This window comes from Leopardus geoffroyi, chromosome A3, assembly GCF_018350155.1.
Source record: "Leopardus geoffroyi isolate Oge1 chromosome A3, O.geoffroyi_Oge1_pat1.0, whole genome shotgun sequence".
Lineage (NCBI taxonomy): Eukaryota > Metazoa > Chordata > Mammalia > Carnivora > Felidae > Leopardus > Leopardus geoffroyi.
Window position 1 is genome coordinate 923,824 of NC_059336.1, and position 68,088 is coordinate 991,911.

Here is a 68,088-nt window from a genome sequence, read left to right on the forward strand (position 1 = left end):
AGCACAGGTTCAATTTCTTCCCCGAAAACCCTGCCTTCTCCGCCTGGGGGACGAGCGGGTCTCAGGGGCAGCAGGCTCAGAGCTCAGCCTACGGGAGCAGCTACACGTACCCGCCGAGCTCCCTGGGTGGCACGATCGTGGACGGGCAGACGGGCTTCCACAGCGATACCCTCAACAAGGCCCCCGGCATGAACAGCCTGGAGCAGGGCATGGTGGGCCTGAAGATCGGGGACGTCACCACCTCTGCCGTCAAGACCGTGGGGTCGGTGGTTAGCAGCGTGGCGATGGCCGGTGTCCTTTCCGGGAATGGTGGGACAAGCGTGAATATGCCGGTTTCAAAGCCGACCTCGTGGGCTGCCATTGCCAGCAAGCCGGCAAAGCCACAGCCGAAAATGAAAGCAAAAAGCGGACCTGTCATTGGGGCAGCCCTGCCCCCGCCACCTATAAAGCATAACATGGACATCGGCACGTGGGACAACAAAGGGCCTGTGCCCAAGCCTCCGGCCCCCCAGCAGGCACCGGCCCCCCAGCCTGCCCCGCAGCCCCAACCGGTCGTGCAGCCTCTTCCCGCTCAGCCCCCCCCTTTGGCCCAACCGCAGTATCCGAGCCCTCAGCAGCCACCCCAGACCCGCTGGGTCGCCCCTCGCAACAGAAATGCGGCGTTCGGGCAGAGCGGAGGGGCCAGCAGCGACGGTAACTCTCCTGGAAGCGCTCAGCCTAGTTCTGCCCCCAGTGTGGAGTCCCACCCCGTTCTGGAAAAACTGAAAGCGGCCCACAGCTATAACCCCAAGGAGTTTGATTGGAATCTTAAGAGCGGCCGCGTGTTCATCATCAAGAGCTACTCGGAGGACGACATCCACCGCTCCATCAAGTACTCCATCTGGTGCAGCACGGAGCACGGCAACAAGCGTCTGGACGGTGCCTTCCGCGCCGCCGGCAGCAAGGGGCCCGTGTACCTGCTGTTCAGCGTCAACGGGAGCGGGCACTTCTGCGGGGTGGCCGAGATGAAGTCGCCCGTGGACTACGGCACCAGCGCGGGGGTCTGGTCTCAGGACAAGTGGAAAGGCAAGTTTGACGTGAAATGGATTTTCGTCAAGGACGTGCCCAACAACCAGCTGCGGCACATCAGGCTGGAGAATAACGACAACAAGCCGGTCACCAACTCCCGTGACACCCAGGAGGTGCCCTTAGAGAAAGCAAAGCAAGTGCTGAGAATCATCGCTTCCTACAAGCACACGACCTCCATCTTTGACGACTTTTCTCACTACGAGAAGCGTCAGGAGGAGGAGGAGGAGGTGCGCAAGGTGAGTCTGACCTTCTCGCGCTGGAGCTCCGGGCGGGCCCGGGGCCGGGGCCGGAGCCGAGGCCTCGTGCTCGCTGGCTGGGGCCCAGCGACCGCCAGGTCCCCGTGGCCTCGGGCAGGGCCAGCAGCGTCTGGGCTTGTCCAGGCACGGTCACCGGGGCGGGGCGGGGGGGGGGGGGGCGCGTAAGTGGACGTGACCACACAGCTTTGTGGTTCTTAGGGAACACGAGCCCTGGGGCCATGGTGCAGAAATTCTCCCAGGACGCTTAGAAATAACGCCCCGTGCGGGGCGCCTCGGTGGCGCAGTCGGTTAAGTGTCTGACTTCGGCCAGGTCACGATCTCGCGGTCCGTGAGTTCGAGCCCCGCGTCAGGCTCTGGGCTGATGGCTCAGAGCCTGGAGCCTGCTTCCGATTCTGTGTCTCCCTCTCTCTCTGCCCCTCCCCCGTTCATGCTCTGTCTCTCTGTCCCAAAAACGAATAAACGTTGAAAAAAAAAAATTAAAAAAAAAAAAAAAAAAAAGAAATAACGCCCCGTGGACTGGGGTAGGCCGGCGAGGCTGCTGGGGCCGCGGGGGGCTACAGGCCCTGCCTGACCCCCCCAGGGCACCGCCCTCCTCGCCCAGGAAGCTCTGGTCTGGAGGCCGTGGCTTCTTTTTCTCCTGAAAACCCAGTGCCTTACAGGCTTTGGGACCTTGAACTCTCCCTCCGGGTGGCAAAGAGGAGGTGGGGGCAGAGTGGGTGTGGAACACAGGCCTCCCCTAACCGGAAGTGAGCATCTAGAACCCGGGGTGCGAGCCGCGAATTGGGCCTCCGACGTAGTGCGTTCCCCTTCGGCCACCGAGAACCTCCCGGAGCCTGAGCAGTTCCGGCCCGCTGAAGCGAGTCTGCCTGTGCTGCGGCGGAACGGGGCCCGTGGCCGTGAACTGGCCCAGGGTGGGAACAAGGACGGCGAAGCACACTCTGTGAAGCTGGCTTGTCTGAGAGAGTTCATGCTGAGGTTTTTTCCTGCTGTTTTGATACCGAAACATCCTTTTTTAAATTAAACGTCAGTTGACGATGGTTGGGTGTGCGGTCCTGTACCGACAGACGCGTCACCCGTCTGTGAATGGCAAGCGTCCCGGAGCATTTTTAGCCGAAAGGCCTGTAGCCGATGGTGACGTTAGCAGTATTAGGCCCTGCACATAGCGTAACCATCACGGTTTGTAAAACTTGGAAAACGCATTGGTCCTTCTTTCGTTTGTAGGGAAAGGAGAGGGGCGTGTTATTTATTTCCAGTTACTGAGATCCTGTATTCTCACTCTTTTAGGTGTAGAGTAAAATACCGAATTGCTGAATTTGCAGGGATAGAGCAGAGATCACTGGTCGTGAAGCTTAAGCTCCTTGGTGGATTTCAGCCTGGCAGCAGGCTTTGTGTGGCTGTGGTTTATCTCAGATACGCTTCCTGACTCGCTAGGTTCTGGGAGTTGTGACGAGGCTAGGGGTAAATTTCTGCCTGTAACCGGTTGCCGTTTTTAAGGGTCTGGGGTCCCAAACCTGAGTTGGCCAGTGGGGTTGGGAAGAGAGAGTGTCGAGTTGGTCCGTGGGAGGCGTGCCTGCAGGCAGACTCGGGGCACTCACGGCATTACGCTGTTCCTCCAGGGAGCTTGAGAGACGTGTGGAACCTACCAGAACTTTCAGCAGTGTGCTTCTTCCTTAGACCGCTGTTTGCGTGTCTCCAGTGGAGTTTAGTTGCAGCACTGTGAGGAAGGACCAATGTGGTTTCTGCCCCTATTGATGAGAAGCCAGCCGGGCGGACGTGGGGAGAGGCTGCGATGCGTCACGGGCTCGTCAGACGTGCTCTGGGAAAGATGGTTCTGGGTGTGGTAGGAAAGAGACCCGGCCAGAGAGGACTTGCGTGGAGCAGGTGGACGCCGAGGGCTGGGCGTAGTTATCAGAGGCCCGGGGCGCCTGCTGGCGTGGCCTGGCTGGTCCCCGCGGAGGGTGCAGGCCCAGATGGGGGCCACAGCCCACAGCGCGGCCCGGGGGACCTCACTTTGGAGGGACTGTGCATGGCGCGTTCACTCTGTATGTTCAACTCTTCTCCTTTTTCTATTTACAGGAACGGCAGAATCGAAACAAACAATAAGGATGAACCAGTTTCTTCTGTGTTCTAACGTCGGACTGAAAAAGTTGAAGAGAACGTGTGCTTGGTGCTGTTGTCTCGTGCGGGGCCCGACTGGTCGCACCTTTCGCTCATTGTCTTTCGTTTTTGCCCAGATGCATCTGCGTTCGTTTGTACTTTTTCTATGGATTATCGTATTCTAGAACTCACTAATAAAGGAGTGTGTTTTCTGTCAGCCTGTCAAATCAGACCTAATGTGAGATAGAAGCATCCTTCAAAAGCAAACCAAACAGAAAGCCCTAATACATCTGAAAGGTGGTTTTTTGGTTCTTTTCGGGTTTTATGCAGAAATTATGTTCTTACTTTTCTAGTCAGTGTCCTTTAACCTGTTTACGTGGAACTCATTTCTCAGCCCTTTGTTGCTTTGTAGCAGACACGAGAAGCCATGACTGGTTTTGGCGTTTTCTGTCTTCTGTTAAAGTACTTCTTTCCAAAATGTTGAAATCAACAAGTTGACGACCACCTCATTTGGGCAGTTTGCTATCTTTATTACCTGTTATCTGTCTAAAACGCTAATCCGTTTGATTTTTCTACTAGACGAAAAGATATGTTTTAGTTTTCCGGACGTGGTGAACGTGCCCCGTCGCACGGAGCGCCATCCACCCTCGAATGGTCTCCGGCGCCGCGGCCGCCAGGTCCCTCGCGCTGCTCCCCGCCCGGCGGGGCGGAAGCGGCGTCACGCGGAGGGCCGGGCTCAGCGGGCGGCCGTGCGAGCTGTGTGCGTCACCCCACCTGCCCCCCTCCTCACCCGACAACCCGACGCCCTTCTGAGTTTCCTGCCCACGATGCTGAGCTTTACATGTCCGATCCGCTGGTGCAGACGGAGCGGCGGGCGATGCCGCGGGCGTCGGTTTCACCGTGCGCGTCTGGTTTCTCTTTCCCGTTGAATGAGTAAAAAAAAAAAAAAGCAAACAAAAAAAACCTTTTAGAAACTGAATTTGCTGTCCTGTTCTGTGGACCGAGGGACCTTGAACCGACTGCCACCTGGAGTCCGAGTCAAGCATGACCATGGTGCTCACACCTGTCGCTCCGGCACGCAGTCTGCACGCGCCCGCTGTAGGGGATCTTCCTGTTTAGAGAGCAGATACCTTCCGAAAACTATTTACTCCAAAAGACCCTCGAGTTAAAGTTTAAGCTGTATTATTTAGACTTGTATTTAGAACGTGTCACTTTCTCTGAACTGTTCCTGCCTGTGTGGAGTCACGGACAACGTCGGATAACTTTTCCTCTGGAGAATACAAGCCTTAATAAACAATACCTATTTAGCAAGCCGGCTGTCCTCATCCTTCACTCCTCTTTCACGGGTTGCTGGTGGTGGTAGCTGCACAGCCAGCTGCGGGGGGCGGGGGTCGCTGCCCCAGAGCCCGGTTCTCCGCGTCCGAGACTCTCGTTCTCGTCTGCCGCAGGGGAGCCGGCGACCGAGACCGCCGATGTTGTAACTTCGCTCACCCCGCGCCGTGGTTTGTGGGAAAGACGGAGGGACTGTTTAAAGATCCGGTTACAACTCCGAGTTCGTAGTCCCCCCGGCGTTGTGCTGCAGGCCTTTTCAGATCTCAGCACCGGCCTCCCCGGACGGGCCGTCCCGCCCGCCTCCTCCCTCCGTTCGTTCTTCAGCCGCGGGCACCGGCACGCTTCCTCCGAGCGCGCGTATGTAGCAGGAAGCCCCGTGCCTGCTCGGTTGGTTTTACCGTTGAGGTACAGTTCACAGGCACGAACTGTAAGAGGTTTGAAGTTTGAGGCAGAGCTGACACAAAGGTACAGGATGTTAGCATCATCCCAGAAAACGGGCTTTCCTGGGTGCTCGCCCTGCCAGGGCCCAGCCGTTGGAGTAAGGTCACGGCTGGTGGACACAGGGAGTCAGGCCGGGCCCTGCGCCCTGACAGGCCAGGGGGTGGGGGGGATTTTGCACTCCCCACCCGGTGAGTATTCTGCTAGTACAAATGTAGTTCCGTGTTTGCTCGGAATTCCTTCTGGGATTTTATTTTGGTGAAGTGCGTATTAGACCTTGAGTGTGGGTTCCTTGAGCGCCCTTTCCTTTCGTGTGGTCACCGGGCTCCTTTCAAGGTTAAGATTGGTTCCTGGCTTGCAAGGTGACTGGCTGAGGGATGACCCCACCTTCGGTTGGGTTTGAAGCAACAGAGAGGGTCCGGAGCTTTCACGGGCATGAAGGAAGGGGCCAGGCGTTTTGATACCCAGAAGCTGCAACTCGGTTTGTCTAATGAGATCACTTCCTGATTGGCCTGTGTGCCTGGTCCTTAGATGTCACCTAGTCCGAAGGCTCCCTCCAAACCCTGCCAGCCGGACTGGCTCCCGGGAGCAGAGGTCAGGGGCTGCCTTGCACTGTGTCACTTGAGGCTAAACATCCGAGGAAGGAAAGATCATTGTGTGGCGGTGGGAAAGGATGACAGGGATGCGTGCAATTGTGAGTGGGCCACGTTTTGCTCCTAAAGGGTTATGTGATGTCATATCTGACCCCCAAACCCAGGAATCAGCTTTTGTTTTCCCCTCTGTCCCAGCCCAAAGCACGCCATTCACAGGCGGCGTTTTCGTGTGGGCACTTAACTGACAGAGCAGAGTCCCAGAGAGAGAGTGCTGGCTGGGCCTGCCTGCTGGTGGCTTCTCCCCAGCCTGGGCTCCCGTGCCGCCTTGGGCTCCCTGTGGCCCGGGGTCCTCCCGCTCAGTAGGGTGAAGGCAGGTCACTAGCTGTGTTTCCTTGCTGAGGTCAGGGAGCGGGGTCCTTGTTGGGCCTGGCTCAGCGAGCGCCACGGGCAGGCGGCCGGGCCCCTGGCCTTGTGCAGGTAACTCTCTGCTTATACCCGCTCTCCCTGGGGTGCCCCACGAGATCCATCACCTCGTGCTCAGCTTGCAGTTCCTTGTTTTTCTTTTTAAGTTTTTAAAAATGTTTATTTTTGAGAGAGAGAGACAGAGCATGAGCAGGGGAAGGGGCAGGGAGACCCAGAGTCGGAAGCAGGCTCCAGACTGAGCTGTCAGCGCAGAGCCTGATGCGGGGCTCGAACTCACGAACTGTGAGACCATGAGCCCAGCCGAAGTCGGACACTCAACTGACTGAGCCACCCAGGAGCTGCTTTTGAGATGTGCATGTGCAGCTTTCCCCTCCCCCAAAACCTACGTGTTAGGAAAGGAGTTTGAACGGTTGTCCTGAATGACGTTTTTACTCTAAGTTTTTGTGGGGAGGAGGGTCATGGCGAATTTTTTTTGAGCTGAGGACACCCAGTGGACTGTCTCTTCTCAGAGAACCTCTGTGTTTACTGGAGGGTCTGGGTCGCCGAAGTGACCACACGCTGGGAAGTAACTGCTGAGATCCCTCCTGCCGCCTGGATGCAGGGTGGAGGGTCGGCCCTCCCGCAGATGAGGTCGCCCCTGCCTGTGTCACCTGCCCTGGCATGAGGAGAGCGAGGCGCAGGCCCGGGCTTTGCCCCTGCAGCGGCCTTCCGTGGGGCAGCTCCGGGAGTGGCTTGGGTGGTACCCCGACCTCCGGCACCCGTGGAGGCACAGGGGACGGAGGGTCATCTCAACAGGTTCCCGGGGCCTTGCGCAGCCACACTCTGGACTGTCTGTGGGGTGTGTGTGCCCCCCCCCCCGCCCTGCAAGAGTTCAGTCCCCCCTGAGTCAGAGTGACCAACCTCGCCCACAGCGGATGGAGCGCAAGGCTCGTGGGTGAGGTCAAGTACCCTGCGGACACATGCTGAGTGGCACTGGGGTGCACCTGCAGCGGTGACCCCGGCTCCTTGTCCCCTTCCTGCCCGCTTCAGGACAGACCCGGGCTGAGAATGGGGCATCAGCGGTAAGCACACCGAGAGACAAGGGTGCCCTGAGGCTGTGGCATCCCACACAGAGGGGGACCCACACGCCCAGGCACCACGTCCCACGGGACAGGACCTTCCTCCCAAGTGCAGGGCCCCCGTGCTGACGGACGTGGGAGGCTGGGTCCCTGAGGCCTGGCCACTTGGGTGCTTGTGCAAAAGCACCTCCTCCAGGCAGGGAAAGACTCCATCGCTTCCCACTGCCCGTTCTGGGCCGTGGCCTGTTGGCAGCCTGGGAGGCGATTTCTGCTGTGACCGTGGCAGCACCCAGGCCTGGTCTCCCCCTGCCCCTTGCCCCCTGGGAGCCTGGGAGGGGAAGGGAGATGAAGGGACAGGGCAGCCCCTCTCTCCTCGGCCCTGCCTAACTGGCTCAGAAATTGGGGGCTTTCTGTAGGTTGCGGGGAGAAGGAGAGGACAGCCGCTCTCCTCGGGGCGGGGGGGCTGGTCAGGGTGAGAAGTGCCCCTGCTGTTCTCCAGGTGCCCCTCCTGTCCCCTCCCATCCCTCTCATCCCCCCGTCCCCCTCTGCCCCTTTCCATCCCCTCCTGTCCCCCTCTATCCCCTCCCATCCGCCTCCATCCCCTCCCATCTCCCTCTGTCCCCTCCCATCCCCTCCCTTCTTCCCTGGCCCCTCCCAGCATCCCCCCCCCCCCCCCCCACATACAAGCATTGAGCTCTGCTGTGATCTCCATGCTGGCGTGAGACCCCGAGCCGTCCCTGGTGTCACGGACAGTTTGTGTTGGGTTACTGTTGGCCACAACATCTCTAGTGGCTGATGCGAGGTGCGGGCAGGTGTGGCTGTTTTGCACCTGCACTGTGGTAGGTCATCAGACGAGAGGGAGCACCCATCCAGGCGGGGTCAGGGGGGACCTTGGCAAGCCGCTAGAGCATCCGGATTCCGGGGGACACTGCTCCTCAGGCAGGGGGGAGGGACCCTTCCCCTTAGGATTTTGGGAGGCCTGCCACACCCTAGGGACTGGGCATGGGGCCCCGGAGATGGGGACAGAAGTCTCTTGGCTAGGATGTGGGACATCACAGCCCTGGAAAGTTCCTGGATACTATGGGGCCCGGGAAAAGAGGCGTTAGGACAGGGTGGGGCTGATGGGGAGGGTGCATCTCGTTTTCATTTTTTTTATTTGGAATAATGTCAAGTTTACAGAACAGCTCAAGAACAAGTACATAGAATACCTTTTACCTGGATTTGCTTATTCTTAACGTTCTGCCCCGTTTCCTCGATCATGTGCTTGCTGTGTTTGTGCATGCGTGCATGTGTACGTGTGTAAGTTTGTGCAGGTGTGTGTGTTGTATATGTATGCGTGTAGGTGTTGTATGTGCATGGAGGGGTGTGTGTGCAGGGTGGTGTGTGTAGGTGGGGGGTCGTGTGTGTGTGAATATGAATGTATACGTGTGTGTGTGTGCAGGTGTGCGTGTGCACCATTTGAGGTCTGCTGTGGGTCTTTCACCACATTTCCAGTGGGTTGTTGACCACAGTGTGTCAGGCTCTCCAGTGAGTGTGGGAGGGCTGTGATCCTCTCACCTAAGGCACCGTCTCATTCCAGTTTGGTTTTTAACACAACGGGGTCCTTTGCAGCATTTCGGGGAGGGAGGACGCTTTTTGGTCCGCTCTTTCCCCGTGGCTGGAGGAAGACTCAAGGTCAACGCTCTACTGACCTCCCTCCGCTTGCCCTGGAAGATGACCCCACCCCCCCCCCCCCGCATGCACATTCTTGCAGGCCTAATGGGTCCATGAGGGTGCATTCCGCCCCCTGCAGTGTCCTTTGGGTGGCTGGTCCCGCGGTGGCCTCCTCTGCAGACATAGGAGGTCGAGCATAGCTGGCGACTGCTGTCCCTGGGCCAGCGCACTGTGAGTGTGTGTTTGTGGCCAGGGAAGCCCTGCACAGTGGGCGTCCGCAAGTGGGTTCAGCCTGGAGGTCGGCACCGAGAGGGAGGGGTGCCAGGGCTGGGCCGGCTGGTGGTGATGCCAGGAGCGGGCCCCTTCCTCCTGTCCTAGGCACTCAAAAGGTCGCTGCTTCCCTGGGCAGCCAGAGGCACCGTAGGGCCCCCTAGCTCACTGCGACACCCACCACCAGCTGGTGGGAGCGATCGTGTGGGTGGTGTCCCGAGTGACAGGTGTCGTCTGCACCACTGTCGGGGATGCAGTGTGGACGGGACGGCTGCTCCCTGCCCTGAGCCCAGGTGTGTCGCCCGTGGGGGTTCTGATGTGGCCCCAGGTGGGATGACGGTGGGATGAGGTCCCCGTGCTTCATACCAGAGCCCTGAGACGATGCCCCGAGGCCAGAGTGACTGGTGCCTGTGTCTCGTCCCTTTCTGCCGGCTGAATGGCACCCTTTTGCCCTCCTCCCCTGTCCCCTGGGCGGGTGTCTGGGTACAGCCACCTGAATCCTGTCACCGTGTGGAGTAGAAAGTAGTCCTTTCCTTGTCCGCCCGCCACCCCAAAGTCCCTGGAAACTGGAACTCAGCCCCTGGAGTTCTGGTCACTGGCTGCCATTAAGGGCACAGAGCTTGGTGATATAATCCTTTGCCACTGAGGGCCACCGGGCCAGCTGAGGGATGCCAGGGATCGCAGATATGTCCAGAGGGTGAGCAGACCGTGGCCTGCTGCAGGAACGCTAAAGAGGGAGGAGAGACAGTGTGGATATATGCTTGGCCAGGAAGTCTTCCTGGAGAAGGACCAGGATGCGGGGGGAGCCAGGGTTGTGGGCTGCTGAGGGCCCTGGGGCAGGTCACCGGAAGTCTGTGGTCCCCCCAGGGGGACCTGTGGGGCAGGGGCAGCCAGGAGGGGCCCTGGGCACCCAGAGAAAGCGTACGGCCGGCGAGCCCCTATCTGGGGTTTGGTGGCAAGAGGGTGTCTGAGTACAGGTAGGGGAGCAGCAGACACCTGGGCATCTGCATCTAGAGGTCAGGGCAAGGGCAAGGGCATGGGGTGGTGGTCTGAGAGAGACACGGTCAGGGCTGTGGGTGAGGAGGCCAAGGCCGGGGGCTGTACTCGAGCTGCTGGAGGGGAGTTGGTCTTTCCCGCAGCCGTGGCTCTGCCCTGAGCAGGCCCCATGTCTGTCCCTACCTCTGAGAGCCAGGGGTGGGGGCCCAGCCTTCTGGGGGGACTTCCTGGTGCTCAGAGTCCCAGCTGCACAGGGGTGAGGTGCTGTGGGGTGGGGGTAAGTGGTAAGTGGGGGTGCTGCCCGGAAGACACAGCCCACCCAGCCTTTTGGGGATGGCCCATGACCTGGACTCTGGGGCCGTGGGGACAGTGAAGCTTGGGGCTCGTCAGCTCTAATCTGCACCTGGTGGCCAGGGGTCCCACGTGGGGATGTCGCAGGGCTGGCTCTGTCTTGCCTGTGTCCATAGGCCACAGGGGGTACCACCTGGTGGACGCCAGGATGGGGTGGGGGAATAGGAAGGCCCTGACTGGTCTGGAGGACGAGTAGGTCTCTCCTCCTTGGAGAGAAAGGTAGACCTTGTTCAGCCTGGGATGATGGCTTGGGTCCTGGTCTGCCTCTCCCGGCCAGTCCCCAGCCCTGATGGCCAGTGAAGGACCCCGGGGTGCGGAGGAATAAAGAAATGACCAAAGGAGAGCCTGTGCCTTAGGGACCCTGGGGTTTTGATGCCTGTCCTTGGATAGTCACGGAAGCCTCTGGAAGACAAAGATGAGGTTGAGGCCTGAAGGGTGACCTGGGGAGGAGGTAAGGTGGGCAGAAGAGCCTTTCCATTAGAACACAGGGAAAGGCTCCGGCAGGAGAGCCCAGGGCCGCTGGGAGCCCGGAGGCCTAGAAGAGTTGCTGGCTCTTCCCTAGCCTCGAGCTGCCCCGTGTTCCAGGTATGCGTGCACGTGGACACACACACACACCCCAACGTGTGCATAAATGCACAAATGCATACGTGAGCACACACACAGGCACGTATAAATACCTAATTATGCACACACGTGTAACCACACATACACCAACAGACACGAACACGTGCACATTCCCACGCCCATGCATACACACCCAGGCACACACACGCGCAGGTGTGTGGGCCCTGGTAACACTGACAGTCAGTTGTAAAGATGATAATGGTCCGAGACCAAACAGGGGTCCCTGGGGGAATCCTGCCTTCCCCTCCGTCTGGGTGCCGGGGCAGAGCATCTCCTTAGGTTCTCTGCACGTGAGGAAAGTGGGATCGGGCTGGAAATAGGCCTTTCTGTGGGCTCTTGGGTCACCATCTCTGGTCTTTGGGCAGGTGGGCTCTGAGAAACCGGGAGGCAAAGCCTGCATGCCCCCAGGGGTCCCGCACTCCCTGGGTGTGAAATGGTTGGGGAGATGCAGTTTGGGTGCCAAGACAAGGGGCTTTCCCGACATTTTGGAGGACCGTGGGGAGAGGACACTGGAGATGGCTCAAGGGTCGGCCGGGCCTGGGGCTGCTTGAGCACTGATGACTAGGGGTCTCTGTGGCTTGAGGAGAGCCGTCCTGCGGGGTCGGGGACCTAAGCATCACCCACCCAGCTGTCACTGAGAGCCCTACACTTGACCATTCAACTCCCGTCTCCACCCGGTCACTGCCTTTCCTGTGTTCTCAGCATGCGGCCACCCTTTTAGGAGCACGTGGGCTTTTGGAATGACCTTCCGGTGGCACAGTTGCATGGTTCTGCGTCTTCTTCGTTGTGCCCACCCACCCACACTGCTTCCGAGAACTAAAAACAAGACCAGCCAGAGGGGGCTCTGTCGGCCTCACCCCGTGAGGTTGATGACGACGATGACGGTGACGGCACTGATGGTGTGATAGTGCTATCGATGGTGATGATGGTGATTATGGTGGCGACGATGATAATAACTGCTTACGTTCACCGAGTGACCATGTCTGAGCTCGCTGTCCAGCACAGATGGGGAGGGAAAGACTACTCATGTGTGGTGGCTCTGGGGGACCTACCTTCCTGCCTCCCACCATCAAGAACCTCCTGCTCTGTTCCAGACTCAGTTCCAGCCCGGTTCCTGGGAGGAGTGCAGGAACCCGTCATTCTTGGCCCGTAAGGGTCCCATGTTCTGCAGCCTTGCTCAGGCGCCTGCGGCCTGGTCCCTGTGAGGGGCTCAGAAATATTTGTCGAGTGAATGAATGTGGAGCATCCGGGTGTGCAGGGGCCTCACCTCACGTGAGCCTGGGTATCCTTCCTCCCCCGGCTGGAGGTGCCATGGCAGAGGGCAGTCTCCCAGCAGGGAGAGGGCTTCCTCTGCTGTCACGCTCATGCAGATGGCCTTTGGGGCTGACTTCCGCTGCCTGTGCAGTGCCCGGGGTCCCTCTGGGCCCCGTCCAGCACAGAATCCTGCAAGATGCCCTCACGTCGTGAGCATCGGCACTTGCGGCTCTCCACGGGTGCCTGCGTGGAGGGTTCTGCGCTGTCTGGCTGTGCCTTGAGATTCTACCTGAGCCTGGTGCGTGGGCAGCCCTGCCAGCTGTGGAGATGACTATGCACTTTTTGAGCCATGACGGGGCGCGGCTTAGGGCTGAGGGCACCCCAGGCCTGTTCTTGTCGGTCGTCTGTTCCTGCGGGGTGCAGATTTTACCCGCGGGACCGGACTTCCCCGGGGCTGGTCACGGGTGTTGGTCCCGGCTTGGTGGGGAGGGGGCCGGGGGCTCAGTGCAAGGGTCCAGAGTGGTCACGCTCTGGTGCCCTCCTGAATGTCTAGAGCTCCTGGCATATGCTCACGTGGCGGTCAGGCTGGAGTGCGGAGTTCCCCGCTGGGTGGTGACTCTGAGGTCAAGCCCTGCCTGGAGGCTGCAAGGACTTGGGGGTGGGGAGTGGGGAAGGGAGCGGTCTTGCAGAGGCCCACGGGGACCTCAGGTCCGCCAGAAAGGACTTGCTGACTGTGGCTGAGCACCTGAGATGGGCTCGGCACGCCCGTGAGCAGAGAGGGCCTCGTTATCCGCAGAGGCCTTTCCATCTCGTCCAGTTTCCACCCCTGGCCCGGGGAAGGGGGCTGACCGCCCTCAGCTGTCAGCAGGCCCCACTCGCATCAGAGCATCTTCAGGAATGGCTTGGAGAGAGGCCTCTTCTTGCACCGTTTCTGGTGCCTGTTCCCACCCCTGCCTTCCTGCTGTGAGCTCCCTGGGTGGTGAGGGCTGGGGGATCAGCCCAGCGGGCAGAGGTAGGGTGCAGGCCCGGGAAGGGCCCGTGTGTGTCCGTCTCTGTGGCCATTCTCGTCTTGGCTGCTGCCGACTGCTCACGAGGCAGCCAGGGCAGTCCGTGCAAGTGCCCTGTGAGGACAAGCAGCACCTCACCGTCTTACTTCCAGGCTCTCCATCCTCCCCAGACATCGTTACCCTGCACTGCACCCCCCCTGCCCCCGGAAGCCCAACAGGGAAGGTGGGGCTGCCGGGGGTCTGCTGCTCTATGGGCTCATCCACTACCAGTGCCCAGGCTTACGGCCTGGACTGGGAGGTGGCCCGGAGAGCCCAGCTCTCAATCTCTGCACCAGCCGGAGGCCTGCCTGGGGCCTGGCCTTGAGGGGGCCCGCCCTCAGAGGTGAGGCCAGAGCAGCACCAAGAGGACCCAAGTGTGGGGAAAGAGGCCACTCTGGCCCTGCGGCACCTCCCTCTTCGGCTGCATCAGAGTGGGGTGGTGCTGGAAGTCGGGGGACACCTGGGTGAGTTTGGGAGGAGGCTTTGCGTGGGCACGACCAGTCTTGGCAGTTTATTAGGTTTTATTCAGAGCAGAGAAGTCCTCTCTGCAGAGCTAGATTCTTGGCGGGCCAAATGGGGGTCCCTTGCCTTCTGCCCATGTCCTCCTCACTGGCCCCACGCTGGGGGTGGCTCCCTGTTGCAGAGGCCTGGGCTGATCTTGAGGTGCTCTGAGAGCTCATCCAAGCTTGCTGCGCCCTAGGTGTCCCCTTGGGTGACTCCCTAGCTCCTCCTTAGGGGGTATCCTGCGGGCCAGGCCCTGACCAGGAGCTTGGGGATGTTTAGCACTGGTCAGGGGGTCCAGCTCCCCCCCTGGAGTGGGGCCAGTGGTCTGTATGTGGGTATATGTGAGCACAGACGTGTGTGAGAGTGTGCAAGCCCCTGTGTGAGGAGGAGGGAGGCTGTGCACGGATGTTCAGTGCCAGCTGGCTGCAGAGCGCACGTCTGAGGCTCAGCCCTGCACGTCTGGGCTCTGGCCGTAACGCAGCAGCTACCCAGCCCCGGCAGAGCCTGTTCACTGGAGGCCCCGAGACCCCCGCAGGACTCGGACCCACCCAGGAGACTGGTGCGGGTGCTCTGTGACTTTCAGGCCTCCTGTGTGGGAAGGTTCCAGAAGGTCAGGGCTCCCAGAGACTGACCCCCAGCAGAGACTGGCCAGCCTGGGGGAAAGGGTGTCCTCCCCCAGCCCATCTTGTAACTGCTCACAGGTCCATTCTGGTCAGGAGCCAAAGCCCCAGGAAGACAGGGGGGAAGCACAGGGCGCAGCCCCCTCTTTGGTCCGGAGAGCCAGGGAAGCAGAGGCCACTTTCCCCGGGAAGGAAGGTCCACTTGGCCTGTTCAGGAGCAGCCCCAGGAGAAAGTTCAGACTGGACAAGGGCCACACTCCTTCCACGCCCAGCAGGGACACCCGGGCCCTTCAGTGCTGTCCTGGAGTGACCCTGGGTCCCCCTCGAGACTGAAAGTGCCCTTGGGGGTGATATCTGCACCCCCTTCACAGGAAGGAAGCAGAAGGGGCCACCCCACAGCTGTGGGGTCAGCTGTGCTGCACCATGGTCAGGCCGAGGCTTACTGGGGCCACCTTGGCACTTCCCTGTCCTTCAGGGTGACAGGAGGTTAGACTCTGTCCTTGGAGTGACCTGCAGTGACCCTGACTTGGGTGGGGGTGGGAAGACGGGGTCCCCCTGGCTGCTGCTTGTGCCTGAAGGCGTGCATGTCAGGGACAGCGCTGAGGAAGAGCTGGGGAGGCAGGCTTCCTGCCCTGCAGTTGCAGAGGGGGTGGGGGTTGGGGGGCCACACCCTGAAACCTAAGTGGGTTCCTTTTGTGCAGGTTTTCAGCTCCCTGCCTAGGGAAAATCCAGGGAGACCAAGGCCCCTTGCCCCGGCTTTGAGACGGAAGCCGGCGCGGCTGCAAAGCCAAGCCAGGGCTGGGGACTTGCGGAGAGGAAGGGGCGCAGGTCCTGTGTTCCCCACGGACCGTGGCTGGGGGCCTGTCTGTCCTGGGGCAGAGGCAGCTGAGTGACCCAAGGTGCCAGCGGGGCTGGGAGAGCCTGGCGGGTGAAGGGAGCAGAAGCCCACACAGATCCCTTGCCAGGGCACCAGCAGGTGGCGCTGGCTCCTGAGGACAGGAAAAAAAAAAATGCCTGCAGCAAACCTGAGTGGGTGTCACTGCGGCTGCAGATGGTGGGGGAGGGATTTGCCATCCTCCCCCTGGGCTGCGGAGCCTCACGTGCCTGAGTCCCGCATAGTCCAGAGCGAGGTTTGGGGAGGGATGCGGTCGGGTGCACACACCTGCCCTGGTTCGGACCCTGGACGCAGGTGTAGACTTGTCCCCGCCCTTCCCCTACCCTTGTTGAGTGTCTCTTTCTCCAGGCTGGGAGACAGCTCCCGGAGCTCAGTGAGGGCCACCCCCACCCCGTCGCTGAGCGGACCGAGGAAGGACAGACTTTGCAGTGACCTCAGACCCTACCCCACCCCCTCCCTCGTTGTCATGGCAACTGCCCAGAGGGCCCGCGGTTGGGGCGAGTGGCTTTCGGGACACAGTTGGCCCTGCGCCCGTGGCGCTCCTGTCCCGCGGGGCCAGCCCACCGCCAGCACCGCGGACAGCGCCCCGACCCGCCCGCGTGGTGGCCGGACCTCCCCAAACCGAGCCCCCCTAGCCCCCGACAGTCGATTCCTGGCACACGGCGCGCCGGCCCCCACCCCCCACTCCGCCGCTCCCTGCGGACCCTCTCTCTTTGTCTCCCGGCCCCAGCTCTTCCTCGGACACCCTGCCGTACCCTGCCGCCCGCTGCGGACGCACGTGGCCGAGGGCCGAGGCCGGGTGGCCGCAGTTTCGTCCTGACCGCAGGCTCCCCCGCGGTCACCCCCACCCGCCCTGCGCCGCCCGAGGCAAGCGGGCCCCTTTGTGTCCCGCGGCCTGGTCCCCGGGCCCGGCAGCTGGGCCGCCCTCTGGGCGGGCGCATTGTTTGCCGGATTTGTCCGCGGCGCGAGGGGCCGCCGGGGGCCGGGCTCGCCTTCCTCCCGCGGGAGGGGCGCCGCCGGCCGGGCTAGCGGGCCATTTCCATGAGAAAGGAGCGGCGGAGGCGCCTCTCTTGGCATTCACCGCGTGCCTTAATTGTATAGACATTAAATCAAGGTCCGCTGTGAACACGCAGAGGGGCCCTCAGGCTGCGGCGGGCGGCCAGGCCGGGGTCGGGGCCGCGGCTCCGGCTCGCGTGGGGTCCTCGCCCCAAGGCCGCGAACGCTCCGGCGGCTTCGCAGCGGGGCGGGCGGGCGGGGCGGGGGCGCTGCGCCACGCCGACGGTGCTTCCTCGGACTCCAGCCCGGATCCGCCCCCAACTCTGAGGAGCCCACTCTTGTCTCCCTTCCGCGGTAGGGAGGGGGTCCCAAGCAAGCCTCTTGGGGCGTCCCCGAAGCCAGGGGCCCCGTGGAATCTCGGGGAGGAGCCGAGGTGGGGAGCCAGCGGGTGTGCGCGCCCGGCCGCCGCCTCCCGCGGGCCGCCGAGAGGTGCAGAGCCCGCTCCGACTGGGCAGCGCCAGGCTCTCTGCAGCGGTTCTCCCCCTGCTGCGTCCCTCCCCGGCCCGGCCCAGGAGCGCGCCACGAGTGCGGTTCAAAGAAAGAATCTCGATGCTCGGAGATGAACACCAGTGTCTTTTTCAACCCAGCCGACGCGTCCTCCCCGCGCGCCGGGGCAGGGGAGAAGGCGCTCCAGCCGTTGGTGGAGAGACGGGAGACCCGGAGAGGCCGCTCGCCAGGCTCGCCCCGGCCGGCCCCCAGCGCAGTTACCCGTCCCGGGCGGGAGCTGCCTCCGCCGCCTGCTGCTCCTCGGCCGCCGCCGCCTCCGCTCGCAGCGCCGCCCGTTCCCGCCTCCTTCTTGGCGCCCGCCGGCCCCGCACGCCGCTGCCCCGGGCGCAGGAGGGCGTGTGGACCGCCGCGAAGAGAGCCGGGCAAGTCCACGAGCGCCGCGGGCCCGCTGGGAGCCGAGCGTCCGCGGGGTCAGCGCCGGGGGCGCCCAGGCCGGCCCGGCGCGACTGTCCCCGCGCCCGCCGCCGCAGTTGCCTCCGCGCGTATCCGCGCTCGGCTCGGGCACCGGGCGATTATACTGGGGCGCGCGGTGACGTCACCCGGACACCGGCTCCGCCGCCGCCTCCCCGAGGTGTCCTTGAGAACTGCGGGGCACGCGCGCCGCGCACACGCGCACACACGCACTGCGCGCCCGGTGCCTCCCGCGCACACTCCCCGCGTCCCGCCCCGCGCGCTCCTCCGCTCACACGGACGCCGCCCTCGAGCGCCCTCGACCGTGCCCGGCACCCTGCGGCCACACGTCTGCCCACGGAAACGCCTCCCCCCCCCCCCCCCCCGCCCGCACTCCAACGCTCCTCCCACAGCCCACCAGCCGCAGCGCCTCTGGGCGCGCACCGACACCCGCGAGAGCCAGGCCTTCCCGGCCCACACCCTGGCCCACACCCTGGCCGCACCGAAGACACACCTCTGCCCTCAGGCACCTCTGCCCTGCAGGTTGGAGCCTCCTCTACTGGCCCCCGTGACACACTCCCCCCTCCCCTCCCGCTCACAAACCTTCATTTGGCACGGCCCCCTCCAGCCTACACGGGAAGGGAAGGGGTTTGCAGAGAGATCACAGGGTGCAGGGGCTTCTGCGGGCGTTTACGTAGAGGAGGGAGATAGCGACCCCCCCCCCTCCATCAAAGACCGCTCCCCCTTCTCACAGTGCCCTGAGCGGGATGGGGAGATTTTGCCCCCAGGCAACACCTCCTGGCCTCACTGCTGAGCCGGTGCCCTCTGCTTGGAGGCCTTCTGAGGAATGTCCCTGATCTGTTCCTCTAGGGCCAAGGATCCAGGCTTTCCTAAGCGACACCACCTCAGGCCTCCCCCATGGGCCTTTGTTCCCGAGCAGACGGAGAGGGAGCCGCAGGCCCAGGCCGGGCCAGCAGGCCTCTGCCCCCCTCCCCTTCCCTCAGGCCAACCCGGCCCCTGTGCCATCTGCCCTCAGAGCGGAGCCCACCGACCCTCCCACCTTGGGTGCACTGCCCTGCTTCCTTCCTTTCGGGCCCTCTCCAGCACTAAGGGAGCTACGGAGAGCCCACGGGGAAGGGGGTTGGGACCCCCAGCCCCCACCCCCTCCTCAGCCCACTGCAGCTCCCCTCACCCTTCGGTGCCGCTTCAGCCTCACCCTTGGAGCCGCGGTTCCTCGTCCTCTGCGGTGTCAAGATGGCCCCGCTCTCTCGCCTGAGACATGCAACGCCCCCCCTTCCCCCCCAACATACTCACCTACCCCCCGCCCGACGTTCAGGAAGGCACCCAAAGCCCGTGGGGCTGGCAGCCATCGCGGGACACAAGCTGGACACTCTCGCTGGCGGGGTGGAGGGCAGGGGACACTGGGCAGCTGGCACTCAGCTCTGTCAGAGACTGTTGCTCTCGGCCTCGGTCAGCCTCTGTCCACCAGGTGGAGGATACCCCTCCTCACCCCAACGTGGGGAGACTTGCAGCTGCAGGGGGTCCGCTGTCCATGGTGTTGAAACCCAACTCTGAGCCCCAGTTCGCTCTCCCGCCTTGCCTCTGGACTTTCCACCCCGTCCTCTCCCACGAAGGGTCCGGGTCCAGTCGGGGTGCGATGGCAGACGCCTACCCGCCACCCTTGGCTTCCTGGAAAGGCCCAGGCCGGCTCTGGTTTCCAGCTCCCTGAGGCTTGTTTGCATTCTAAGGGGTGGGGGGGGGGGGCTCAGGTTTACAGACCCCAGATCTTTCTTCAGATCTCTCTCCTACCGGGCTGGCTCCACCTGGGCCGGGAAGGGTCAGCACCCCTCGCAGACTCACTCCCTTCCCTGGTGGAGCCCTGCCTCCCTCACCATCAGCAGATCTCTCCGCAGGCAGGGCAGATGTGGGGGTGTCGCGCTCCTTCCCTTGGATCAGACAAGCTTTGCGCAGCCTGAAGGCATTTTATTTCCTCTTGCCATTTTGACATTTCGAGTCCTGAGCACCGAGGCTGTGCGTTTCCATTCCCAGTAACCAGCGGCCCATCACCCTGGCCTTCCGGGAGGAAGGATGGCCCTGGGTGTGGGGGTGGAGCTGACCCGTGGGTGTAGGCTGGGAAAGGGAGCCGGTCCCCAGCCTCCACCCATCCGGTAGGGACCTTCCTGATGGGCCTGGAGCCTCCCAAGGTTTCATAAGAGTCAACTTACTGCTGCCAGGCCCCGGCGCGGGCCCAGCCTCCGCATGCAGTGGCCTCGCTGCTCCCCGCACCTGCTCTCTGCCGATGCCCACGCCGCAGTCTCTCTCCGGCACACGAGATTTTGTGTTTGTGGATTTATTTGCGAGCTCCCTACCTCGGAGTGAAGGGTGCGGGGCGGTGCAGCCGGGTGGCTCAGGGCTCCGGGTTCCAGGCAGCCTCCTCCATGCGCACAAAGGCCCCTCTCACCATGGGCCGGCCGGCAACTTGGAGACAGGTCAGGTGTCTTCTTGGGGGCGGGACGTGGGCCGAGACCCCCTCCCCCTTCTCTCCCTGCAGCCTTCCGCGAAAGCCTGCGAATGGCGAATGGCGTGGGATTAAACAAACCCACAGAAACCGGTGACGAACCCCCGCCCTCGCGGCTCCTGCTGTCTCGTCACCCGCCCCCGCCCCTCCTGGGCGCAAGGCTTGTCACTCCTCCAGAAAGGGGTGGGGCTGTGGCCACATCTGGGAACAGCTGGCTCCGGGCTGCTTGACCTTTGCCCCCATTCCCAGGCTGGGGAGGAGGGGGACAGGGGTCTGGCCACCCACAGCGGTAGGGAGAGGCAGGAGGCCAGTGGCGCTGGCAGTGTAGATGAAGCCTGGGGAGGGGAGGCTGAGGCTTTCAGCCTCAGGGAGGAGGGGACAGTTTGCAAGGGACTACAAGCCCCATCCCTGCTCTGGGTCCCCTGTAGCCACAAAATGGTCCACAGCTTCCAGTGCTGGCTTGGGAGGCCCCCACCCACAGACCTGCCCTTGCAGCGAGGCCTGGATCCCCTCCGCCAGGCACCAGGAACCCCACACGTTTCCTCTGAGGGGAGCACCCCGGTCCTGTCCCTCCCCAGCCCTCCCACACCAGGACCAAGGCTCCCAGAGGCAGAGCAGGTGTCCTGAGGGAGGGGGAGGTAGGGGAGGGGCCCCCCCGGGAGGGGCCCCCCCAACTCAGCCTGGACCCTCTGCAGGCTGCTCCTTCGGGCCTTTTCCACCCCCACGTGCTCAAAGCATGCTTGCCTGGCTCCTCACCCTGTAAGACCAGGAGGGGGGACAACACAGCAAAACCCACCCCCACGACCAGGCTCAGGTCCCTGCCTGGAGCCAGCCACTGGTCCCTCTGCTTGGGTCTGGATGGGGCCTGATGTGGGAAGGAGGAACCTGCCCTTTGAAGCTGGTGGGGGGCCGGGACCCCCACCATCTTCGAGTTCCCCTGGGGGGGAGAGGCCGCCACAAAGGCTGTGACAGTGAGCCAGGCCAGGCACACAATGGGGCGGGCCGCTCAGGGGCCAGGGGCCGCTGCATGGAAATGAGGCCACAGCCCCTTCCCTGCCGCCCCCGCCCCCGCCCCCGCCCCCTTGCTCCCTCCTCCCTCCTCCCTGGCCAGCCCAGCCCCTCAAGGAGAGACAGACCAACGGAGGGCCCAGCAGCCCCAGAGCATCTCCACCCTGATCCTGGGATGATGGGTCCACGGGCCAGAGAGCTGTGGAGCCGCTCGACTGCGGGCGCTTGCGAGGTTGCTGCGGGAGCCCAGGTACGTGCAGCACCTGGGCTGGGCCAAGCGGGGAGCTTTGGAGGCTAGTGCAGCCGTCCTAGGCAGCAGCCAGGGGAGGCTGGATGCCTGGCCAGTGGCGGGAACAGGCCTTTTGTTCCCCAGGCGCCCCTGCCGGACCTCCCTGAGGTTCCGGGCGGCTCTGTGGCCACCCAGCTAGGAAGTAAGAACCCCGGCCAGCTGCCTCCCCACCAGCCCCTGCCCCGGGACTAGGCTCCCCCCTCCATAGGGCTGGTCCTGGCTTTGGAGCGGCTCCCCACTGCCTCCCAGCAGCTCCCCACTGGCCTCATCTAGCATCTTGGTGTCAGTACATCACCCCTGGGAGGCAGGGGTGAGGGTTTGTCCCCACTACTGTCCTCCAGAAAGCATTTAGGAGGCCTGGAGCAGGTCTCTGGGGTCTGGTCTCCCTGGAATTCTTCCAGGGCCCACAGAGCCCCACTCACCAGGCCTAAGCAGTTAGAGACCCTTAGCTGTGGGGCCCGGGACCCAGGATGCCGTGCCCTGGCCCCTAGGCATGCAGGACATCCTTCCCTGTAAAGGCAAAATGCCTTGTAAGGGAAGGCACATTCCTTCTGGAACCTGGGAGCTAGAGGCAGGGACACCCTTGGCCTTGGGCCTCCCCCCTTAGGACCCTTGCCCCCAGCTGGTTGTCTCCTCAGCCAGGCAGGGTGAAGGACGGATGAGGCCAAACGGGCCACAGGTTGGGGGACCCTTTGTCCCTTGGTCTGTTCTGAGGCCAAGGCCGCCAGGCTCTGCATTGTTCCTGCCTCCTCCGCTGATGGCCTGCGGTGAAGCATGCCTGTGGCCGCCCTCCACCCCTTTGGGCGGCAGGTGAGGAGGGACAGCTTCCCCCCCGGGTGGTCAATCCCACCTCTGGCCTCTGAGTGGGGAGCAGGGGTGCCTGGCCCTCGGGCAGCCCCCCACTGCCTCAGGCCCCCGTCAAGGCCCCCTCTCCCATCACGAGGCAGCCACAGCTCCGGCCTGTACTGCACTTGCCCTGCTCTGTGGCCCCCCCACCCCCACCCCAGTGGTGCCCCCTACTCCCCGGGTGCCCTCCCCACCGCCCCCACAGCGGCCCTGGAGCCTGAGCCGGCCCACGCCTGCATCCTGGAAGGTTGGGGATCCCGAGAAATGGCTTGGTTTGGGAGCAGCAGGACCCTCCTTGGTTGGGCTGTCAGGTCTGCTCATGGGAAGGGACAGGGTGGCTTCCTTTGTCCAGATCCGGGTCCCTGTCCCCCGTCCCTTGTCCCAGTGTCTTCCCTGTCCCGTAGCTCTTTCCCCTTCTGGCCTCTCCTGCCTGTGTTTGCTTCTCTCGCCCCTAAGCTCTGCACCCCCCCACCTTTCTGTCCTTCCTCGTCTCCCTGCCGCCCATTCCCTCCTCCCCTCTCCTGACCCTGGAACTCCCTCCATCGCTCAGTGTGCAGCTCCCTTTCCCTCCCTCATCCGCACCTTCATCCAGGGCCCGGCCGTCTGTTTCTCATGAGTGATTCTAGTGGGAAAGCAGTGGCTTAGGGGAAGGGGCGGTTTCCTGCCTCTCTTCACGGGCGCCCCCCACCCTGCGAATCAAGTGTCACAGGAAGTGTCCATGCGGGGAGACGTGTCTGGAATGTCCTTGCCCCAAAGAGATGCCCTCCGTGTGTTCCTGGGACCCAGGCCTGGGGAGGGGAGTGGACGTGAGGACAAGACCCGGTGCCGGCGGCTGAGCAGGGCTGTGGGCCCCAGGAAGGTCAACCCTCCTGTCTGAGCAGTGTGGACTCTGGGGAGGGGGCAGTTACGCCGGGGTCGGAGGGCTTCGTGCTGCAGGCAGGGGACAGACACCGAGCTGATGCCTCGTGCCTGGTAACTCTGGGAGGGACAGGGGGCCGGTGGACAGGGGCCTGCCCGGTGGTGGGAGGCCTGGGCTGGGCCAGGTAAGTATGTCCCAAGATCCGGGCTGGGGGATTGCCCACCTCGGGCTGGGTGCATAGAGGACACTCGGTGCCTCTCACCTGCGTCATTCGGGGGCCTTCAGCCCCACGTCTGTGGCGTCTGGTAAGGCCGTTGGCTTTCCTTGTGTCTGTCACGGTTTCCGCTTGCTTAGGGCCCGAGATAGTGGTTTTCCACGGGTGGAAGTGTGCAGCCCTTCCTGACAAGAGAGGACGTGAGAGAGGGAGGCTAGGGGGAGGGCAGCGGGCACCTGTGGCCCCGGGTGGGAGGCCCTCGCGGTTCCTGCACAAAAGGCTTGAATCAAGCCTCGGGTTTCGTGTCCTAATTTGTGACTGCTGAAGCGGGAGGTCTGTCTGGCGTGGGCACCTGGCGGGGGCTGTGAGTGGCACGGGCGGCCCCGAACCTGTTGCTGGAGGCGCCTTAGGCGGACGGGGGAGGGCGCACCACGTGCTGCGCTACCTAGGCCCCCCTGGAAGTGTGCAGGGGCCGCGTGCCCTCTGTGTGCACGGAGGCAAGGAAAGCACAGGTCCCCGGACACGCACCGTGGCCACTGCGGACGTGGTCTTCACTGGGCCCCTCCTTGCTCTTGGCCTCCTGGCTCCCGGTACCTTCCTGGGAAAAGCATCTCAGATACCAACTCTAACAGACGTGTGAACGAGCCGTGAGCACCAGCTCTGCCGTGGCCCCTCCTGAGGGCTCTGTACCTCTGGCTTCGAGCTGGCCTTGGCTGTGGGAGGCGGCAGGGCCCTCCCTGAGGGCGGAGGCCCAGTGAGCGCGTATCTACCCCGTGTGCTCCTGTCTGGGCCTCTCCTCGACAGACAGCAACGCTTCCTTCCAGGCGGCCTGCTCCCCGTGGTCCTCTGCCCTGGAGGGCAGCAGCCTCGATGCCATGAGTCCCAGGACGCTGTCTGTCCCTGGCCTCCCTGCCCCTGCCCACACCTTTGTAAGGTGCCCCTTTGGAGCCTTGTCCACGTCACTCAACTCTGGGTGCTTCTGTCTCTGGCCAGTCTCCTTACCAACAGGGGCTGAGTTAACGCAGCTTTTCCTGCCCCCCAAGGGCAGGGCCAGAGACCCCGGTGCTCCAAGGGCCTCCCAGACTTCCCTTCAGTGACTGAGGTGGGAGAGACTGATACTCAGCCGGCAGGGAAAGAAAGGGGGGGCACTCCCAGCGGGCGGCCGCCAGGTAGGAGTGGGGGCAGAGTGGGACAGCTGTGGGACCCAGGGCGCTCGGGTGCTGTTCCAGCAGGAGGGAAGCTGAGCGGGGCTGGCCCCGGGACCCCGCAGGGAGGGAACGCCGACACGTCCCCCCCCCCCGCCCCCCGCTTTGCTCCCCACCCTGCCCACAGCAATGACAGCGAAGCAGCACCGAGTCCTGAGAGCCGGGCCCCCACACCGCACCCGTCTGTGAGGCAGGGAGGTAGGGGAGGGGGACGGGGGAGCCCGGGCCTGAGCGGTGGGGGCCCAGCTGCACCCCCCGGGGCTGCGCCTGGAAGGGCACCAAGCCGCCTCCCCGTTCCGTGCCTTCAGTCAGCCAGGTCCTCACGTGGGGGCTGAGAGCTGTGGCGGTCCCCTGGGGGCTGGGGGTGCAGCCGGACAGAAGCCGGTCTCTCTCGGGACCCTCCCCGGGAGGAAGAGCCCTCACCCTCTGTACAAGAGGCGAGGCAGCCAGAGCCCAGCGTGCCTGATGTGAGAAGGCAGGTGTGGGAAGGGGCCTCCTTCCTCAGCTGAAGAGCGGGACACCGGACAGTGCCCCTGGGTAGTGGACCCTGGCGGGGGCGTGGTGACCCTGTGTCCCTGCCACTGTGGCCCTTCCTGTGGGCCGAGTGTCTGCGGTTTGGTTGAAGTCCTAGCTGGAGCATCAGGACCCTGCCTTGGCGTCTCTTCCCTCCTGTCCTGGCAAAAGGCTTCATTTGGGACCCGCCGTCCCACTGTGGGAGCCACCTCAGCACGGAGCCTCCCTGTTCCTTGGAGGTTCCAGGGTCCCCCGGGTGGCAGTGCCATGAAGGAGGGGTTGGACGTTCGCCGCAGGGCTGTGCCCGAGGCGCAGGGCCTCAGGGCCAGGGAAGCAGTGGTGGGGAGTGTCCCCCCCTACCCAACCCCCCCCGCAGGTCTGACCCTGACAGGGACACGTGCATCACGCAGGACAGGACGGTGGGAAAGGGCCGGCATTCTCCCTCCCTGCCGGTGAGCAGGGGCGGGTCCTCCCGCAGTGACTCAGACACCTGTGGCTTCGCTTTAAGGAGGGTGGAGGCCCCCCTGGCCGGAGACCTGCCTTCCGGACCCCGCCTCATTCAAGAGCTGACCTGGGACAGTCATTGACTCTAGTCCTAAAGGTGAAGAGCTACATGGCCACCCGGTCTGCCTCCTCCGACTCGGCCCCACGCCGGGGATGAGCTTCTGCACCACTGCTTATGGGGCAGAGGAATTTGCAGGACCCCTTGTCCCTGAAAATGGGTCGAGGTGGGGAGCGGGCTCGGGGGCAGGGCCTGCTGGACCGCCTGTCCTGGACCAGGCTCCGAGGGACCTCACCCCAGCTCTCAACCACACACCCTCTGCCTTCCTCCAGGGGTGACTTGGGGCAGACACATGGGCAGAGACCCCGCCCCAGCCCATGACACCGGCAGAGTGGGCCATGCCACGCAGACAGGGCGCCCGGACCTCCGCCGGGGACCCAGAACCCAGAAACTCTGCTTTCTGCCTCAGAGACCGACCTGGCTGGTCCTGCTGCGGGCCAAGGCCAATATTAGTGAAAATAATGGGCTCAGGCTACCGCCAGTGCCCAGAGAGTGAGGGCATCCTAAACCTGCTTTTTTGTCACTGCAAGACGTTTTCTTGTGAATCGTTCTTCAAAGTCGACGGATCTCACGACGTGATGGGTAAAGCTGTCGTGGGGGCTCCCATGGGAGGTGACCTTGCTGCAAGGGGCTCCCCGCCCTCCCCTTCCCTGCATTTGAGTCTCCTCACCCTCCTGGGACCTTCCTGCAGGGCCCTGGCCCCTGGAATTTGGCTGTCACTCTTGGTGTCCAGACACAGGCTGGGACGGGCCTCATGGCCCAAGGGCAGGTTCTGGAAGCAGACAGGCCTGGGCAAGGTCTCCTTGGCCCCTGCTCACCAAGGGCTCCCACTCACACGAGCCTCAGTGTTCTCATGTGAGAGATGGGGACAGTAAGAGCCCTGCCTCCCGGGGCCTGTGAGAGAGTTTAGGGACAATAAGTGTTTCATTTGTAAAAGTAACATTTTATTTATTTATTTATTTGAGAGAGAGTGAGAGAGAGCAAGAGAGTGAGCACACGTGAGCCAGGGAGGGGCAGAGAGGAGAGAATCCCACGCAGGCTCTGACACGGGACTCGAACTCATGAGCTGTGACATCACGACCTAAGCCAAATTCGAGAGTTGGACGCTCCGGAGACTGAGCCACCCAGGGGCCCCTCATTTGCAAAAGTAACATTTTAATGAAAATGCACACTTTTGAAGTAAGACCGTCCTGTGAAGCTTTGTTCAGAGCCCCACGTTCTCCCAGTTCGAAGGGTCCTGCTTTCCACCAGGACTGGGCGAGGAGAAGGGGCGTGTCCAAAAATGGGCCGGGGGCGGGGGCAGTGAGGGGGGTCCTAGGGTCCAGACCACCAGAGGCCTGGCCACTGCGGGACAGTAGGACTCAGGGAGGGGCTGCTACGCTCGGGGCCCCACCCCCCACAGGGCCTCCCCGGTCAGGCCGCCCCTGGGAACCCTGGCTGGACCTGACTCTCCCCGGATGGCAGGGGAGCCGGGGCCCCCAGAGGGTGCACCCAGCACGCCTGCCCTGCTCTGCCACGTGCGGGGCACGGGACATTCTGGCCAGGGGCTGACCGGGACCGGGGGCTCTCACCCACCTGACCACGTCCAGTCCTCTGTGGAAAAGACCCTCACAGTCGTGGGCACACCCTTCATCGGACAGGGGCAGAAGCCCACCCGCGTGTAGCCAGCAAGTATGGGGACACACACTAGGGTCTCCAGACCCCAGCCCAGGGCTCGTGGGAGGCTCCTTTCTGGCTTGTCCAAAGCCTCAGCCTCACAGCCCGTAGTCCGGGTGGTGGGAACTCAGGGGACCCTGGCCAGGGGCAGGCACCTGGGAAGAACCCCCAGGGCTGTAAGCCCCAACCCCATCTCTAGCGCGACAGTGTTCCTGCTTCTGGACCTCAGGGAGACCCTGCTCTGTCTGGGCTGCCGGCCTCGTCTCCAGGACAGGGAGGGGGCTTGGGACCCTCCAGGGCCCTCTACTGATTTCTAGCACCCCCACCTCAAGGCCTGGCTGGGCTCCGGGCCTCCTGCCCTGTCCTCTCTTCTGGCCTCATCGCTGCCCCCCATCCCTCACCTGGATTCCGGAGCCCCCACCTGCCAGCAGTCCCCTCCACGGGGCAACACAGTCCTCTCCGTGAGCATCCACCGGCTGCCCCCAGGCCCTGCAGAACGGGCCCTGCCTCCCCATCTGCTCTCTCCCCATTGTCATCTGACCCTCTGCCTGGCCCCCACCCAGAGCAGCACCCCCCCCCCCGGTCTCCCTCTGGCTTTCATCTTGACCCCAAGGTTTGGTGGGACACCGGGGGTCTGCTTACCTGCTGGCACCTTCCTCATCCTCTATGTTGGGCCACTTTGAAGGTAAGTGCTCCTGCCCTGTGGTCCCAGATGTGAGGGTCCGATGCCCAGGGTCGAGGTGGGGGCAGCACCTGGGGAAATGTGGAGGTGGAGGAAGCTGGTGGGGAGGGAGGGTGTGGGGCCATCACAGCCACTCCTGCCCGGACCCAGCTGGAGGCCCCAAGGGCTGGGGAGCTGGAGATGTGGTTTCCAGGGTCAGAGCAGGACGGCGGGGGAGGGGAGAGGCAAGCGGGTCCCCAGCTGAGGTGTAGCCCAGGTGGGGCTCAGGCGGGCATTTGTGCAGGTCCCCTCCAGGCATAGTCAGATGGCCTTGTCTCCCGTCTGTCCTAGGCATAGTCAGATGGCGTTGTCTCCCGTCTGTCCCGGGCATAGTCAGATGGCCTGACGGCACAGAGTAAGGTCCTAGTGAGTCTCGCTGGCAGAGAAGGCAGGCTCAGACTGCAGTGACCCTTCAGGGCCTGTCAGGACTGACGGTCCTGAGACCCCCACAGAGATCCTTCCCTCTGTCCTGGCAGCAGGCAGCGTGGGCCTGTGGCCCCACTGCCCTTGAGCTATTGCTCCTGAGCTGGTGCGGCCGGACTCCTGCCCACCTCTGGGCACCCTGCTCTGATCTGGCGCACGTAGGGGACTGGGTGAGAGGGGAAGGGGCAGAAGCCCGGCTGGCTGTGGGTCACCCCTGTGCCTGGAGCCTGCCGGATCCCTGCCCACCAGGCAGTGTGCAGGACTCTGGGCTCTGTAAACCTGGTGGGCTTAGGGGTGCATGGCATTCAGACTCAGGGCTCTGTGCACCCTGCGAGCTCTGGGGCACAGCTTGTCCAGACCTGGGGAGAGCGCAGTTGAGCCAGGGTCTGGGGAAGGAGCAGCTGTGCTCCCCCGTGCCCGTGTGGGTGGGGCCGGGTGGCTGTGTTTCCAGCAGCAGCCGGGTGGCTGTGTTTCCAGCAGATTCAGACTCTGGAGGGCACTGGGGCAGGATCACTGGGGCAGGATCACTGGGGCAGGAGAGGCCGAATGTGCCCCGGGGACAGGCAGAGCGAGCCGCTCGCCCCGGCCGGTGCGCTCCTGTTTGTGGCGGGCCATGGCGGCAGCCACCTGTCACTGGACCGCAGCCGGCCAGGCCAGGGTGTCCGACTCGTCGCGGGGAGCCCGGCGTTTCCCGCTTGGGTTAAGGAGCCTGAGGCCCGGGTGGAGGGAGTCACACCTGGACCTGGAGAGACTTCCCACACCCCGTGTCTCCGCAGCCCTGAGCTCTGGGTGTCCTGAGACCCTCAGCCTGGCCCTCGGTCAGGCAGCCAGGCCGTTCAGACGGACGGTCCCATTTTGCAGCGGCTGTCCAAGAACGACTAGCTACGGATGTTGTCATCCCCACTCGCCAAAAAAAATCCCGACTGAGCACCCACTGTGCCCTGGGCCCACAGCATCATGGTGACAGAAGCATCTGGACCCCTCCCCTGAAGCTTGAGCCGGGGGGTGGGGGGCAGGCCTGGCATCTGCTGTTGAGCACGGGCAAAGGGCTGGGCGGTAGATGGAGGGGTGGCGCAGCACTCCACAGAGGGCATGGGGAGGGGGCACGGATGCCCCCCCCGGGAGGGGCCCGGAGACTGCGAGAGAGGTCAGTGCGGCTGCTGCCGAGACAGACAGCCCGGCCCCTGGCCCGTCCTCCAGCCTCCTGCACACCACGCCCCCGCCGGCCCCCTGGCCTGTCCGTCCTCCCTCTTGTGGTCGAAAGCTCCCGTAGCCACCTACAGATCTGGATTAAATGCCACACCATGGGGAGGGACCTAGATTCCCAAGTGGCCCCAGAGAGCTCCCGAGGGGTGAACCTGGAGACCAGAGGGAAACGGAGGTTAGAGGGAACCAGGCAGAGAAACTCACCCTTCTCTGCCGTCTGCTCTGAGGTGCAGCTTTGACTTTATAGGGAGGGGATGTGGTCCTTGTCCTCTGGATGTCCAGCTGGGATGGACTCTTTGCAGTGTGCCCTCAGGTGGTGGCCCAGTAGTCACACACACACCCCACCTTATCCCCCACAGAGTTCCTTTGCATAGTTTATGTTCCCTGCCCTCGAGGTGCACGACCCTTGCCTCAGGCTCTGCTTTCTGGAGACCCGGCCTGAAACAGGAACTGGGGCTCCAGGAAGTGGCTGGCCTGACCTTGGAGAGGCTGGCTAAGACTGTGGTCGCTGCTCTGTCACTGCCCCAATCAGGGAGCAAGGAGCGAGGGATGGAGTGGACATGTCCTTTGGGAACCCCACCTCTGTGTTCTTGGCTCCTGGGTGGGAATTCAAGCCCGGCTGTGGCCCCAGGGGGCTGCCTGCAGGGTGGCTGGGACGTCCTGGGTCAGGGCTGGGGCCGGCTAGATCGACGCCCTAGCAGGAGACCACTCCCAGGGCCAGGCCGGAAGTCAGTGGAGCCTGCCTTTGGGCTGCCCAGTGGTCCAAAGAGAAGGACGGATCCTGGAATACTTGAGCCACCAAGTGGTTGATCGGCCTGATGAATATTCATGAGCTGCGCGTCCTCATCAGGCCGAGGTCTGCATCCGACGCCCTGCGCGCTGGCAATGCCTGCCTCGCCCCCTCTCCGTCCGTCCGGCTGACAGACGCCAGCCCGCACTCGGCTCCGATTGGCCCGGCTGCTCTCGAAGATGCCATAGCAACCCTGGCTGGTTGCCTAGTGATCTTTCCCTCTCTTCCTTTTCACCTAAGGCCCGAGCTAGTCATCCACAGACCGAGGGTGGAAATGTCTTCGTGCCGTGGTGTGTGCGCGTGTCGCGTGTCTGCACGCAGGTGTCCGTGTGTCTGGGTGTGCGTGCACGGGGGTGGGGGTGGGGGGACTGACAGGGGCGGAGCTCGGGGACCTAGGCCGTGCCACTGCTCCCCAGCTGCCTGGCTTCCCCAGCCTGCACCCACCCCTCGCTTGAGGACTGTGATGAGGGCACAGCTCGAGGCCCACGTGGGACGTCCTTTGATCCCAGCTGCAGCACCCACCAGCCGGGTCCCCACACCCGAGTCCTCGGGAGCCACGAGGACTTGTCTTCAGTCCCTCCTAGCACCTCGCTGGTAAAGTGATGGTGATGGCAGCGCCCAGGCCCTGTCCAGTGTATGGCACCGGGCTTCTGGTGCTTGATGGGCCAGTCTGTCCGGTTCCCACGCTGGGATGGATGCGATCTGACCTGTGCTGCGCGGGGTCCCACGTCTGGGGCCTGGCCAAGGGTCAACCCAGCTGTCCTGGACTTATCCCCCCCTGGGAAGGGTTTCTAGTGGACACTGAGGGACCAGCCCCCTGGGAAGAAAGCCGTGGGAAGACCCTCTCTGACTGGTGTTGCCATTTACGTTTTTCTTTAGAAAAGATTTAAGGAGAGTTTCAAACCAAGGAGGTTGGCAGGACCGCCAGGTAGATCCGGAGTGCAGACCAGAGACTGGAGGGGCCCAGGCCTGCCCTGTGGCCCCCGGACAACGTGCCTGGGAGAGCACTCCTGGGAGCTGACGACAGCCTCTAGGGCACGGGGTCCTGGGCACGGGGACAGGCTAGGGGAGCGCAGAAGAGTCACCAGGGCCACCGGAGTGGGAGGCGTGCTCACACCCTGGAGAGTGTTAAACTTCCTTTATTTGCAGACGTCAAAGAACTTAACTCTTTCAGTGGTATCAGGGTCAAGAAGTCCAGAGAATTGGGCCCGAAGTCGACCGCTCACATTTAGTCAGGGTCGTGAGACAACAGAGTAGAGGAAACTACCTCCGTGCCCACAGAAGCACTTCTGTCCGCTTTGCCCAGGGGGGGCGTCTCCGCCTGGACGTGCGTGTGGGGCAAACTCTGGCTCCCCTGGTCAACACAGCAAGTGACCGTCTCTAGTGAGAGCTGCACAGCAGCGTAGCCTCTGACTGATGGTCAGGGAAGGGGGTGAGACCTGGCTCCGTGGGGCCTGGGCGGCCTGATGGCCGCCATTCTGGAGGTGGATGCCTGGCACACAGGTGGTGGCACAGAGCGACAGGGCCCCTTCCTGCCTGCTGATTGGACACAGGTCCAGGTTTGAGGGACGTGGAGATCTCTTGGGGCAACTCCTGCTGGGTGCCGGGCCCTGGGAGTCCTCCTGAGCCTCCCTGTGGGCAGGGGCCACGCTCTGTCCCGTGGGGGGGGGGGGGGGGGGGCGGGGCGGTCAGGCAGGTCCCAGAGGAGCAGGACAGGCCCAGCTCTGTGCTCTGAGGGCACTTGCTCCAGGAGGGGGGAGCTGGGTTCCCTGCAAAGCCCAAAATGAGGCACCTCGGCCGGCAGTGCCCAGAGCCTTGTCCGGAGCCTCAGGGGTTAGGGTTCTCCCGGGCTCCTGATTTGTGTCCAGACCTGGGAGGGGGTGGCTGAGTGGCGGGACAAGTGTGGGTGGAGCTAGTTTCTGCAGTGGTAGTGGCGGGGGGGGGCGGATAGATTTGGAGAGGGGGAGACGTGAGCCAAGGCAAGGAGGAGGGACCCGGGCCAGCCGGGGTCGGCGAGCGGATCTGAAGGGACCTCGGGGGACTGGGATGGAAGGAACGGGGTGTGCGGAGACCGATGTGCTGGGGGGCTCGGGGCCCGCCCCCCACTGGTCACGGCGGCCCTTCCTCGCACCCCAGCGAACCTCCGGCAAGAGGATGTGCCGTGGAGCTGCACGGCATCACGGGCCAGCCGTGGCCCTGAGCCCACCTTGCAGGGGGACGTGCCCCAGGCTGGTTCTCCAGGACTGAGCCCGGCATCAGGGGGCGTGGGGCAGGGAGTCCCACTTGGCAGAGGTGGGGCGGGGGCTCCCTGTGTGTGTGGAGCTGGGCAGACTCCTGGTGGAAGGCCAGCAAGCAGGTGGACGCCCAGCTGGAGCGGCCCGCGGTGGGCACCTCGCCCCGCTCTCTTTCGGGAAGGCCACAGACAGGCTCGCTGTGCCAGGGGACCTGGGGCTCCTGACAAGGCCTTGCGGGCACCCCGTCCGGTCCATGTGCCCCCGTGCTCACACCTGCGGGGCTGCGGGCTCTGAGTGTGCAGGCGAGGCCCGGGTGTCTTCAGATCCGAACGTTGGCTGGGGTGTGTGTGTGCTATGACGTCACCTACCAGCAAGCCCAGCATCGGGGGCGGGGTGGGGTTCGCCTGCAGGGCTGGATGTGTGACTGTGGCCAATCCTCTGGGGTGTTTGGAGGTTAAAGAGCAAAGAGAGGGACGGGAGTGTCTGGCCCCCACCTTTCCCGGGACCTGACGCTCAGACCGGACCCTCAGGTTCAGGATTGTGGGGGGTGGGGACGGCCAGACACGTGGCCTGTCTGGTTCCCCACAGACCTCCGGGGACGGAGGGTGGCCCCAGGGCCAGGGTGGGCTTTCTGTGGTAACGGGGAGGGGCCCTGCCTCGGGTTGAGGCCCCCGCACATTTGGTTGCTGCGTCCAGGGTGCGTGGACCCTGAGGTGGGCGGCCTTCTGGTGTCCTCCTGGGACCTCAGGGCCTCCGGATGGGCCTGGGGAGGACCTCTCACAGCTGTGCCCACAGCCGGTCCCACGGGCCCTGCAGGAGCCTGCCCGCTGTCGGGTTCCCCCAGGCCGGAGGGCAGAGTGGGACTCCGCCTAGCCCTGCTCTCACCCCCCCCTCCCCCCCGGGAGGGGCATCTCCCTAAGGAGAAGCCTCGGCCGACCCCACCCCGGGCATCGGAATACTCAGGTGAAGGCCGAGGCCCACGTCCAGAGCTGGTGCAGGGAACAGACCGGAGACTCGCTCACTCCCACCCTCCTGCCCCACAGCCAGAGGGCCCGGGGGTTCCGCCTGCGGACACCCCTCCGGCTTCTGACCAGGGGGCGGAGCACGTGGCCACCGTGTTGTGTGTCCCAGGCAAGGTGGCTGCACCCCAGGACTGAGTGAGCTCACCTGGGGCACTTGGGAGGGAGGGCAGGGCCTGCTCAGCCCGGAGGCAGACGCACACACACACACACACACAGGTCCTGACTGGAGCCCCACCTACTGAGGTGGAAAGGGGGCGGCGGCTCACTGTTTGTAGTTTAGCACTTCCCTTGCTTGTGTGTGTGTGTGCGCGTGTGTGTGTGGACAGTTTTGCTGAGGTACAACACACACCCTACAGCTCACCCGTCAGCGTGTGCAATTAAACCATTTTCAGGCTATTCGCAGAGTTGTGCGGCCATCACGACACCCACCACCTCGGGCGGGAACCTGGTGCCACAGCCCTCGCTCTGCCCCCCTCAGCCCGCGGCTCTCACAGCGTGGTGTTTTCCAGATTCATCCGTGCTGTGGCCGTGTCAGCGCTTCATCCCTGCTAATGGCTGAGCAGTATTCCAGCGTGCAAATACACCGCGTGTTAGACGTTGGCGTTTGGCCATCATGAACAAAGCTGCTGTGGACGTTCGTGTACAAGTGTTCCTGTGGGCGTGTTTTCGTTTCTCTTGGACATACAGCTCCGAGTGGAGTTGCTGGGTCACAGGGTGAGTCTGTACTTAGTTTTTTGAGGAACTGAATCATTTTACATTCCCTTGAGCAGTTTAGGAGGGCTCATCTGGCTTTTGAACGTCACCTTTTTCTTATTCCCTGGAGACTAAAGCTATTCATTCACCCACCCACCCATCGATTCACCCATCCGTCCATCCATCCGTCCATCCCCCATGAGTTCCCTGAGTACCTGCTTAATCCCAAGCCTGGGTATATGATCTGTGGGATCCAGTGGGATCACGGCTCTCTGCCCTTCAAGTGCCAGGAGGGTCTTTAGGCTAGGAGGCACAGTGATGGGCACGAGCAGCCGCGTCCAGGGGTGGGTGCCTTCCTGGGGTTTTTCCTGCTTTGAAAAGAGGAATGTGTAGGACATCGGGGATAGACTTGCAGGTCCCAGATGCTACTCTAGTTCGGTGGCCGCTGCTCTCTCCCACCGGGCTCTCCCCATCCCACAAGCCCCACCAGGCCAGCCTGTCCCAGACCACCCATAGGATTGAGGGCACTGAGATTCTGCATTTCTGACAAGTCCCAAGAGGGTTGATGCCGCAAGGTATTAGGGAACAGGACCCGGCACGCTCCCATGCTGTCATGGCATCTGCAGCACGGAGACGCCCCTCCCTTGATGAAGTCCTATTGTCGGCACAGGTGGATGTTTCTTTAGTCAGATGAACCTCCCTGAGGGCAGCCCCCCCCCCCCCGGCCATACATCCTCCAGCTGGAAGCCTGGGGTCATTCCCAGGTGCTCTGTCACAGGCGTCACTGCTTGACCAGAGGTGAGAGCAGCACAAGAGTCTGGTGGGAGGAACTCTGTGGGGCTGTGGGAGGGCCCTGGAGCATTCCCAGCATGGGAGCTCCCCCATGGTCCTGTGAGCCCCTGAGGGGCCAGAAGCTCCCAGTTTCCCAGGCCAGGACCCAGGAGGGATCTGCGCTCCCGCCCAGAGGTCTTTCCCACGGGAAGGATGGCCCCAGCTTCTGGAGCACATCCCAGCCTGGGCTCTGATGAAGTGTGTGCCACCGTGGGCAGCTAGTGGCCAGCAGGGCGGAGAAGGGTGGACCCATTCAAGTAATCCCTCTTGTCCCCCTGTCGTGGGAGAACTGGCCCCCACTTAATACCTCCTGCTCCCCTGGGGCCATACCCGCCGACCTCACCACAAATAGCACTGTATGCGAATCAGATCAGAGGCTTTATCTTTGGAAATTAATCCAGCTCAGAGCGGGATTAACCAGGACATCCCTGTAGACAACGGTGCTCAAGGTCAGGGGAGCCAAGGGCTCTTCAGTGGAGCCTGATTTTCCCGTATTTCCTCAGCTGAAGCCAGGGGGACCCCCATAGCCTGCCCCAGCCCCTCTCCTCCTTGTGCAGGTGGGGCGGGTGGGAAGTAGGTGGGGGTCCTGGCTCTCGAGTCCATGAGCCCCTAGGCAGAGCTCTTTCCTGCCTCCTGTGGACAGGGGTCCCCGGTCCAGGAGACCTTGGGGTTGAGTCCGGTCAAGGGCCTTCCTTCCCTGCCCTGACAGAGACCCTGGGCAGGGAAGGGTTGGGGCAGGGCTTGGCTAACAGGTGGCCCTCCACCCTCCCTTCCTCTCTGGGTAGAACTGCCCCCCCCAGGGGCCCAGACGTTCCTCCCCCATTAGCAAACGCACTGGGACCCTGGGAGACCCCTGTGTGAAGAGGCCGGCCAGCCAGTCCTGGGTCTGAGGTCTGGAGCCCCCTCCCCACATTCCCATATTCCGCTGACCGGTGTCCCTGCCGACTGCTGCCTGGGTCCCCTTCCACTGGACCCCATGCTTTGGGGAGTGTCCGACCTGCCTTGGCTGTCCCTGGGGGTGGGGACAGGACTGAAGAGGCCGGTGAGTGAGGGTCCTGCGGACGGAGACGCTGGAAAATTGGGGCTGTTTCTCGTCTCTTATGTGAACATGGAGCGGCGTGTTTTGTCTTCTGCCATTTTCAGAAGAGCTTTTTTATTCTGTATGTGTGTTTGGAAACGTCTTTCTGTCCTCGTTTAACAGTAGAGGGCGGATCTTAGTGGGGAAGCTGCTGGCTGGAATGGAGCAGCCAGAAAATAGATGGGAGAGAGGAGGGGGAGGGGCAGAAGGGGGAGGGGGCAGAAGAGGAGGGGGAGGGGGCAGAAGAAGAGGGGGTGGGGCAGAAGGGGGAGGGGCAGAAGAGGAGGGGGAGGGGCAGAAGGGGGAGGGGGCAGAAGAGGAGGGGGAGGGGGGCAGAAGAAGAGGGGGGGCAGAAGGGGGAGGGGGCAGAAGAGGAGGGGGAGGGGGCAGAAGAAGAGGGGGAGGGGCAGAAGAGGAGGGGAGGGGGCAGAAGAAAAGGGCGTGGGGCAGAAGGGGGAGGGGCAGAAGGGGGAAGGGGAGGGGCAGAAGGAAGGGTGGACAGAAGGGGGAGGGGGCAGAAGGGGGAGGGAGCAGAAGGGGAGGGGGAGGGGGCGGAAGGGGGAGGAGGAGGGGCAGAAGAAGGAGGACAGAAGGAGGAGGGAGCAGAAGGAAAGGGAGGACAGCAAGGGGGGGACAGCTAGGGGACAGAGGGGAGGGTGGGCATGTCCCTGGATGTGCAGGGACACCGTCTCCTGTTTGTGAGTTTATGCCCCCAGGGAATGGGGGGCTAGGAGGGTGGTCTGGCTCCCGGCCTTCGGCACCTGATGGCAATTCCAGTCACGGGAAGGATTTCAGACAGATTTCTCCGGAGTTGCAGCTTTTAATAGTGATTTTATAGATCTTCGCGGTATCTGTGTTCATTTTCTTTGATTGTGCTTTGATGGTAAATGCGGGCTGGGCAGGTGGCTGGGATCTGGGCCCCCCGCCCACGTGCCTTAGCAAGCGCCTCACCTTTAGACCGAGCCGCGGGCCTGGGTGGCTTTGGAGGGTCCAGCCCCACTCACGGCGCACGGCCCTTATCACTCTGTTAATTTGGAAAACAGGTCATGGAAAATTAAATTGCTTAAAATAGGTCACCAATTATAACTCTGTATTCTATTAAAATGAGAGGGCCTCTGGAACCTTCGTTAGTTTACTGTCGATAAAGTCAGAACGTGCAGTCAAGTCTCTGCCAGCTCTGTGTGTTGCCTCGTGATGGCCCTGCCTCGGCAGGACGACCCCAACTTGCGTGCAGCCTCGTCCATAGTCTGAGAATCGCTTTGTGATCAACGTCCCAGGAGGACAGGAGACAGCTGAGTTTGAAAAGACACATTTCGGGGCACCTGGGTGGCGCAGTCGGTTAAGCGTCCGACTTCAGCCAGGTCACGATCTCGCGGTCCGTGAGTTCGAGCCCCGCGTCGGGCTCTGGGCTGATGGCTCAGAGCCTGGAACCTGTTTCCGATTCTGTGTCTCCCTCTCTCTCTGCCCCTCCCCCGTTCATGCTCTGTCTCTCTCTGTCCCAAAAATAAATAAACGTTGAAAAGAAAAATTAAAAAAAAAAAAGACACATTTCTAAACATTATTAATAAAACGAGGCAAAGTTTTATTAAAATGGGTTATTGTCCTGACGCCCGTGTCCGCAGCAAGGACCGCCTCCCCGCGGCCTGGCGGGGCCCACACTCTCATGCTGGATGCATGCGGTGAGCTCATTTGCCAGCAGCTCTCTGAGAGGACACAAAGGCACAGAGAGGCTGAGGAGCTTGCCCATGGTCACACAGCCCGTGTGGCTCCACACCATTCCCCACAAGAGAAGGGTCCTTCCCCCAAGACAGGCCCCGCTCAGCTCCCAGATGAGGCAGCTCGGGGCACTGGGGCCGCCTCGGCACCCTTGCAGGGGAGGAGCCTGCTCAGAAACCCACTTCTCTGGGATACAAGTCAAGGCCCTTCCAGCGGCCACCTGGAAAAGCCCCGCACACACCAGTGGAACCAAGGCCTCCTCTGAGCAGGGCCCGGGCCCCGGGACAAGGCCAGCCGAGGGAGCCCAGCTGGAGGAGGATTTGGGGGCGGGGACAAGGCCCCAGGCTGTGGGTCACTTCTGCCACGTCAGGGCGCGGGCAGCCTTACCTGGCCTTGCTCTGTGCCAGCCCCGCCCACAGGCGTCCCCTCCAGGTGGTGGAGGGGATTGGCAGGCACAGAGACGCCCATCGGGCCGCAGGCCCCGACAAAGGGCGGCCCAGACAGTGTGCGAAGAGCCGCCTGCAGCTCCCGGCGGCCAGGGTGGCCTGAGGTGTCTCTTGGAGGCCGTCTGGGGCAAGACCGCCTGCCTTCTCTTGTCAGGGGCGAGGCACCCAGCCTGGAGCCAGATGGCGGCTCCTCCGGCACCTGCTGTGTGACTGCAGGGGACTTCCTCAACCTCTCTGTGCCTCCCAGCTGCGTACTTCCTGCCGTGGCCACAGTTGTGGTTTTCCGGTTTTGCCACAGTTCAAAGCCCAAACATCCGGGTCACATGGAGTGCTGTGCTTGCTAATCTCTGTTGACTGCGGCCACTGCGCCCCCGTGCAAACTGAGGCTCCGTCTGTGTCTCAGGGGGTGCTCAGAGCACGGGCCCTGCAGCTCCAAACGCCCCCGGGACGCGTGCGGGCCCTTGTCTTCCAGTCCCAGTAACGAACATCTGCCCTGGACAAGGAATTTTACAAGACCCCGGCGAGCGGCGGCCTGGCCACGGAGCTGGGTGTGTCCCCCGTCCTCCATCGGGGCGCCCTCGGCTGACCTAATTGACCTCTGAAGGCCCGTCACCGGTGTTATTGCAAAAAGTCATCTTGTGCTTTATTCTGAACAAAAGGACGCTTTGCCGAGTGGGCTATTTGCTGGCGGGATTGGACTGTTTCTATTGCAATTTACCTGCGTTGCTGCAGATTAAGTTAAAAGCACATTCTAAATATAAACGCTCCTTTGAGAACTGGTCCGTAGGTTGAGTCTCTGCGGTGACGTGCCGTGTGTTCTCACTGCGGGGTACACGATCTGGGACCCCCATGTGGGCACGGGGATCACTCCAGTGGGCGGGGACCAAGCGCACCCAGGCCCTTCTGGGGCTATGATCCCCGGGGGGCTGTGCCAGCCAAGCATGCTCGTTGCTCCTCTCCTTTCCTGCCAGGAGCACGGTCCCCAGGACGCCCAGGGGAGGGGTCCGAGGCCTTGGAAGCCCCCACAAAGAGCGGGCTTGGCTTTGAAAGCCTCTTTCAGGCTACGGTGCACCTGAGTGGCCCGGCGCAAGGCTCTGTCCCTGCTCTGTGTACCTGCTCTGTGTCCCCTAGCAGCTGGGCCCGAGGACGGCCGTGAGACCTGGGGGATGCTGGGGGGCAAAGTCGGGGCCACAGCTACAGCCAGGGTGAGCCATTTGCCGAGACCACAGCGACAGCAGCCCCCTGAGCCAGACCGTGGGGCAGGCACCGGGGTGTCCTGTCCTGGGCGCGTCCCAGCCCAGCAAGACGGTGTTCTGTCCACCCCGTAGATGGTCCCATAGCACTTACCTGTGGGACACCCTGAGTGTCAGGCCTCACAGTGGCAGCAACAGGGCCCTGGGAGCAGAGTTCGGACCCTGACATCCGGGCTCGTCTGCGGCCTGGGCCAACGTAGGGGCCTCTGGGACCCCACTGAGAGGGAGATGCCTCAGCGCAGGGACATGGGCACCAGAGGCTCCAACAAGTGGGGAAGGACTTGGAAAGCCGGGTCCCTGGCTGGGGGTTGTGCGGGGCCCCCCAGAGCCCACGCGTGTCAGCACAGAGACCTGGGTTTAAGCAGCCAAGCGAGCCAGCTCTGAATGTAACAGATAAAGCCCATTTCCAGGAAGGACACCCCTGTCACCCCCCGCCCCGACACAGATAGCTAAAGACACAACAGGACAAGCACTCGGGAGAACCCTGCGTACCTGAGGCCCGGGGCCGCCTGAGGAGTGAGGCAGGGCAGCTGGCTGGCCGCAGGCCTGGGGACGGCCGGGCAGGGGTCTGCGGACACCCCAGAGGAGACGCCAGAGGGGCTGCAAGCCTCTCTGAAAGGATGTACCCACCAGGGTCCTGGTGGGATCCCGTTAAGCTGCCAGGCCTCGTAGCGGAACAGAATCGGACCCCGGGGCAGTGACGTGTTTGCTCGCAGGGGTACGGCGGGGGTCCAGGTGCCCGGCCGCCTCCCCCAGCAGGCGTGGGTGGTCGAGCTGGCTCAGGGTTTGCAAATCCAGACTCCTGGAAGGTTCCAGCCACTGCCCCGAGGAATGGAGTCCTCCCCTCTACCCCGCCACCCCGCCCTCCCAGCCCCCCTGCCCTTCCCACTCCCGCTTGCTCTCCTGCCCGGCTGCGCTGTAGCCGAGCCCCACGGGTGTTTGGTGTGGACTCCAGGACAGCTGGCTTGGGCACGGAGAGCTGCCCGGCCTAGGCCTTGGAGAGGATGCCTCAGGGCACGAAGCTGGCAGAGGTCACCATTGGCCCAGGCTGACCAGTTGGGGGCTCGATGGGACCAGCGTGTGAGGGGCAGAGCCTGTGGGAATGGTGAGTGGGTGCAGGCCCCCCTCCACCTGTGCTGGGCTGGGAGGCACCCACAAAGTACAGCAGGGAGGGGTGGCCTTGACCACCCCGACTTCTGCTGTGAGAATAGCCTGGCCCCGGGGAATAGACAGGGCTCCGTGGGCTCCGTGGGGAGAGGAGACGTGTCCCACAGCCCGCCCCCACCCCGCCCTCTGGGTGCAGCCAGCCAGCCCTCTGTCTCCCACCCCCCACCCCGGGCCCCTGGCACCCCTCCCCCGGGCCCGGGGAGCACGGGTGCAGAGGGTGTAGACCTCCAGCTGGCCCTGCACGAACCTGGCTGATGCCCAGGGTCCAGTCTCAGTGCCGGGACGGTTTCCACGTTTTGCTGGGACAGTTTCCACGTTCTGATCTCGCGAAGCCGCCAGAGCATCCGTGACCTGGGTGGGGGTGGGGGGCGGCGCAGGCAGAGGGACCCGCGGGGGCTGGCTTTACACATAGCATTTGTTTCCCTGGGCGGCCGTGACAAACTGGGTGGCTTAGAACAGCAGAAATGTATTCTTTCACAGTCTGGAGGCCAGCAGTGCAAGGGAGGGTGTGGGCGGCGCCTCCAAAGGGAGGAGGCTTTATGCCGCGGGGAGTAGGGGGTGGTGGTGATGGTGGTGGCGGGAGGGCTGCCCATGGGCACAAACGTCCGCGGCAGCGGCCACATCGCTCCCATCTGTGCCTGGCTCTCCCATGGCGTCCACGCCTCTGCGTGTGTTTTGGGAGCGCCCCTCCTTACAAGGACACCAGTCACTGGTTAGGGGCGCCCTGCAAGGTGACCTCATCTGTACCGATTACACCTGCAAGGTCCCTCTTTCCAAATAAGGTCGTGTCACAGGCACCAGCGTTGGGACGTGAAGTACTTTCTGGGGGCTCGATTGAGCCCTTGCGTCCGAGCCCCTCCCCAGCTCTGTCCCAACTGGGAGGGGTCCCGGTGCTCACTCCACCCTCCTGTCACAAACACAGGGTGCACAAGACTGGCCAGGGTGTCCTCAGAGGCCCAGGCTTATGCCTAGTTCAGTCTGGCCCGTCCGCTCCATGCCTGTCTGGATGGAATCTTCTCCGGGCCAGTTCCTTGAACGCCGACTTACCTGGACAGACAGAGCTCAGATGACAGACGCGGGAGTGACCACACTGGAGCCCAGCAGTGGACCTGACCGTAGGTCCTCGTGGGGCTGGAAACCTGAGGGGCCTCAAATCAGTTCTGTGCTGGCTCTAGATGACGCCCAGGGCTGAGATGGGAAGTGAGCTATTCTGGCAACTTCCAAGTCTCCAGAGGGGCTGCCAGGGAAACGCACAGATGAAAGATTCCCAGCAGGTGCCTGGGATCCGACAGACCAGGTTTCTCTTACGCCAAGCAGAATATTAGTGCGGGGGCCGCAAACCCCACGCTGGGCCGTGAGATCCCGGAAACACCCAGACACGGGCCATCCTGTCCTGAGACGTGGCCGGAGGCGGCTCTGGCCGTGGCTCTGGGAGCGTGGCCTCTGGAGGCTGGCTGCTTCAGGGTGCCTTGCCACCCCTGTGACCTCAGTGCCATGATTTAATTTGCCCCATCTCCCCGGCTGACACGTGGGCCCAGTGGCCCATCTGTGTGAGCTGGACGATGGTCAGCTGAGCCCGTGTCTGCGTGGCATTTTGCTCAGGGTCTGGCACATAGGAGGCGCCCCGTTAACATTGGCCCCTCTTCCATCAGATAGACCAGAATTTCTTATAGTGGTCTCAGGACCACCTGTGTCAGAACCACAGTGGCAGGCGGGGGCTTAGGGAAGTGCGGCAGCCTCTGGGCTGGCCCTCTGTGTCCAGCCATTAAGAGATGGCTGATCGGGGCTCGCCTCGTGTCGCTCCCACTGAAACCAAGGATGGATCGTGGGAGAGGGGGCACACGAGGTGAGGGCCAGGTTTGCCCCGGCTCCTGCTGGGTCGAGACATGGAGGGGGACGGCCCAAACAGATGGCAGAGCTCATGCCGAGCCGGCACGCATTTATCACTTCCAGGGTGGGTACCAGAAGGAGAACACCTGTGCGAGAGGGGGCAGAGGGATCCTTGGGGGGCCCTCGTGGTCCTTGCTGACGGCTGGGCCACCTGTGCCCAGAGTGAGACCACAGGGTCTGGCAGAGTAGGGTTAGAGTAGAGGGGCCAGAGATATCTGCTCCTGCCAGTCACAGCGGGGGTGACATTGCCGAACACCTCCAGCCTCCGGCCGAGGCCCCGAAACGGCGGTGCCCCACACTGAGGGCACAGTGCTCTAGGATGAAGGACAGACCTGAGGAGGACCAGCCCTAAGGAAGGAGGAGGAAACTAAGGTCAGCAGGCCTGGCAGCCCGCACTACTGATGGATAGACACACGTGCTCTAGCCTTCCAGCGGAATACGACCCGGCCGTAAAACAGATGAGGCACTGACAGGTTCTAGCACACAGGAACCTTGAGCGTTTCCGTGCCTCCAGAACAGCCACGTCCATGGAGCTGGAAAGTAGGTCAGGGGTTGCCAGGGGCTGGGGGAGGGGGTTCAGGGGACCAGCAGAAGCGGGAAGGGGAGATAAACATGTTCTTTTTTATTTTTTTTTAATTTTTTTTAATGTTTTTTTATTCATTTTTGAGACAGAGAGAGACAGAGCATGAACGGGGGAGGGGCAGAGAGAGAGGGAGACACAGAATCGGAAGCAGGCTCCAGGCTCTGAGCCATCAGCCCAGAGCCCGACGCGGGGCTCGAACTCACGGACCGCGAGATCGTGACCTGGCTGAAGTCGGACACTTAACCGACTGTGCCACCCAGGCGCCCCTTATTTTTAATGTTTATTATTTTTTGAGACAGTGAGAGATAGAGTGTGAGCGGGGGAGGGGCAGAGAGAGAGGGAGACACAGAATCCGAAGCAGGCTCCAGGCTCCGAGCTGTCCGCACAGAGCCCGACGTAGGGCTCCAACCCACGAGCCGTGAGATCATGACCTGACTCAAAGTCAGATGCTCAACCGACTGAGCCACCCAGGCGCCCCGAGATGAACACGTTCTTAAATTGATTGTGGCAGCGCTTACACAGCTCTATGACGGTCCTACCAACCATAATTTTACACTTCAGATGAGCAAACTCTGTGGCGTTTGACATATCTCCATGAAGCTGTTAAAAATTGAATATATGTTAAAGATCAAAGAAAGGGGAAGGTGTAGTCAACAGAAGCAGGACTTGAGATGATCTAGATGTTGGAATTAGCAGACAAGGGCTTTGAAATGGCTGTTACGAATATTTTCCAGGACGTAACCGACAGCATGGACGTAATGAATGAACAGATGGGGACCCGGAGCAGAAGCATGCAAGCTTGAGCTCGTTTGCGGAGGGGCCAGCAGCAGACTGGGACTGCAGAAGCAAAGGCCAGCCAGCCTGAGGACAGCCCGACTGAAATTGTCCGGTTGGGAGAACACAGAGCAAGCAGGGCCGGCCCGAGTGACCAGGGAGACCAATGCATGTTCAGTGCTGATATACAGACTGATGTGTCAGGCGATCCAGTAAGTATGTCACTGTAACCCCAAAAAGAGAAGAGATTAATAATGCATAAAAATATTTGCAGAAGTAATGCTGAAATATTTCCCAGTGTGGTTAAAAATATCAACCCGTGCATATGAGAAATGGGGCAAATACAAAGAAAAGCAGATTTAGGCTCACATAGTTGTTGCTACGAGGTGGGGACAGACGGAAAAGTCTTAAAAGCAGTCAGAGAAAAAGGACACACATAGACACGGGGAGACAATAGCTGGTTCTCATTTTAAAGGTTTCTATTTTTAAGTAATCTCTGCACCAACGTGGGGCTGGAACTCATGACCCTGAGATCTAGAGTCACATGCTTCACCGGCTGAGCCGGCTGGGTGCCCTGCTGACTGTCATTTTAAACAGAGGATTCCTGAAGATAGTGGAACAACATCTTCAAATGCTTAGTTAAAAACAAAAAACCCCAAAACAAACAAACAAACAAACAAACAAACAACCCTGTTAATTAGAGATTCTATATCCAGTGAAAATTATCCTTCAAAAATGAGGGTGGAGCTGGGCTGCCTGGGGGGCTCAGTCAGTTAAGCGTCCTGCTTTGGCTCAGGTCATGATCTTGCAGTTCGTGAGTTCGAGCCCCGTGTCGGGCCCTGTGTCGACAGCTCAGAGCCTGGAGCTGGCTTCGGATTCTGTGTCTCCCTCTCTCTTTGCCCCTCCCATGTTTATGCTTTGTCTCTCAATAATAAATAAACGTTAAAAAAATTAAAAATAAAATAAAATAAAATAAATTTTAAAAATAAGTCAATAGAGACATAATGAAATACTAAAAACCATTTGATTTACCCTAAAGAAGATGGGAATGGAAGAATATAGGGTCAAAAAACACATAGAACAAAGGAAAACAAGTAACAAGATGGTGGACTTAAACCTAACCATATCATAATCACATTAAATGTAAATGGACCAAACACTCCAGTTTAGACACAGACATTGTCAAACCGAGTCAGAAAAGCAGGACCCAACTACATGCTGTCTAGAGAGAGGCCCTTGAAGTACAGACACCCAGGGAGGGAGAGGCTCGCAGACAGCACGCGTACGAAAGCCATTGTGGCCACACTGACGTCAAGCAAGGAGTGTTACCAGAGATAAGAGGTCTATTTCATGATGAAAAAGGCTGGTTTCACCAGAAAGACATAAATCACAAGCATGCAGCATCCAATAACAGAACTCCAAACACGTGAAGCAAAGTCAACATCACGGAAGATCAGTGAAGATCACGGAAGATCAACAAACCCGCAGTCTTAGCCAGAGTTTTTAACGCTCTTCTCTGAGTCTGGGAAAGAACAAATACGCAAAGAGGGGGTAATGGTACTCAGGGTATGAACAACACCACTGGCCAACTCGACACGACATCCGACAACTAGAAGATGCACATTTTATAGTAATTCTCAATACATTTCAAAAGACTGCAATCTTTAAGAGTATGTTCTAGGGGTGCCTGGGTGGCGCAGTCGGTTAAGCGTCCAACTTCAGCTCAGGTCATGATCTTGTGGTTTGTGAGTTCGAGCCCTGCACTGGGCTCTGTGTTGACAGCTCGGAGCCTGGAGCCTGCTTCGGATTCGGTGTCTCCCTCTCTGTCTGCCCCTCCCCTGCTCATGCTCTGTCTCTCTCTCTCAAAAGTAAATAAATGTTAAAAAAAATTTTTTTTAAAGGAGTATGTTCTATTATTACAATAGAATTTCATTAGAGAGCTATATGATATTCAGAAAAGCCCAAATATTTGGAAATTAAGCAGTAAACTTATGAATCTCCCATGGGACCAAGAAATCATAAGGAAACCAGGAAATGTTTGTAGCGAAATGAAATAAAGATACAGCACGTCAGAAGCTGTGGGGTACAGCTGGAATGGTGCGTAGAGGAAAGCTTTAAGTGCTTGGAGCAGAAAAGCAGAAAGACGTGGTCTAAAATCAATTATTTTCAGTTTCCACCTAAGAATATAGAAAAATAAGGACAAGTTAAATTCCAAATGAGTAGAAGGAAGAGAATAATAGTCATGAGAATAGACATCAATAAAACAGAAGACAGGCAAAACGATAGAGAAAATCAGCAAAGCCAGAGGCTGGGTCTTTGAAAAGGTTAGTAAAATTGATAATCACCCAGCAAGAGTGATTAAGAAAACCCCCCACAGATTTTCAGCTTCAGGAATAATTCTGTAGACATTAAAGGAATAGGTGTTATGAGCACTTTATAGCAGTCCCTTAGGTGACACAGATAAAATCGGAAAATCCCTTGAAAAACACAGCTGCACAAAACTGACCCAAGAAGAAATGGAAAAATGCAAACAGCCCTGCCTCTATGACAGGAAATGAATTCAGAATTTTAAAAATCTTACCACAAAGAGGGTGCAAATTGTTTTGTGAGGCCTGCTAGGGGTTTTCCGGTGAATGCGCGACAGCTAGCTCTGGGGGCGTGCCGGGGCCTGACGGGTAGTGTCTGTGACCTACGTACCGTGCCGAGGCTGGCTTGAAGTCACCGACGGTCACGTCGGGAAGAGACGCGCTGCACGGCGGCCCTTGTGAGCCAGTCGGGTGAGGCCTGCGTGACCCTGACACCTGAACCTGGCAAAGGTATTCTATGTAAGCAAGATGACAGGCCAAATATTTGTTATGAGTGGGGAGACACAAAATTCCTTAACAAAATGCTAACAAGCCACATCCAGCCATATAATGAGGGGAGAGCGGATCATGTCCAAGCATTATTTATCCCTGAAATGCAAAGTTAGGTCGATATTCTAAAACAAATCAATGTATTTTACCAGCTTACCAGAATGGCAGGGAAATATCTATGATCATCTAAATACAGACAAAAAACTCACAAAAGTTGACACCCACTCGTGGTGAAATCTCTCGCAGACTAGGGGTAGAGGGAGCTCCCTCAGGCAGCTAAGGGGCATCCACAGAAGCCTGCCGCCCCAGCGGGCTCAAGGCGTCCCTTCCTGAAGCCCTTGACAAAAGCTTGGGTTGTGGCAGGCATGCTGCCTGGAGGTAGCAACTGAAAGTCTTCCTCTTCCAGGGAGCCCGCCGAGTTCCCCAGCACCGCCCATCCCGGCCTGGGCTCCGCCCTCACCTGCCTCCAGGTCAGGCCCCCGTCTCCCCAAGTGGGCAGTTCTCTGCTTCCCGGGGCTAGTCCAGCTCTGCTATGAGCAGACAGGCTTCCCGGTGCAGGGCTGGGGGTCCCTGGGGACCGGCGGGGGTGGCGATGGCCCCCCACCGAGTCCCAGCCTGGCACACCGTGGGCTCTCAGAAGATACCAGTGTGAGTGATCTGGCGAATGGAGTCGCTGCTGGAGGCTCAGAGCGACCGGGACCGGGCGGACCTTCTGAAAAGTTCTGCCGGGGGCGGCGGCGCAGCCGGCGCGACCACGGAGGGGGCGAGCGAGCGGGGGAGGAGTCGGTGGGCGGGGCCCCGGAGGGACCTGCCTTCGGCCGGCCGTGACCTGGGCTGCTTCCGGCGGGCCCTCCGAGGCGGCGGGCGGGTGAGGCAGGAGAGCGAGCTGCGCCGATTACAGCCGCGCAGAGACGCACTGAGGGTTGTCCCCCGTGGAAACTGCACACTCACCGCGGCGAGGAGCGCTAATTATACTGCGCTTGTTACCACCGCGTCTTGTTAATATTCCGGCAGCTGCTCCAGCAAGATAATGATGGCTCCAGCCCGGGCGGCTGCACAGATAGATGTGAAAAATCAGTGAGGACACAGTTCCCGGAATATTTGTCCTCCGCACACAGAGCGAAGCCTGGCGGAGTGGAGCGTTCGCCCCGCGGCCGGCGGAGACAGAAGCGTCGCGCGGCTGCGTGTTAGCACACTCGAGCGTGGCTGGGGACCCTCGCCTGCGTGTCCTCAGGCGGGTGTGGGGCTCCGCGCGTCAGGCTGGGTCTTTGCAGACCCAGCGCCCCGCCCCCCGTGTCTGAGGTCTATTTTGGGTTAATCGTGTTGGGTTGTGCAGGAGGGCATCTAGAAACCTCCGCCGCCGACACCAAGCCTCCCCGCCTGCCTCTCTCCGCAAGGCTACTGCCCTTGGCCGTCTTGCTGTGCACACGGATTTAAAAATTGCTGTTATGACAATGAGGCTTTTTCATAACTTTGAACGTGAGATAAAACGATACTGGACTAGTGGTTTCCAGAACAACCGTGCGCTCCGATTACAGCCGCAGAAACCCTTCTCATGACAAACACGTCCACGGGCTCGGGTCTAACTTGCCGGGAGCAAAGCAATGCCTGGTGTCATTTAAAAGAAATACTTTTTACTTGGAAATAAGTACAGATTCACAGGAAGTTGCCAAGCCAGAGAGCGCGGAGGTCCCCACGAACGCCATCCGTGGCATCTTATGTAACACGGCCGTGGTGTGCACCGGGCAAGCCCCGCGTCTAGCTCTCCGGTGCTGGTCACACGGGCGGGTCCCCGCGGCCACCACGAGCTAGACTCAGGTCTGCTTCAGGAGGAAGACTCCCACCGGTCTTCCCGGTCTCCCCTCCCACCCGCCTCCTGCTGCAGCGCCCTCACCCCTGCCGCCGGGAATCTGTTCTCCGACTCGGGGATGCTGTCATTTCAAGAATGTTCTATAAATGGAAACATACTGTGTGTGACCTTTTGCGATCTGCTCCATTCGCTTGGTGTGATGCCCCAGAGACCCAGCCAGGGCGTTGTGCGTGTGGACGGTTATTTTTACTGCTGAGTGTGTCCCACGGTGGTCTGGCCGGACCGCAGCGTGTTCGTAGGACATTTTTGTGGTTTCCAGCTTGCCCGTTCCGAGTGAAGTTGTCAGGATGATTGTGCACAGGTTTTCCTGTGGACCCAAGTCTCCATTTCTCCGCGATGGATGCCCAGGAGTCGGTGGCGGGGCCGTGTGGTCGGGGCAGGCTCTTCCTGCGGGCTGCTCCTCGGGGCGGCTGCTCTAGCTGGCGTTCCCACCGGCAGCGGGTGAGGGACCGGCCTCTCCACGCCCTCGCCGGCATGTGGTGATGTCCCTACGCTCTGCGCAGTCATCCTGAGGGGCGGAGGGTCCCTCGGGTGTGCTGTTTGCACGCTGACGGCCGACGGCGCCCACCTCCCATCCGTGCCTCCTCTTTGGCGAGAAGTCTCATGTCCTCTGCCTGTTTTCTAACTGGCTTGTTTGGGTTTTTTCACTGTTGAGTTGTGAGCATTCTTTATACATTTTTTTTTTTTAATGTTTATTTCTGAGAGAGAGAGAGACAGAGCATGAGTGGGGGAGGGGCAGAGAGAGAGGGAGACACAGGATCCGAACAGGCTCCAGGCTCCGAGCTGTCAGCACAGAGCCCGACGCGGGGCTCGAACTCAAAAACCGTGAGATCATGACCTGAGCCGAAGTCGGACGCTCAGACGACTGAGCCACCCAGGCGCCCCGTGAGCATTCTTCAGAAATTCTAGATACGAGTCCTCGGTTGTATTTTCTCATGGTTTGCGGCTTGTCTTTTCACTAACTTTGATTGTTTTCTTTTAGTTTTTTCCACTGGAGCTCGCGAAGCCCTGGACATTTTGGGCCGTGAACGCTGTGCCTTCCTGCCCAGCGGCCCTGCCTTCGGGTGTTGCCAATACCTGCAGTCTGTGCCGAAGCTGGTTTCAAGCAGCTGGTGGCCCGCAGAGCCCAGAATCCACCGTTTTCTCCAGGAGGTTTGTGTCAAGGTATAAGCACATCCTGGAGGGAAAGCGTCGCTCTCCAGATCCGAGAACACCTCCTACCCTGCCCCGTCGTGTTTGCATCAGACACGGTGGCGTGAACAAGGCGGGAGTTTGAGGCTGTCGTCCGCAGGAGGCCCACGGCCGCTGTGCGCGTCTGCAAACCCACACGGGCACCTGCAGGAGAGCGTGTGGGATGCTGGCCGCCACCTCAGGGGCACGGCGGCATCTGGGGCACGGCCGCTCACGTCTCCACGGGTGTGCATGTGACGTCTGTGAGCTGGCCGGGGGCGGGAGCCCCGTGTGTCGGGCCCCCTCTGGGAGCGGGTCCCTCCATTCTGTGTGGTCGGCACAGGGCAGGCGTCAGTGCCGTCAGTGGGCTTCTCCGCCTTTCCAGCCGGGTCGGGCCGTCTTCCGTGTGAGCGTGGATGTTGGGGACGGCAGGGCCCCCTACCTCACACCTGCAGGTGCCCGTGACGGTGCGCGAGGCGTGAGAGGGCTGTGTTCTGTCACGCTGAACACGCGTCTCTCCTTTCAACGACTTCTTGTTAACGATGCAAGTTTTCGGAAGGACGGATGAGACCCTCACGCGTTGCCGGTGGGAACGTAAAATGCAGTGGTTGCTTCGGGAGACAGTTTGCAGGATCCCAAGAAGTATTAAATCCGGCGTGGCCACGTGAACTTGCAGGCCTGCGGGGGGCGTGCGCCCGGGAGAAGCGGAGGCCGCACTCACTCGGAGCCTGACACGGCTGGGCACGCCAGCACGCCTCACCACGGCCGAAAGGGGGGAGCAACCCGAGGGTCCGTCCACACAAGGAGTATCACGAGGTCATAGAGGGGAGCGGAGCACAGACACACGCTACCACGCGGATGAACCTTGAAACCCGACGCTCGTGAGAGAAGCCACACTCACGCACGCACGTGGTCTGATCTCGTGTATGGGAAATGCCCAGAATAGGCAAAAGTCCACAAAGACAGAAAGTCGACTAGCAGTTGCCCAGGGCTGGGGCGGGGGCGCTGGGGAGTGAGCCCTAACGGGCACCAGGTTTCCCTCCGCGGAGCTGAACGTGCTCCAGACGTGGTCGTGGCGGTGGCTGCACAGCCCGTGATGCCCCTGAGACTTTGACTTGCACACTTTAAATTTTTTAAATATTTATTTTTGAGGGAGAGCACGAGCAGGGGAGGGGCAGAGAGGGGGAGACACAGAATCCGAAGCAGGCTCCAGGCTCCGAGCCGTCAGCACAGAGCCCGACGTGGGGCTCGAACCCACGAACCGTGAGATCATGACCTGAGCCGGAGTCAGGTGCTCAACCGACTGAGCGGCCCAGGTGCCCCCCAATAAAGCTACTTTAAGATATTTACTTACGGGGCGCCAGGGCGGCTCAGTCGGTTGAGCATCTGACTCTTGATTTCGGCTCCATAATCTCACGGTTCGTGGGCTCGAGCCCCACGTCGGGCTCTGTGCTGACAGTGCTGGGCCTGCTTGGGATTCTGTCCCCTCTTCCCGCCCCTCCCCTACTTGCTCTCTCTCTCTCTCTCTCTCTCTCAAGATAAGCGAGTAATCTTTTAGAAAAAATTCGTTTAAAGAACCAAGTTTACTTAAAGATGTTTCGTCTATTTTATTCAGGATGAGGACTCACACTCGTCACGAACCGAATCTGTGTGCGGCCGCGGGGACCTCGCACACCGTGAGCACGACAGCAGGCTGTAGGGGTGGCAGATGGCAGGTGCGGAGATGCGGGTGCCAGGAGCCCCTCCCCGCCGCTGGTCGGGGCCAGTGCGGCCGGGGCAGGCGCGTGCCCCCACCAGCCCGTCCGTGGCGCCTTCTGAATGCCTCACGCCGCCGCCTGCGGACTAGCAGGTTCAGAGACGGCGCTGTGCGGACAGGGTTCGAGCGAGCCCTCCACAGGGCTTGAAGCTCTCAAGACGGCCGAGCCCTGGAAACACCCGTCACCGTGCCGTGAGCTCAGGCTTCGTCCTTCCCGCACGTCAGCAGAGCCTGACCGATCACGAGCAGTCACTCCCTTCTCTGGTGGCCGAGTTGTCTGCTGCTGCGAAACAAAAGCTGGCTGGCTTGAACGAGGACCCCCTCATCTCACGGCGTGCGTCCGTCCGTGAGTCAGGGCCTCGGGAGCTGGGCTGTCTGGCTCAGGGTCTCTCCAGAGGTTGTGGCCGAGACGTCGGCCGAGGCCCGGGCCACCTGCAGGCTGGACGGGGGCTGGAGGGTCCCCAAGTTGGCCCGCTCGCGCCGAGTGGGCGGGCGGCCCCAGGTCCTCGCCCCATGGACTCTCCCGGGGCTGGTCCCCCCGGGGCGAGCCGTCCGGGGGGACACAGGGCAGCTGCGTGAACCGATCTCGGGCGGAGCGCACACTGCCCTCGTCGGCAGCGCGTCACCAAGAAGATCCCGCACTGGAGGGGAGAAGTGTCGCAGAATGTGGGGACGTGACCGAAGCCGCCGCTTCCCGTATCCGGAGGGGAACGGTGCCAACAGCAGTGTGTCCGTCACCTCCTGCTGATGGGCAAAGCCCAAGGAGATGACACATCCCCCAGGGCCCCTTCTGATCCGTAGACAGTGGTGACGGTGGACAAAGACCGTGGAAGGCCGCCTGGTGCACGAGGGACCGAGACGTTGGCCTGGAACCGGTAGCCCCGAACTCTGACTGGGGTGGAGTCACCCGGGAGGTTTTGAAATGCCGCCGCCCAGGCCCCAGACGGGAGAGCCAGTGTCCTGGTGGCCAGCGGTGAGAGCCCGTCGCTGAGCCCAAGCGGGTGGACGCTGCTTCGGGGTGCCCCGGCTGGGTACGACCTCCTGGGTAGGACCGTGCTCCCCTCTCCCCGGCTGCGTGCCAGACGGAGGCTGTGGTTACCGTCAGGCGTCCGGGTCCTCTCTGTGGCTGCCGGATGGTCGTTCCCAGACGTGGCTGGAGTCCCCAGGAGCACAGAGCCTGACTGCTGGGCTGGACGCCGGGCAGAGAGGCTGTGGCTGCCAGCTGGGCCCGCGCTCTGCTCTCCCGATGACACCTGAGTGCTGTCCGGCCAGCCCGTGTGGTGACCAGGTGGCGGCCAGGTCACTGCTTCTACACACTTCCCGAGGTCAGTTCTTGGTCGGCAGCCCTGCAGCCCCCCTAACGCACCAGCTTCCGCCGCCCCCGAGGCCCTTCTTTGGCGGCTCCTTTCCTGAGCGGTTTGGACAGCCTGAACCGTTCATGTTGTTCTATTCTGCCTGGGACCACGGAGCCCGAGGCCACGGGGGTCCCCACGCCCACGCTGTCTCATCCCCAGGGTGCACTTGGTCCCGGTCCCGTGGCTCAAAGAGATTCATTAAATTGGGGAATCTTAATTTCTATTGTTGTTTTCTGGTTTTATTAATTTTAGTCGGAGTCAGATTTGTACTATTTATCTCTTTTAAGTCTTACAGTTTTTTTTAATGGTCCCAAAGGTGGTCAAAGTGGGGGTGCCCACCTTCCCCACGGACCCCCGAGAAGCTGTTTCTTATGTCCCCTGGGGCCGGCCTCTGGTGTCAGCTGAGCCCTCCAGCCTCCTGCAGGGGACCCTCCACTCCAGCGGCCACACTGGTGCGTGGGTCCATCCCGCTGACAAGTCCTGGTGGTGGTGGCCAGCGAGGCTCAGACGCCTGTCCCTCTGGGGCTGGGGCTGTCAGTGGGATTCCAGGACACCCACCGGGGAGGTCAGTTCTGGACGTGATGCACTCAGTTAAGAAGGAACTAAATTTCCCCTCGAATCCCAAATCACCAAGTCCAGAATCAATTAGGCCGACCCAGCGCCACTGATCTTGAACTCAGATAATGATTTTTCCAAAAGATTTATCCATCCAGCAGCCTTTAATTCACTGTCTATTAACCTAATTAAAGTGTGCCTCCTTGATTCACGTCCTTCTCAGCCAGGCATCTGCCGTGCCCGTGGTGGTGCCGCCGGCCTGGCTGGACCAAGGACAGGGTGAGGCTCCCGGGACCCTCCAGCCCTCCCGAGGCCCGGTGTCCCCCCAGCCCTCCGCCTGCTGGTCCTGGAGACCCCCGGTTTCTCCCCAGAGCCCCGCCCCGCCCCCTCACCGGCAGAGGGAGCACGTGGCCGGGGGCAAGGCGTCCACCAGATCCAGGCCCGCCCCCAGGCCCAGCGAGGCCCCTGTCCCAGGACCCCCCATCCCAACCTCATCCCCCCCCAACCATGGGCGCTCAGCCCGACGCTGCCTCTGGGGCCATGAATCCTCCGACCGGAGGCACAGTCGCGGGAGGCACACTCCCTTCTGGGAGGAAGATTCGCTGCTTTTGGAGAGTCTTAAAAGGGTCTGAGACTCGGGGGGGAGCACCGTAGGCTCTGGCTGTCAGCCTGGTGTCCCGGGTGGCGGAGGCGCCACGGCTCCAGCCTCACTGCTCCGTGGAGAAGCCGTGGCACCGGGCGGCCAGGAGCTTGATGCACAGCAGGGCCACCGGCCGGGGCGGGGGCTTGTCAGGCCCCAAACCCCAGGCGCCTGCCCCTGCCAGCCGTGTCCTCGCCGCTGCGGACTCAGAGTCCAGGACCCACACGCCTGGCCTCTCTGGGGCTGTGAGCGCTCTGGAGACGCCCCCGGCCAGCCCTGCACGGAGGACGAGAGCACCTCCGAGTGGTTCACCGTGTCTCTGGGCGCTCGGTGAGGATACACTGAGGATCGTGACACCGGTCTCCCTCCCAAGTCCCCGCGCCGTCCGGGTCTGAGGAGGGTCCTGCAGGGGGACGGGAGGGGCTGTGACACCGTGGTCAGCTCTGAAAGCCCCCAGGATGGGGGGGTCTGCCCAGCCTCCCCTGCTTCCTGGGCCTGGGGCCAGGCCGTGGGGTCCCCTGTGGCGTTTCCACCTGGCAGTGGTGGCCTGTGCTGGGGACAGAGGGGCGGGTGCAGGCGGGGCCCGCCATGGAGAGAAGCTGCCACGGGCTTCCGGCTTAGCACCAGGTGTGTGCAGAAGGTGCCCTGGGGCTCCACCCCCCTGGCTGTGCCTCGTGCCGGGCGCGGCCCCTGTCCCTTCCTTCCTGGGGTGGAGATCTCAGACCCAAGTGCCCGCCTGTGTCATCGGTCCTGGTTTCTGGGCAGCCCCCTCAGTGGCTGGATCCTCATCAGCATTTGGCAATGGCCCAGATGGGCTTGGGATAAGAGGGGTCCCACTCAGGAGCCACGTCGTCTCGGGGGAGGTGGCGGCCCCAGGGGACAAGGGGGGAGCCAGGTCCTTGGGGCATTTCCACCGGGCTCTGGATTGGGTGGAACTGATGCCACATGTGGTCAGTCTAGGTGTTTGGAGCCCCGGTGACCCTCGGTGACCGTCTGTGACCCTCTGCAGGAGGCAAGCGGTGCCCCGGGAAGGGCAGGAAGCGGGGGCACGTGTGTTCTCTGGAGGGAGGTGACTCAGAGCAGCTAGAGGGCCGCGGGCGAGGCGAGGCTATGGCTGGGGGCCCAGCACGGGGGGCCAGTAAGCCTGGGCATGAGGCCCGGAAGGTGAAAGTTCTAGGGATGCAGTGTGATTAGCGCCCCCTCTGGCAGCTGGTGGGAAAGTGCCCCTGTCTACCCCACTAGGCTGGGCAAGAGGCAGCCCTCGAGTCAGATCGAGGCCAGGAACTTCCGGGTGGCTGTGGTCCCACGGGGTGGGCCCCCGTTACTCCTTGGGGCCAGTCCCTCCCAGAGACACGGCTAGCCTCAGCCGCCACGTGCCCAACACCCCTGCGCCCTGGATCTCCGCCTGGCTGGGGCCGGCCCCTTGATGGGGGGAGTTAGAGCGGACGCCCACCGCCTGGGGGTGACCAGCCAGCCACCCCTTGGAAGGTGACTGCTGCCGATGCCCCCAAGCCCTGTGCACCTCTCCTTCAGCAGAGGAAGCGGGGGTCAGTCTGTCACGCCTGGCTTCGGTCTCCCCTCTGCCCACCCAGCCCCTTCACCTCCAATCCATACGCGTCTGGCAGAGCGAGCTTGCTCTATGACCTCAGGAGGTGGCTCCGCCCTCTCTGAGCCTTCGACTCCAAATGTATAAGGTCGGTAAAGACCCCCTTCCCAGTTCACCATCCTGGGGTTGGGGTCCTCGCGGAGCCAGGAGCGACCAGGAGGGCCGTGTGGCCCCCACGGTTCTACCTGTGGGAGGGGCGTTCTGAGCGGGGAGGGGGTTCTGCCTTGGGGAGGGGCGACATGTGCTCAGCTGGCTGCAGGTCGCTGGCCTGGGCTGTGCACCTTCGCACTGACATGTGCACATGTACACGTGTTGGTGTGCCTCTGGGTGTGCACACGCACGCACATGTGTGTATATGTGCACGTGCACAAAAGTCTATGTTCTGGTTGTGCAACGTGTGTGACCGCACGTGGACACACATGGGTGTTTGGATGTGTGTGTGCGTGTGTGGGTGCACGTGCGCGCGTGTGCATACAATTTTGTGTGCGTGCAGGCTCTGGTGAGCACCCCTGCCTTCACGGCAGCCTCCGCACGGGGCTTGGGCCTCCGCCTGAGCGTAACAGGCGCCACGGGTGTGGGCGCGGCTCCTGGGGCCTTCCCGGGGAACCGGTGTGTGCACGGGGTGTGCTCCCCTCGCAGGAGGAGCAGACGGGCCTTCAATACACGGCCCTGAGCCGGGAGCGAGCACATTCGCACCCGCGGTTACACGGCCGGGTCGTAAACATTTCGTTTCCACCAAAGGGCAGAATGAAATATCGTTTGATATCATTTTTAATAAAGAGAACAAATGAGGCCTAACTGCCAAGCGCATCTGCAAACGACAGTTGCCGCTCCTCGCCCAGCGTGGGTTGGCACAGCCAGCTCGGTGCCCGTCCGTTGTCGCGGCTCCCGCTGTCCCCAGCGCCCGGTGCCGCACGCGGCTGGACAGCTCCGTCTGGGGGCCGTTAGTGGCGGCTCTGGTGCGGTGGCTGTTCCCGTGTCCTGCGGCAGGGGTCACAGGCTGAGCAGTGAGGCGCGGGGCCGTCGTCCCCTTTCTTACTCGCAGAAACCCTTTCCACAGAGCCGGGCTATTTCCCCAGTTGTGGATGAGAAACGCCTTGCTCAGCAGAAAGCGATGTTCTCCCCGCCCCCGGGGAAGGGAGGGGGTCAGGAGAATGCTCGCCCCCTCCGGGCACTGCCCACCGCAGGGCCTATGGAGCACGCGGGATGACCCGGCCCCCGCAGCCCCCTTGCTGGGTGGGCGGGCCGCCCCCCAAGTTGGGATGTGCCCAGGCTGGTTCGGGGAGGCCCGACACGCACCCAACTCTGTCCTCGGCGAGCAGTGCGAGGCATGAGCCACCGGCCTCGGCGTGTTGCTGGGAAATGTGGCGCAGGACACGGGTGGAATGTTCGGCTGTGATGTGTGTTTTGTGGGAATAAAACTACCCTTGGACTTGTCTTGTTTGAAATAGGGGTGGAAGTAGCATGTTGAGAGAGCCCCCCAGCCCGGGACTGTGTGATTCTGGCACATTCTCTGACTTGCAGGGCACCCCCCTTTGGTCTTTGGGGGGCGGGGGCGCTCCAGCCGCCCTCAGAGTCCTGGGTCTGGTCCATGGAGGTCGTCGACGCCCCTCGAGTTTGCCCGAGAGGACCTGGGGGGAGTGTGGACGGAGGTGCCCTGAGGGCGGGGCCTCGAGCTGCCTGTCTGGGGGGGGCCTGTGCTTTGCATTTCAATGGGTTTTATTAATCCACTTTTGCACGCGCGCACACAGGGCGTAATTTAGGCAGACTCCAGAGATAAAAGAGAGAACAATGTCATTGTTATTCTCGGTATACAGATGTTTATTCTGCCCCCCCCCCCCCCCCCCCCGTTTCCACCGCTGTCTAGTCAGTGACGGCGTAAATAGGACGTGTCTCCTCACCGTCTCCGAGAGCTTTTGTGTTCCGGGACAGCAGCCTATTATGATGTCACACGGCGGGACAGTAATAACCGCCCGCACAGGGAAGAGGCACGCTGTGCTCCAGGGAGGGGGAGGCCGGGGGGAGCGCTCGCTCTGGACGGGCCCGGGTGGGGGCATCCCTGCGCCCGGGGTTCGAGACCCAGAGTGGGGCCTGGCGCCCCAGAGGCCATGGCAGCGAGGGCTGGGACCGCGAGGGTCATCGGTGATCAGGTCATCATGAGGTGGCCACAGGGCTGAGCTGGACGGTCCTCTCTTTGCGGACACAGAACGGATTTGATAGCATGAAACTTCCACAAACGGTATTTAGGAAGCCTCATCGCAAACGGGGAAGAGAAAGAAATCTTCTCAACCCGACAAAGGGCAGCGAACAGACACAGGCCTCACGGTGCTGTTGGGAGTGGGCGCGGGGTGGCCCCGGCAGACGAGGGGGCTATGGCCGGAAGGCCAGAGGGAAGGCGGAGGCTCCCCCCGCCCCGGTTCGAGGGGGAGGGGACACAACTGCCATTAGCAGCCGGGGCTGAGTATGCAGAGCTCCAACCTGCCCACAGACGTTATTAGCGCGGGGGGGGGGGGGGGGGGGGGGCGGTTTACAGGGTTTCTGGATTCAAGACAAGGGACACAGATCAACCAGGTTTAAATGCTGACAGCAGCCAGAAGAAATAGAAGAAACTCCTTTTTCAATAACATCACATGAACTACACTACAATAAGCATGAGGAATGTAATTCACTTAGGGAGAACAGTGCGCCCTTCGACTGAGGAATTAAGAGCTACTTACACAGGCAGAGAAACTGTATACAGGGATTAGAAGGGCCAGTGTCATAAAGGTGACAATTGCCCTGGATTCAAGTCAATGCCAAGAGAGATCCCACGGGGGAAGGGGCGCGCGCGCATGCGTGTGTGTGTGAGAGAGAGGGACAGAGACTGAGACAGACGGTTGAGACTGATTTTACCAGCCGTTCTGAAATGTCTGTTCAAGTGCAAAAGAGCCAAGAGCAGGGCAGACGGTCGTGAGGAACGGACGGGAGGGCTGGCTCTGGAGACGGCTCTGCCTGTGAGGGGTCGTGGGGGAGGGACAGGACACAGTGTGGGGCAAGGGTAGGCCCACGCACGTGCCACATAGACACTGCTTGTGCGACCCAGGGAGGTGGCCTTGCAGCCGGTGGAGGGAAGATCGGCCTCTCTGAAATGGAGAAAAAGAAGTTAAATGTAACCCTGTCTCACATACGAATCAAGTCCAGGTGGCGGGTAAGCCTGTGTGAAGAGCGAAATCACAAAACATTTAGGGGCAATGTAGAAAACCATCTTAATGGCCCCACGATAGGAAAAGATTTCTTAAACAAGATCTCAAAAAGCATTAGCCGTAAGTGAAAAGGTTGACAAGATCGTCCACATTAGAACAATTCTGTTCAGCAGGAGATACCACGGAACGACCATGTTGTAGCTCATAAAGCTGACAAAGAAGTCGAAACCAGAACTGAAGAAACACAAATCAATAAAACGGCAACACTATAGCAAAATGGGAAAAACGTCGGAACAGTGCACGTCAGCAAGGGGAGAAGCAAGGGGCCGTCCTGCCCGCTGTGCGGGGCAGCGCGGGTGTAGACCGCCAGGGGCGCCCTCCCCAGCCCATCAAGCCTCGGGGTGCGGGCGGCAGGCTGCTGGTGGGGTGCCGGTGGGCAGGGGAGGCCCTGGAAGCTACCCCGGTGTCCACCAGCGGCTCATTAGCCAATGGCAGCGTGGCCACAGCGCGGAGCCCTGTGCAGCCACCAGGCGGGGGAGTGGCTGTCGCCCACGCTCGCAGGAATGGACTTTTAGAAAGACCGTGTCCGGTGAAGGAAGCAAGTCCCAGGCTCGTGTGTGAGGAGTGATTCCGTTTGTAGAGTTCCAAGGCAGGCAGAATTTTCACATATTTTGTTCAGGGCGCATATACATGTAAAACTATAACAGAGTGGGGATCTAGCCGTTGCACTGCTGGGTGCGTGTCCACAGGAAGTGAAAGCAGGGACGTGAGGAGATACCCGCGTACCCGGTCACTGAGTCACTGCAGTATCCCCCACAACAACCAAGATGTGGGAGCAGGAGTCCACCGCAGACAAGTGGGTGAACAGGTGTGGCCCATGCACACGGGACTGTTACCCGACCGTAAAAGGCAAGGACGAGCCGACACCTGCTACAACATGGGTGGGGCTCGAGGACACCACGCCGAGTGGAACAAGCCAGTCCCTGAAGGACAAATACTGCATGACTCCCCTTATGTGAGGGGCCTGGGGCCGTCACACCCATAGGGACAGGAGGGGTGGATGGTGAGTGCCGGGGGCTGGGCGGGGCGGGGCGGGGGGGAGGGATGGGATCAATGCTTCATGCGGGAACCGTGAAGGCGAGAAAGTTCTAGAGATGGATGGTGGGGACGGCTGCACGACAATGTGAATGTAGCGATATCACGGAGCTTAAAAATAGTTAAGATGATAAATTTTACATTATGTGTATTTTACCTTAAATTTTTTAATTGAGGGAAAAAGAAAGTGGGGAATAATGGCTAAAAAAACAGCTGGAGGGACACCTGGGTGGCTCAGTCTGGTAAGCGTCCAACTTCGGCTCAGGTCATGATCTCGTGGTCCGTGGGTTCGAGCCCCGTGTTGGGCTCTGTGCAGACAGCTCGGAGCCTGGAGCCTGCCTCGGATTCTGTGTCTCCCTCTCTCTCTGCCCCTCCCCCGCCAAAAATAAGAAAACATTAAATAAATAAATAAATAAATAAACAGCTGGAGGTTCTGTGTGGAGAGAGGACAACTTTCTCTTTCTGACCCTGGATGTTCGATTCAAAGTTACTAAAAGCATATGCTTTTTATCCACCTGCCTATGATATGACATTTCTGATAAAATAGTGAAAACTTAAAGCAAGCCAAGGGGTGTCCACCTTTGCCCTCTGAGGGCTATTCTTTGCGAAAGTGGTTTGCCAGGAATTCCTGGGGAAGAAGACGCAAACACCACAGGGAGCCCAGGCCGCCTTCCTGCAGAACCCGAGTCCCGCACGCGACGTCCGCAGCCGGCCTTCCTGGAGCTCCTGGGCCAGAAGGGCAGCCTCGGCGCTTGGACGTGGAAAACGTGCTGGTTTCTCAGACTTTTTCACTTGATGGCGTATTTCTCTGAGGGAATGACAGCGTCTGAGACCCGGCATCGCCGTTTGCTTCTGAGAAGAGAATCTGCATGGTTACTGCGGAACCGAGGGCAAGCAGGAGGCCGAGAGAAGCCTGTTTGGTAAACGTGCCAGTTCTCAGCCCCCCGGCTCTGGGGAGGCCCCTTCTGCCTGGCGGGGGAGGCGCTGGCCCAGAGTCCGTCAGGCATTCCCTCATCACACGGGGTCTGCGGGGCTTTCTCGTGGACAGGCCTAATTCCAGAGATCGGTTTCCGAGCCGGCAGCACGGGCCCCACACAGCTTTCCGCATGAGCCGATGAGCCAGGATCGACAGTTATCGACAAAGTCCATCAGGGCTCACTCTGCTGTCGTGCGTTCTGTGGGTTTGGAAAAACGTAGGACGCGTGTCGACCATTGTGGCGTCACACAGTGTGGCCTCTTCCAGGACCTTCAGGGCGCAGCCTTGTCAGACTGGCTCCTGTCACTCGGTCAAACGCACTTGAGTTTCCCCCGGGTCCCTTCAGGGCCCGAGAGCTCATTTCCTCCTAGTGCGGAATATTCTGTTGTTCCTGGGCTCTCCCACAGCCAAACCAGGTCTGGGGACTAGCTGGTCGGCTCGGACCAGCTGATGTTGCCCAGACTGAGCCCTGCCTCCCTCACAGCCCTCTCTGCCCCAAAGACACGCAGCTCATCCGGTTTGAAGCTCTGGGGACAGTTCTCTTGGCGGACCCCGTTTCCTTTGGGATGTTTGGGAAGAACATTTTGTGTCTGTGTCTCTGCTGGCTGAGGGTCCTTGAGCGAGTGAGGGGTCTCCCTCACCTGAGATGGGGGGGTCTCACCTGCCTGTGAGGGAGAGGAGCCCTGATGGGTTGGAGGTTATCTGGGGACACTGAGGGATCCATTCTAATGGGTTTGGTTTCCGTGGTTGCTCAACTAACCTCACCCCAGGTTTGCCCACGAGCACAGAGACCCGCCTCCCCTCCTTGAGATCTGGGGATCCTAGGGGCACCTGAGTGGCGCAGTCGGTTAAGCGTCCGACTTCAGCCAGGTCACGATCTCGCGGTCTGTGAGTTCGAGCCCCGCGTCGGGCTCTGGGCTGATGGCTCAGAGCCTGGAGCCTGTTTCCGATTCTGTGTCTCCCTCTCTCTCTGCCCCTCCCCCGTTCATGCTCTGTCTCTCTCTGTCCCAAAAATAAATAAACGTTGAGATCTGGGGATCCGGGGAGACGTGGGCTCACGGGGCGGCAGGGAATCAGCCCTGTGCCCAGCGGACTTGGAGGTCTTTCTGCCCTTCCCTCTTCGTTTAATATACATTTAAAAAGGCAAACCGGTTGATTCCCACCCCCCACACTTACGATGGGCTCTTCCTGTTACGTTTTCAATTACACCCTATCCCTTTCTCACTAGACAGCAGCCCACATTCATTCAAGCAAAAGGCCCCGGTTGCAGAGGGTAATGATTGAATCTTCTTCATCTCAGAGAATTTCATTTCCTGTCCTGGGGCAATGGGTCTGTAAAGGGACTCCATTTACGTGACTCATTTGTCCAGCGAGGGGAGCCGGCCGGGACGGGCCTCCGGGAGCATTGAGGGCCAGGCTGGGGGACAGTGACCCCACGGGAACCGGCTTGAGCCCCACTCACCTGAGCCCCTTCCCATCAGGTGAGGATGGCCTGTCCACTGCACAAGGTGGGGCCTGTGGGCGCCCGTGCCCCCTGGACCCTACAGCTCACTTACGCAATGCCGCGGGCCAGAGGCTCACCTAATGGCCCTTTCCTCATAAACCACCGAATCTGTCGTCTGTCATCTGCAGTCTCCAGGCCGCTGGTTTTGAGTGCAGGGAGAAGCGAGGCCGGCTTGGATGGCTGCAATTCAGGAAACACGGCTGCCCTGCCCAAACCTAGCGGGTCGGCCAGCCCCGGGCCCTGCGGCACTCCCCACGGCACCTCCCTGCAGCGACTCCTGGGCTCCCGGGCCCTGTGCTGCTCACTCAGCTGCGTGACCTCGATGGCCATCCCTCCGGCCCACCCGAGGCCGTGACCCCATCCCACGGTGCCGCGTGGGCATCCCCTGCCAGGACGGCCTCCCGGATCTCCCAGGCTTTTCCCTGATAAGAACACCAGGGGAAGAAAGGCCCAGCCCTGCCCTCCCGACTCCACAGTGCTCGGTAGCTCCGCCTCCCGACCCCGCCCTGCCTGTGCCCCTGGTTGTGTGGCCCCTTCTGGGGACAGGTCTCGGGGCCAGAGGTCTGGGCACCGTTGCCTCTGTCCACACCCTCCGTCTCCACGGCCCTCCTTCCATAGTTGCTCTGGCTGGCAGGCCAGCCCTGGGGGCCCCAAGGGGATCACCTCTCTCCTCCCCTCATTCCCTGAGTTGGGACAGGGGAACAGACATGCGGCAGGTAGGGCCGGCAGAGCTGACCGGGGGAGAAGAGCTTTGTCCGGACAGAGCAGACTGAGTGGAGGCCATGTGCCCCTCACTTAGTAAATGGCTGCTGTGAATATGGGGGTCGGAGGGGTTCCTGGGCACGTGGGATTCGGGGAGCGTCCGATCCAGGGCACCCGTCCCCAGGCCCTTGCCCTGTGTCAGGAGGGGACGAGGTGAGGTGGGCACATCGTCAGCCTGCCGAGAGCGCCCTGAAATCTAGAGAGACCCGCGTGGGCGAGGACAGTACTTGGGGGAGAGGGGACGGAGGCAGGTCCCGGGTGGGCTCGCTGTGGACCAGGGGTGGCTTGGGCCGCATCAGGGCCCTTGGCCCAGCAGGCTGAGAGACATTTGCTGGGACAGGCAGTGGCTGAGGGGCGTCTGTCCGTGCGCAGCATGGGTGTCCCGGCTGTGTCCGCCCCCCGTGTGCTGGCCTCCCCTTTCCAGAGACAGTGTCAGTGCCTGGCTTGTGGATGCAGGATGTCGTCACCTGGCCAGGAGGGCTCTAAGAAGGCTGCCATGAGCCAGGAGGGCCCGGGTCCCTGAGAGAGGGTCCACCCGTCCCTGGCCAGAGCTCCTATACCAACTCGATGTGCCCAAATTACAGGGCTCGTGATGTGACCTTGGGCTGGGGACAGCCACCGCCGCGGGCAGTGTGGAGCCACAGTGTGGGGGCCAGAGGAGGGGCAGGTGCCGTCAGAAGAAGGTGCTCTCTCTTCCTGCCCTGTTTCTGGCGGGGAAGCTTCTGCAGGACGGCCGATAAAGCTCAGGGTGCGGCAGGGTCGGGGTTTCAGAGACACGGCAGGCACGCCCGTTCCACAAGGATGCCCCACGCTGTGTTCGGGGCCGCCGCGCAGAAGCGTTTGTCCTCTGAGAGTCGGGTTCAGGTGGGCACCGCCCTGGTGACCCTGGCAGTGAGGGGCCGACGTGTCAGGAGGGACCGAGCCTCTGCCTCAGTGGACCCGTGGGTGAGGCTCCGGGAGGCTGGTCCTGCGGCGGCAGGCGGGGTCCCCGGGGCTGACAACGCCGTGAACCCACACGGAGGAGGGCCGATCAGAATGAGTGGAGCACCCGGAAACTTCTGGGCCAGGGGGGACTCTGAGAGCATCGTCTGGGCCACAGTGAGCCGTGGGTGTTTCTGGACACTGCAGTGGATGCACACAGACCGTGCGTGGACCTCGAGCTCAAGGCCAGGCAGCCAGACCCTTCATGCCGAGTTGGTGACAGAAGGAGAAGCCGCCCTGGTGAGTGTGTCACCTTCCTTTTGATTGTGTGTGTGTGTGTGTGTGTGTGTGTCTGCGTGTGTGTGTACAGTTGGGGTGATACAACATGGAAGGCTGAGTTACAGCCCCCCTCATGCAGCCCCCAGAACCCGTGGCTGTGTGACCTCACATGGCAGTAACAGATTAAGGACCTTGACGGGAGACACGGTCCTGGGCCCTGGTGGCCCGATGTTGGCCCGACATGACCGCGGGGCCCCTGTGAGGGGAAGGGGGCGGGATGTGCCGAGGGAGCAGCGGCAGGGAGCAGGGTGAGGTGAGGGAGGGGCCGCCTGGGCACTGTGGTTTCCAGAAGCCGGGGAAGGCCAGGCATGGCGTCCCCCCGGAGCCTGTGGAGGGCAGCCCTGCCCACGCCTTGACAGTGGCCCAGGGTCCGGGCTGGACTTCTGACCCTCAGAGCCACGAGCTGATGCCCGCATTGTCCCAAGTTCGTGGAGTCGTCCCGGGTGTGGGCCGCTCGCTCTGCTCCGTGGCGGAAGCAGGCTTGGGAGCCCTGGCCCCACAGACTCTGGGGCTTGGCTTACGTGCCCGGCCCTCCCGTGGCTCCTGGTGTCCCCCTGGGTCACTGGTGCTGGGGGGAGGCCAGGGTCCGAGAGGAGGTCCTGCACAGGCTCCTCTGGGGCTCTCTGCAAAGCTGGACTTCAAGTCGGGTTTGAAGGACAACGGGGATTTCTGGGGTGCGCGGCCGTGCCCAGAACAGGCTCCAGAGGCCACGCAGGACAGAGCGATGACACTTTCTTCAAGGACGCTGGAAGCCGTCCACCTCTGCCTTCCTTTGGTACCCAGAAACTTCGAGTCCAAAGCCAGAAAACACAGCCCGATTATTTTGGAAAAGATGGGGACCATCCCAGTTGTAGCAGGGTCCGAAAAGATGCCCGTCTGGATGGAGGGCCGTGGTCGGGGACTCCGGTTGGAGGAAGACCTACTCAGACCAGGGCCGCAGAGCTGAGTGGAGAAAGAGGGACAAAGCTGCTGGGGGTCCCCACCCCCAGCCTGGGCGCAGGGTCTCTCCTGCGCGTGTGAGTGTGTGTGGCAGAGCAGAACCGGGCCCGTCCCAAAGCCCGGGGCCAGCCCTGGCCAACCTGAACCCCACTTCCGCCCTTCCTGGGTGCAGCCCCTGTTTGGGGGCTGGCTATACCCCGGGGCCCGAGGACCCCCCAGCTCTCCTCCCAGGCCTGCTGCAGGGCTCGGCAGGTGTAGCCCCCACCTTGAAGCCCCCTCCCCCATGACAGCTCCAGCGGCCCCTCCTTTGCACCCAGATAAAGGTCCGTGTATCTTGACCAGACAAGCCAATGAGGTGTCCCTGCAGGCATTACGCATTCGTGAGCCACACGTGGGGTGGGGTGGGGGGTGCGTCCTCTCAGCGGCTCTGGGGGGGGGGGCACCAGGAGGGGCTGTCTCCCAGCCGACCTGAACAAGGCAGACCCCAGGCCCCCGCTCCCCCCGGGGGCTCACGGAGCTGAGGGCTGTTCAGGCTGACGGATGACGTGCACGTTTTCAGCTGGCACTGCCCACCTGCGTGTGCTTCTGTCGGTTCCTATAACCCCTTGGCACGGCCGATCGTTCAGGGGGCGGCCGGGCTGTAAACCTGGGACAGACTTTTATCTGCTTCCAAATCACCCCTCTGGCGCCACCTCCGTCACATAAACATCAGAACAGCTCGTGTCCCATTGTCAAAATGAGGGTTCCCTGTCCTGCTGCCTGTAAACGAGGCTGTGAACACACACAGGGCACACGGGTGATGCCCACACATGTGCTCATAAATGCGGGCCTGGGAACACAGCTGCACGTGCCTGCGTGCGTGCGTCTTCACACGTGTGAACACACGCACATGCCCGCAGGCATGTGCGTCCTCGTACGTGTGCACATACGCACGCACGCCCCGTGATGCCTGCGCCTGTGTGCACACAGACACACGTACGCACGCTCACCCCGTGTGTGCCCCCCGAGGCCGTGAGGGGCACAGAGCCCGCCGGCCCCCCGTCAAATATAGTTAGTGCCTCACACGGCGTGTTTTCCGGGGCCCAGGCCGGATGGCGCTCCCAGCACGAGGCTCAGCTTCCGGCTCAAGAGAAGGGACAAAGCCATTAGCCCCGGAGACGGGGCCACGAAAGGCCCCCAGCAGCTCAGCCCCTGCGGGCAAGGTGCTCTTCAAGGGTGGGGGCGCTTCCGCCTGACCGGGTGGACAGCGGGGCTCCCCGAGCTGGAATCTGCGAGATTTGGCTCTGTGATGTGGGCTCTGGGGGGCAGAAATCCGGATCTCCGCTATCGGTGCAGGGAGGCACGTTGATGGGGTGACGGGGCGGCTCTCGTTAGCAGCAAACGGGCCCAGGAACGACCCTCCCGCACCTGCCCCCAGACCCGGGCCCGGCACCCTCAGTGCAGAGGAGCCACATCAGACCCATCGGTCTTCACGTGTGGTTCCAGGAATGTCAGACTCGTGACCACTGCCTTTTCTCTTAACACGAGGACCCCCCCTCCCCCCGCCTCCGCCAACCACGTGGCACCAGGGCCCGCCAGCCCCTCAGCCAAGCGGAGGTTGGGTGGCATAAGCCATCTGCGTGCGTGTGTGCGTGTGCGTGCTCACACGTGCGTGGCATGTGAGCATATGTGTGTGTACACGTGTGTCAACTTCCATTCCAAAGGAGGCCTTCTGGAAAGACACAAGAGCCACCACAGCCCTGAAGACGGGCGAAGGCCACCCAACCACAAAACAATAGCAGCCGTTGACTCTGCCGCGTCCAGAAGGGGAGCAGAGGCCACACGGCCCGGCCCGAGCCCGGCGGCCCCCCCAGTGGCACGGAAGTGGACCGTCCTGATGCCGCTGCTCTCCGGCCTCGTGGAGGGGCAGCGGGTCCCATGGCCACCCCCTCCATCCCGACACCCCCAGCTCCAGCGCTGATCTGCAGGCCTAGCCCTTGTCTTGGGACACAAAGGTCGGGCCACCTCAGAGTCGGGTGGCTCCGCTCAGGACTCGACCGCATGGCCTGTTGTCAAGGGTGAGGTGTGGCCCCCGGGCCCGTCCATTTAGTGCTGCCCCTGCCCCTTGTGGACCCGCAGGGCCCCAACCGGGGGATGCCTGGTCCCACCCCGGCCGTGGGGGCCCGAAGCACGGCCCGCTCCCTTCGGCAGCCCTCAGTCCCCGCCCGTCACCGAGTCAAGGCGTCTGCGGGTGCATTTTGAGCACTGGAGACGGAGACCCCTCTGATGGGTGGGGGGCAATTTCCCGGGGCAGGTGTTGCATCAGGGAACGAAAATGTGCTTAGCACCGCTGAGACCCCCAAACAGACACCCCGATGGAAGAGCCTGGGGACAGCCAGCTGCGGTGGGGCCCTGAAGGTCTCACTCGGTTCTACCTCGGACGTGTCCTCGAGAGCTGGGCAGCCCCTCCTGGTAACCACGATGGAGGTGCCTGCTCGGTCTTCTCCCGGGCAGCGGGGCAAGGACTCCAGTGACCTCGAGGGCAGCTGGGGGAAGGGCGGGGATGGGGCCACGGGTGTCGGGACGGCGCCGGCCCTCCAGCTGCAGGCTTGGAGGTGAAGACTAAACCTTGGGGGTCACGGTTTGCAGAGGAGC

General features: G+C 61.7%; 2 protein-coding genes and 1 long non-coding RNA gene across 7 annotated transcripts in view; all 3 read left to right on the forward strand.

Annotated features, from left to right (window-relative positions):
- YTHDF1 (YTH N6-methyladenosine RNA binding protein 1) overlaps positions 1-4,733 on the forward strand; it is a 14,437-nt gene extending 9,704 nt beyond the window's left edge. The window contains exons 4-5 of the mRNA XM_045443996.1: positions 1-1,304; positions 3,402-4,733. The exon at positions 1-1,304 is cut by the window's left edge and continues 217 nt beyond it. Coding sequence (XP_045299952.1) covers positions 1-1,304; positions 3,402-3,428 — 1,331 coding nt within the window. The 3' untranslated portion in view covers positions 3,429-4,733. The remainder of the gene's footprint in view (positions 1,305-3,401) is intronic.
- A 15,875-nt stretch (positions 4,734-20,608) lies between these two features.
- LOC123579875 lies at positions 20,609-43,991 on the forward strand. The gene is made up of 3 exons (XR_006702989.1): positions 20,609-21,208; positions 33,902-34,212; positions 43,890-43,991. It is a non-coding gene; the product is annotated as an uncharacterized LOC123579875 (long non-coding RNA).
- A 3,386-nt stretch (positions 43,992-47,377) lies between these two features.
- LOC123579874 lies at positions 47,378-53,158 on the forward strand. Of its 5 annotated transcripts, none has more exons than XM_045443997.1 (4): positions 47,633-49,095; positions 49,637-49,818; positions 51,440-51,539; positions 51,674-53,158. In XM_045443997.1, exons 1-4 carry the CDS (start codon positions 48,991-48,993, stop codon positions 52,157-52,159), a joined length of 873 nt encoding a protein of 290 aa, XP_045299953.1. In that variant the 5' UTR covers positions 47,633-48,990; the 3' UTR covers positions 52,160-53,158. The 5 variants fall into 5 exon arrangements, 2 of the variants coding, with proteins under 2 accessions (XP_045299953.1, XP_045299954.1); XM_045443998.1 differs by having other exon boundaries at positions 49,637-49,806; XR_006702988.1 differs by lacking the exons at positions 47,633-49,095; positions 51,440-51,539; positions 51,674-53,158 and adding an exon at positions 47,378-47,432 and having other exon boundaries at positions 49,637-51,007.
- Positions 53,159-68,088: the final 14,930 nt, after the last annotated feature.

Excerpts from the sequence above, each read along its gene's own strand:
- LOC123579874 (XM_045443997.1), top strand. The coding sequence starts at position 48,991 with ATGGATGCCCAGGAGTCGGTGGCGGGGCCGTGTGGTCGGGGCAGGCTC. Across the intron at positions 49,096-49,636 it reads GGCGTTCCCACCGGCAGCGG|TTTTTTCCACTGGAGCTCGC; the intron begins GTGAGGGACCGG and ends GTTTTCTTTTAG. Across the intron at positions 49,819-51,439 it reads TCCAGGAGGTTTGTGTCAAG|GATGAGGACTCACACTCGTC; the intron begins GTATAAGCACAT and ends TATTTTATTCAG.